The 69,918-nt window shown below is 48.3% G+C and overlaps 3 protein-coding genes across 5 annotated transcripts; 1 reads left to right on the top strand and 2 right to left on the bottom strand.

Moving 5' to 3' along the window:
* The first annotated feature begins 10,963 nt into the window (after nucleotides 1-10,963).
* Cd300a (CD300a molecule) lies at nucleotides 10,964-23,897 on the top strand. Of its 2 annotated transcripts, none has more exons than XM_052756704.1 (7): nucleotides 10,964-11,611; nucleotides 14,208-14,588; nucleotides 15,397-15,532; nucleotides 18,039-18,136; nucleotides 20,851-20,909; nucleotides 21,263-21,370; nucleotides 23,206-23,897. In XM_052756704.1, exons 1-7 carry the CDS (start codon nucleotides 11,548-11,550, stop codon nucleotides 23,365-23,367), a joined length of 1,008 nt encoding a protein of 335 aa, XP_052612664.1. In that variant the 5' UTR covers nucleotides 10,964-11,547; the 3' UTR covers nucleotides 23,368-23,897. The 2 variants fall into 2 exon arrangements, with proteins under 2 accessions (XP_052612664.1, XP_052612665.1); XM_052756705.1 differs by having other exon boundaries at nucleotides 10,966-11,611; nucleotides 14,208-14,576.
* A 19,789-nt stretch (nucleotides 23,898-43,686) lies between these two features.
* Nucleotides 43,687-52,721, bottom strand: Cd300lb (CD300 molecule like family member b). Its single transcript, XM_052755754.1, has 4 exons — nucleotides 52,682-52,721; nucleotides 46,995-47,324; nucleotides 44,474-44,567; nucleotides 43,687-43,855 (listed from the first exon to the last, which is right to left on the bottom strand). The coding sequence occupies exons 1-4, from the start codon at nucleotides 52,719-52,721 to the stop codon at nucleotides 43,687-43,689; spliced, it is 633 nt and encodes a 210-aa protein (XP_052611714.1).
* Nucleotides 52,722-61,714: 8,993 nt separating this feature from the next.
* Nucleotides 61,715-69,470, bottom strand: LOC128123180 (CMRF-35-like molecule 4). Of its 2 annotated transcripts, none has more exons than XM_052759246.1 (4): nucleotides 66,297-69,142; nucleotides 65,217-65,579; nucleotides 63,323-63,437; nucleotides 61,715-62,025 (listed from the first exon to the last, which is right to left on the bottom strand). In XM_052759246.1, the coding sequence occupies exons 1-4, from the start codon at nucleotides 66,355-66,357 to the stop codon at nucleotides 61,878-61,880; spliced, it is 687 nt and encodes a 228-aa protein (XP_052615206.1). In that variant the 5' UTR covers nucleotides 66,358-69,142; the 3' UTR covers nucleotides 61,715-61,877. The 2 variants fall into 2 exon arrangements, with proteins under 2 accessions (XP_052615206.1, XP_052615207.1); XM_052759247.1 differs by lacking the exon at nucleotides 61,715-62,025 and adding an exon at nucleotides 62,397-63,205 and having other exon boundaries at nucleotides 66,297-69,470.
* Between the last annotated feature and the right edge of the window lie 448 nt (nucleotides 69,471-69,918).

The raw sequence follows: 69,918 nt of genomic DNA, 5'->3' as shown, positions 1-69,918 counted from the left end.
GGGGGGCTGGAGAGATGGTTCAGGGGTTAAGAGCACTGACTACTCTTCCAGAGGACTCGAGTTCAATTCCCAGCACCCACATGGCAGCTCACATCAGTTTCAGGGGACCCCGACACCCATGGCAAAAACACAAATGCACATAAAAAGAAAAGAAAAGAAAATATATTATAAGAAAAAGCTCCCCAAAGAATCCAGGCGTGCACCTGGATTTGGGTTCCTGCCAATGTAAGTAAATGTGGTCCGAGGGACTGGGAAGTGGGACTCTACTTCACCACACAGAGCCCTGCCCAACTGGTCGCTTCTCCATTCTGAAAGTGGAACCTCTCATTTCTGAAAGTGGGAAAGCTTAGCAGCGTTTAAAGTCGCCTCCTTGGGCCCCTTACCCTGCAATCAAAACACATTCTTTTTTTTTTTTCTTAAAGTTTTATTTATTTTATTTCATGTGCATTGGTGTTTTGACTGCATGTATGTGTATGTGAGGGTGTCAGATCCCCTGGAATTGGAGTCACAGACAGTTGTGAGCTGCCATTTGTGTGCTGGGAATGGAACTGGGGTCCTCTGGAAGAGCAGCCAGTGCTCTTAACTGCTGAGCCATCTCTCCAGCCCCCCAAAACACATTCTCTCTCTCTCTCTCCTCTCTCTCTCTCTCTTCTCTCTCTCTCTCTCTCTCTCTCTCTCTCTCTCTCTCTCGTTTGTTGTTTTAAGACAGGGTTTCTCTTTGCGTAGCTTTGGAGCCTTTCCTGGAACTCACTCTGTAGCCCAGGCTGGCCTCAAACTCACAGAAATCCGCCTGCCTCTGCCTCCCGAGTGCTGAGATTAAAAGCATGCACCACCACCGCCCAGCTCCAAAACACATTCTTAAGGAGTGTTTCCGATTGGCAGCCTTGGGGTACTAGGCATTGCAGAACCCAGTTTACAGTGAATGACCAAATCATGTCTTGCCAGGAGTGGAGGCAGGGCAGTGTGACCCATGTCCTTGCATTGCCTTCTCAGGCCCCCGGAAGAGGAGCAGGAGTTCCCTCTGTGCTGCACTTGCAGCCCAGCCCCTCCCCTCTTCTGGAGCAGTCCAGCAGGCAAGGAACAGCACAGCACTCAGTTCACCCTACAAGACTGACGGCCAGCAGCGGTGGGTCTTAGAGATACTGGTCCTGCTGGGGCACCAGAGTACACCTTGATTTCACTGGCTGCTAGACAGGAGCCTGAGAGACCCCAAAGCCCCAAGAGCCAGGGCCTCAGTGTCCAGGCACCCTTTAGTCTGGCTTTTAAGTCTGCTCTCACCCTCCCCTTCAGGGAACTTCAAGAGCTCTTTCCAGTGTCTGAGGCCCCCTGGTTGGGCAGGAGGTGGGGTGGAGGACTTCTAGAGGCATTGATGCCATGCACTTACCTGGACACACCTGCAGTTCCTGTATAGAAGTTTCCACTTGCTCAGGAGAGCAGAAATTCCAGGAGTGGCCAGCAGATGGCGATAGGGACTGCTTGTGGCTGGCTCTCTGGGCTGGCTCTCTGAGTCCAAGATGGAAGCACCTTCTCTCTCTCTCTCTCTCTCTCTCTCTCTCTCTCTCTCTCTCTCTCTCTCTCTCTCTCTCTCTCCCTCCCTCCCCTCCCTCCCTCCCCCTCCCTCCCTCTCTCTCTCTCTCTCTCTCTCTCTCTCTCTCTCTCTCTCTCTCTCTTTCTTTTCTTTAGACAGGGTCTCACTATGCAGCTGTCTCTATGTAGACCAGGTTGGCCTCAAACTCACAGAGATCCCCCTGCCTCTGCCTCCCCCAGTGCTGGGATTAAAGGTGTGCGCCACCACACCTGTCAGAAGCCTCTTTTCCATTGAGCTGTGGACCATTCAGACTCCACAGCCGGTGGCCACAGCCTAAATTGCAGTCACTGGTCCTGGTTCCCTTGGGAATGAGATGGGAACAGATAGACCTCGCCGGGTAGTGCACACTCCACCACCTGCCTGTTCTTAGCTTCGGCCACCTGGTCTACCCCAGCTTCATTTCACTCAGACCCAGTTCCTGTTCACTCTCCTCCTCTTCCCTCTGAGTCTTTAGGGTCCTCATCTGGGATGAGGCTGCAGCATGCTGCCCTCTGAGCATAACAGCAGCCCTCTTCAGAGCAGCCATGTCAGCTGTCAGAGACTCTCGAGAGGAGACTGTTAGCCAGCTGTGCTGGAGATCACCTTCAACCCCAGTGCTTGGGAAGCAGAGGTAGGCGGATCTCTGTGAGTTCCAGGCCAGCCTGGGCTACAGAGTGAGACATTGTCTTAAAAAATAAAAGAAGATAAACAATTGAGCTGTTGCTGGGCTTCGTGGTACACACATTTAGTCCCAGAACTCTGGAGGCAGAGGCGGGCGGATCTCTGAGGTTGAGGCTAGCCTGGTCTACAGAGTGAGTTCCATAGCAGCCAGAGCTACACAGAGAAACCTTGTCTCAAAACAAACAAGAAAATTGAGCTGTTAACTGCTGATATTTCCTCACAGGAGTATGTGTGTGTGTGTGTGTGTGTGTGTGTGTGTGTGTGTGTGTGTGTGTGTGAGAAGGATGACTGGCCTTCATTTCCAGCCATTTGGATTTAATTCTTTGATAGTTGCACATGGCCTGGTGGTCTCTAGAGGAGCTAGTGTATGTACACTGTGGAAGGCTAACTGAAGCGGGTGGGGAGGGTGGGGGTCAGGGAGGATGGAGGAGTAGGGAGGGTGAGGGAGTGGGGATCCATCGATGCAGCTATGGGAAAGTTGTTTGCTGGGGAGATGCTTTCCAGAGATGTGGCTGCGTTAGGGTCACACAGGCTCCTGTAAGTAACCTCTCAGTTCTGCTCCGTAAGTAATCCCAGCAGACTCTCTGCTTCTCTAAGTTGGACTTTTGTGGACTTGTGCTTCACTTGGCTGGTGGTGAGCTGTGAGGAGCTTGTCCCTGCCAGGGAAGAGTTCTGGAAACAGACAGCTGCAGGGAGATGGGCCAGATGGAGGCAGGCAGGCAGGCAAGAGTCAGAGCAGGCAGGACTTGACCTCACAGGAGCCCAGCCAGGCCAGGGAGAGTCAGTATTTATTTCCCTCGGTTCCACTGAGAAGGAGACCCTCCATGATGACTGCACTGCCTCCTGGCTGTTTGGAGAATAAGGAGTCTCTTCCTTCCTGGAGGGTTTTAATGGCTTTGGTTCTGTCTTACCCAGTTTTGTGGGAATACAGAGGCTCTTGTGCTCATAGATAAGTGCTAGGGAAACCATTTTTTTTTATTTTAATGACAGGGCTTCTCTGTGTAACCCTGGCTGTCCTGAAACTCGCTTCATAGATCAGGCTGGCCTCGAACTCAGAGATCTGCCTGCCTCTGCCTCCCTAGTTCTGGGATTAAAGGTGTGCACCACCCTGCTGGGCTGAAACCAAGAATGTTAAACACACAGGTTGACCTTTCAAAGGGAGGGATGTATAATCTGTTTTCCACCCAGACGGCTGGGTCAGATGTGATTAACAGCCTGGTGTCTTTTGCACTATCTGTATGGTCAAGACCACACCAGATCCTTCCTCAGACTCTTATCATGAGCTTGTCAATCTACAGAACCCATCTTTATGGAAAATGTCACGGGTACTTTTCACAGAGTTTCAATGTAGTCACGTCTTAAGCTTTATTGTGCACATAGGATTGAATTAATTATCACCAGGAAAATTTTCATCAAATTATGCTGTGTTTAAATATGCCTAAAATAAACTACTAGGGGTCAGACTCCTAAAGTTTGAACCCACACTGACAACTTACTTATTCATGTTGTACCTAAATACCTTATAACTTCCCGTGGATCATTACTCTGCTGGCCATGGTGGTGGTGGTCACCGAGATGCATACCACCTCCACCACCCCCTGCCACACATCTCTGTGTTTCTTTCAGCTCTGTAAGCAGAAGAGAAGTAGCTCTTTGGAGCACTCACTACTGGTCAGGGTGGGAAGGTCCCCAAAAGGACAGCAACCTCAGGAATGAGGAGAACAGGGCTAAGCTGGGTGATGGAGGGCTGGGGAGGGGGTCTCTTACCTGCCTTGTGTGCAAAAGGGACTTCGGATTTAGTTTGAAACATTTAACATATGGTTAGAGATGTAGCTCAGTTGGGAAGAGCGCTTACCCAGAATGCACAAAGCTCTAGGTTGGAACTTCAGCACCTCATAAAATTGGGCATGGTGGTGCATGCCTATAATCCCAGCATTCACAAGGTAGAGGCAGGAAGAAGTTCAAACGTATCCTCAGTTACAAGTTGAGTTCAAGGCCAGTTTGGGATATGAAAAACCAAGTCCCCACTAATAAAAGAAAGTAAATTAGTTATCAGTGGACTTGGGGATGCAAGTCTGTGATCCCAGCTCATTAGGAAGCTGGGACAGATGAAACAGAAAGTTCAAGGCCTCTCTAGGAAGTTTTGTCACACACACACACACACACACACACACACACACACACACACACACACACACACAAACACACACATACTCTTTCTCACTCTTACTTTTTTTTTCTCTCTCTCTCTTTTAAAGTAAAGCTCAAAGGTCCAACCGAACCTTTTTGTGGCATGCATGAGACTCTAGGTTCAACTTTGAATACCACACAGGCAAAATTAGCTGGAACTTAAAACCACTGGCTTTCTTCAGAATTTAGTGGTTAGGCCATCTCTGGAGTGTCAGCAACCTGCCTAGCTAATCAGGTTAGAATCACTGGCCAAAGCCAGATATTAATGAAGTGATCTGAACTGATTCTGACTGGGTCATCCCGTATCCACCCTCCCTGTGTCCAACCAAATCAGGGACAAGGGCTGACAAGAAAGAGTTTGCATTTGTCTGGTGTCTTCTACAAAGAAGCTTGGGTAGCCTGGGTAGCCTAACCCTCCAGTTGAGAAGGAAGGAGGAAATAGCAGTGGTTGCCATGGTGCTGAAGCTAGGGAGCCGGTCACTTCCTGTGAGGCTTTCTGCTTTCCTTCCCTCAATTGCCCAATCCTGGCTCCTCCACTGTGTGCCTCTGAAGGCAGCTGAGGCCCCTCCCTGCTGCTTCTTTCCAGCCGCAGTCTCCCTCGTCCTGTGTGGTCCCTTTCCCAGGAGTCACAGCAGGGGAATTTGGGGCTAATATGACATGTGGAATCTTGCAAGTAAGTTGTCTGAGTTTGAGTAGAGATAAACATACGAGTGTGACTGGCCTCAAACTTGTGATCCTCCTGCATCAGCCAGCCTCCTAAGTGCTAGGATCACAGGCATGTGCTGTCACACCCGTCTGGTTTCCTTTTTAGCTTTCCAAAGACCCATGAAGTGGGCAGAGTGAGTAGAGCTTCTATTTTGCATATGAGAAATCTGAGTGAGGACACCACCACCACCCACCCCTCCAGCTCGCAGCTCTGCCCTTTCCTTCCCTTCCAAGATGCCTCATTGTCACAGAGGGCAGATGGCCCTCTCTTACCGCTTGCTCCCAACCCATTCTGTGGAGGGAGTCCTGACCACTCTCCATGTCTCAGAAGAGACATGAGCTCAGGGCTTGGGAATAGCCGTTCTCTCAGATACCGCCATCTTTGTGCATCTTAGGTTAGATGCATGCGTGAGCGCATGCAAGGTGGATGGTCAGTGGCTGGATGCTGCCATTGCATCTACTTCCAGGTGCACAGACCACCTAACTGTCCGGACCTGTGAGGATCAGTGATGCAGGTGAAGTGGACCAGTCTCAAGGGCTCAGCTGATGACTTCCTGCAGTGATACCATTTATCCTCAGACTACGAGACCAACAAATCCCACAAGTTGCTTTTGTCATAAGAAAAGAAACCAAACAGTAGTTATACAACCTTACCATCTGCTGGCCTACAGGCCTCTTTTCCTCCCTGTCATCACAACACCCAGGAATAGGAGTATGCTGGTTTGAAAGAAAATGGCCCCCAAAGGGAGTGCCACTATTAGGAGGTGTGGCCTTGTTGGAGTAGGTGTGGTCTTGTTGGAGGAAGTATGTCACTGTGGGGCAGGCTTTGAGGTCTCTTTTCTCAAGCTTCATTCATTGTGACAGTCAGTGGACTTCCTGCAGCCTCTGGTCAAGATGTAGCCAGCACCACGTCTGCCTGCACAGCTGCCATGCTCCCCATCATGATGATAATGGACTCGAACCTCTGAAACTGTAAGCCAGCCACCCCAGTTAAATGTTTTCTTTGTAAGAGTTGCTGTGGTTGTGGTGTCTCTTCACAGCAATAAAAAACACTAAGACAAGGAGGGACCCATCATGGCCATCATGACCAGCTGGGGGCCAAGGGACACATTGGACATGGGTTCAAGTTGCCTGGGTTCCTTAAGGATCTGCCAGCCAAGGTTACTATCCCAGAGACGGGCAGCATTGTGGGACAAAGGAAGGCCCGGAGGTCTAAAGGAGGCAGGCCAGGCCGACAGTGTGGAGTGGCCTTCCTTGGCAGCTGAAGGGCAACCCAAACTTCCCAGTGCTAAGGCCGTCCCGAGGAAGCCCCTTCTTTAGGGCAACCCAAACTTCCCAGTGCTAAGGCCGTCCGGAGGAAGCCTCTTCTTTAGGGCTTGTCATGTGTAGCCCGTTTTTTTGCCTCTGTGTCATCTGTCACAAATCCCAAGTTGTGTACACTGGGGTCACAGCAGAAGCACTCCCACATTAGGGTGTACAGGGAAGGCCATTCCTTCCGCTTTTCTTGGGTACTCACGTGGCCACAGAGCTTTTCTTCTTGCCATGGGAAACAGCCACACAGACCTACTTCCTGTTTCCCAGTGCTTGCTCGGGGCCCAGCCTCTGACTTGCACTGGGACACTCAGAGGCTCAAAGCCATCCCTGGACTCCTTGGAGATATGCAAAGAAAGGATCGTGGATCCCAGAAAGAGGTGAGCAGGAGAGCACCTGATCCCAGAGAGAATGCTGATGGACCCAAAAAAGAATTCTGTCAAGTCCAGCATGGTGAACCCATGACTGTATTGTGGTTATTTACAGAGACATGGGTGATTCAAAGAGGTGAGGCCATGGGGAAGTTCCCCCGGGTGACTTACAGACACTGAGGAGGAGTTTCACCCACAGCACAGATAACCCAAGAAAAGCTGTGGACAAGTGGAATAACTTAAAATAGCTGCAGCAGGAAAGACCCAGAGAAGCATTTCCCTCTTCTATAACCGAGGAAAAAGGATAGGGTGAAGGCTCCTGAGCCTGCCTCTCTCTCTGTGAAGGAGTGCCAGTTGACCTGATCTCCTGAGGGCCTTGGGCAGCTTGATTACAGCCGCACAAATCCAAGATGGCAGCCACATTCAACCCGGGAAAAGAGCAGAAACACTTCCACACCTTTTCTGGGGGTCGTCCAATGTGCAGGAGTCAATGGCCCAAATTTGTCACTTCAGCACCCTTCCTCAATGGCATCCACCTCATGTCTACCCTGAGAAGAGGCTCTGAGGCAGATGGAAGGACTCCCCAAGAAAGAGCTGAGCCTTGTGGTCCTCAGGTTCTTCTCCCCCATCAGGTCCAGTGATGGGCATTGGGAACTTGTGAAGGAGCGTTGATTCCTTGGTGCCTCAATGTCCTGTGGTGATTTCCCATCATTCTGTGTCTTCCTTGTGTCTTTGGGCTGCTTGTCAGGGTTATTTGATGGGATAGATGTGGCAGGGATGGGCTCAGACCAGCTCCTCTTTACAATAGTTCAAGGTTTCTCGCCGTTCCAAGGAAAATAGCCTCCTGGAGATGCTTCACAATGCATCCTTCTCCCCATTGAATCTAATGTTCCTATTGCCTTTCACTAAAAGTGAAGTCATTTCCTCTTGAGAGGAGATGAGTCTAGGACATTAAGGGACACTCACATTCAAGTGTCTTCACAATTACTGCACCACTCATTCCCACAGATGTCATTGCTGACCTTTTCCATAAGCCACAGGATCTCTGTGTGGGCATGAGTGTGGGGCATACCTGTGTTCGCGTGTGTGGAAGCCAGAGGAGGAGGTCCAATGTCTTCCTCTTTTGATCTTCATGTTATTCCCCTGAGATAGCGTCTCTAACTGAACCTGGAACTCACCATTTTTTGACTAGACTGTTGGTCAGCACGTCCCAGCAATCCTGTCTCCATATCATCCCCACCCTCAGCACTGGTGTTACAGAGCATGCTGTGGAAACAAGGCCCCAACCCTGTAATAAATTAGAGACTAGTGGAAGTGAGGCAGTTTTTAGAATTCTGCACAAAGTGGGGGCAGCATGGGGAAAAGGCAAAGATGACTGGTGCACTGATTTGGCACAAGACGGTCCCCAATTCCAGACCACTTTTCCATAGGCTGGTATGTTAGACAGTCACAACCTTCACATTCTTCCAGCATAGCCCCCTCCCCCAACTCCCCACTCTATTGGTTCAGGATGCAAAGCCTTGTCTAATGAATATCCTGGGGCATGAGACTGCCTCCTTTTTTTTTCTAATGCTGAGCTCATTCACCTAGCAACTTCTCAACTCTCAGAGTTCTGAGACAAGCAGGCACTGTACACCAGCTAGCGGAGAGGAGCCTAGCTTTGCCTGCATACCTGTGGCTTCTTTTTATGAGCTCTGAGCATGCCTCGTACTGAGAATGGACCATTAGGGTTTCTTTCTTTCTTTCTTTCTTTCTTTCTTTCTTTTCTTTCTTTCTTTCTTTCTTTCTTTCTTTCTTTTTCTTTTCTTTTTTTTTTTTTTTGGTGGTTTTTCGAGACAGAGTTCCTCTGTGTAGTTTTGTGCCTTTCCTGAAACTCACTCTAAACAGGCTGGCCTCGAACTCACAGAGATCCGCCTGGCTCTGCCTCCCGAGTGCTGGGATTAAAGGCGTGCGCCACCACTGCTCGGCTAGGATTTTGTTCTTACAGTGCCACCATGTCCAGATTTTCACATGGGTGCTGGGGATCCGAACTCAGGTCCTCTTGCTTGCACAACAAGCATTCTTACCCACTGAACCATCTTCCCAGCACCCCCACCTCTTTCTTGAGTCTGGATCTTATGTAGCCTGGGCTAGCCTCAGACTCTCTATATAGCAAGAATGACCTTGAACATCTGATCCTCCTGCCTCAACCTCCCAAGAGCTGGGATTATGGGTCTATACCATCACAGCCAGTTTACAAGCCATGGGTTTTGCTCAGGGTCACTCAGATGCAAGCGAACCAGCCACGTGAGTGCCTAGCCTCCTTTTTCTCTGTCTAGCCTGGGTGTTCAAGCCCACAGCAGTGCCTTTGGATCATAGGACATCTTGACGGGGGGAGGGGGGGGAGTCCACATTTCTGTGAATGCTACAGTAATCAGGCTATGTAAACCACCAAATATGACTCCTCTCACATTTAGTACAACAAGATAAATAGTTAGTGTCCTTGTTAGCCTCAGCTGTCAACTTGACACATCCCAGAGCGGTCATCTGAGGGAGTCACAATTGAGAGACTGCCCAAATATGATTGATAAGTGGCCATGTCTGTGAGGGATTATCTTGGTTTTGATTGATTGGATTGACCCCTCTTTTTGTGGGTGGTATCATCTCTGGGCAGGTGGTCTTGGGCTGTATGAGCTGGGGAGGTGAACGTGAGCCTGGGAACAAGCTAGTAAGCAGTGTTTCTCTATGATGGATTGTGACCTGGAAGTGTAAGCTAAACAAAACAAACCAGAACAGAACAACAAAATAAAATCTGTAAATCCAATTGTAGGGGATCTGGTGCCCTCTTCTGGCCTCCACAAGTACTGCACACATGGTGTACGTGCACACATGGTGTACATGCACACAAAGCAGGCACACACATGTACATAAATACAAAATTTTTATTATTTTAGTTTTTTTGAGATAGAGTCTCATTATGTAGCCCTTGCTATTCTAGAACTCACTAAGTAGACCAGGCTGACCTCAGACTCACAGAGATCCTCCTGCCTCTGCCTCCCAAGTACTGAGATTAAAGGTGTGTGCCACCACATCCAGCTTAATATGTTTTATTTTACTTTTAAAACATATTGTGGTGGTTTGAATGAGAATGGCCCCATAGGCTCATAGATTTGGATATTTAGTCACCAGGCAGTGGCACTATTTGAAAGCATTAGGAGGTATGGCCTTGTTGGAGGAAGTGTGTCGCAGGGGGTGAATTTTGGGATTTCAAATGCTCAAGCCAGTCCCAGTGTCTCTTCCTACTGCCTGCAGATCTAGATGTAGAACTCTCAGCTCCTTCTCCAGCACCATATCTGCCTGTATGCTGCCATGCTTCCCGCCATGATGACAAGGGACTAAACCTCTGAAACTGTAAGAAGGCCCAGTTAAATGCTTTCTTTGTAAGAGTTCCTGTGGTCGTGGCGTCTCTTCACAGCAATAGAACACTGACCAAGACACGTATCTAGAACACAGTTTCTTACCGATCTTTAGTTGACCGGTGATGTTATCACCATTGTCCAGGGTGGTGGTTTTTGTTGTGGTTGAGACTGAGTCCCTCCAGTCTGTCCCCAAACTTCTGAGCTCAAGCGACCCTCCTGCCTCATCCTCCAGAGTAGTTGGATAATAGGGGTGTGCCACTGCACTTGGCCATCAGAGAAGTTTCCACAAAGACCAGAAGGTTCTGTTTTCCACTCTTCTGGCAGTGTAACAAGCGAGCATCTTCGCGGGGGCATTTGTTACGAGAAGGAAGAAAGCATGAGGCACTCAGAAGGATCTGGAAAGAAGGCGCTCTACGGGCCTCATCGTTAGCACAGGGCTGTCTGTGGGTTTAATAACCACTAAAGTCAGGGTTTCCTGGGCTCTCATGGCCATTCTGTATGAGCTGGGGGCGTTCACAGGAGACATGTGTGGTGTCTCAATGGACAAGGGAAAGAGAGGCCTGCAGGCTGTCTGGGTCCCTTCTCAGGTTCAATGAGGCTACCCAGGAAAGAAGGTCACAGCCTGGAGAGCTCCTGGTCAAACAGAAGACACATTTCTTCTTTTGTTTTTGGTTTTTCGAGACAGGGTTTCTCTGTGTAGCTTTGTGCCTTTCCTGGGACTCACTTGGTAGCCCAGGCTGGCCTCGAACTCACAGAGATCTGTCTGGCTCTGCCTCCTGAGTGCTGGGATTAAAGGCGTGCGCCACCACTGCCCGGCAGAAGACACATTTCTAAGACCAGGCATCCTTCAGGGACTCTGGGGCTATTAACTTTTGGGGCTCTAGGCCTAGAGCTGGGGTTCATGGAAGCCAAGCTCCCGGAAAGGCCTTACAGTGGGTACCACCCAGGCAGGGGCAGCAGGGACTTCCTCCCTCCAGGCTGCCATCCTGCCCACAGAGTAGTGACTAGGTGCCAATCAGAAAGAAGCCTGGCCCTGCTCCCCGAGCCAGAGGCAAGCAGGGCCAGCAGGCCCCAAAGCTACAGGTCTCACCCCGGCGATCATGGGGTCTGTGCCTCACCCGGGCTTCCTCAGCTGGCCTTGGCGCCCCCAGATTGTTTCATTTTCTCAATAGCTCCAGGAACAGAACTAAGAGAAGTCAGAAACAAAACAGCTAGACACAAAGAAAAGCAGAAGTGGGCGCTCAGAAACTGACCGTCCCTGACGGGACTGAACCGTGGAGGATCTCGCCGTGGCCTGGCTGCCGGTGACCTGTGTGTGGGAGAAATGACCCAATTGGCCTCAGCTCTGTGGCTGCCCACGCTGTTGCTGCTGCTTTTCTGGCTTCCAGGTGAGGAGGCTGTCTGCCCAGGAGGGTGGGAGCCCTCAGGGAGATGCCACGTAAGGCGCCGGAGTCTGGATTTCTCTGTGCACAACACAGAATGGGGCAGCTGCGTCCTCTGTGTAAGGTGGACGGCCAAAGGTCCACACTGCTCAGTGGGAAGGGGCCAGGAGCTCACTCTGCACCCAGCTGTCAGAACAAGGGACAAGTCAGACACTGTGAGGGCTGGTGGCTGCCCAGGAGGGGTGCCAAGAGGAATTTTAGATGGGTTAGACTAGGTAAGAGGAGGGCACAGAAGGTGGTACCAGTGTGAGAGGACAGTGGCTGTGCTGGGAAGCCCGGAGAGGTGTGTGTTGGTGGTGAGGTATGTGAAGAGATTTAGTCTGTCTGTCTGTCTGTCTCCCTCCCTTCCTTCCCTTTCTTTTTTGGTTTTTCAAGACAGGGTTTCTCTTTGCATCCCTGGCTGTTCTGGAACTCTGTAGACCAGGCTGGCCTCGAACTCAGAGATCTACCTGTGCTGGGATTAAAGGTGTGCACCACCATGCCCTGATAATCTTTTTTTTTTTCTTTCTTTAAAGATGTTTTTTCTTTTATTTTTGGGACAGGGTCTCACTGTGTAGCTCTGGAACTTACTATGTAGACTAGGCTAGCCCTAAACTCACTGAGGCTGCCTTCCTCTGCCACCGAGTGTAAGGATAAAAAAAGAAAGGTGAAGTGGGTAGCTTTCGGCAGGCCCTGCCAAGGTGTGCCGCTAAGCAAACACGCCACTCGCAACCGAGTTAGTGCAAGAGGTTTATTGGGGGAGGGAAGAGAGGGGAGAGTGAAAGGCTGTGTCGAAGTGGGGATGTGCAAGAGGCAGGCAGAGAGACAGAGAGACAGACAGGCAGAGAACAGGGAAGAGGAGCAAGAGACAAGAAAGGCAAGAGAGGCAGGAGAGCGGGCTGTGCCTGGCGGGCACTTTTAAGGGGCGCACATGTCACACAGCTGACAGTAGACAGGTGGTGATGTACCTTAACTCTTTGGTGGCAGAGGCAGGCGGCTGCCATGGTGGGAACTAACAGAGCGCTGGGATCAAAGGTGTGTACCACTACACCCACAAACTACTTTCCTTTGTTCTTGGAAAATTTCATATATGTGAACAATGTAGTTTGATCATATCCAGCCCTCACCTCTCCCTCCAACTTCCCCCAGGTCCATCCCAGCTTCATATTATTATTATTATTATTATTATTATTATTATTATTATTATTATTTTGAATACCCATTGAGTCTCATTAGCACTGCCTCTGTGCGTATGTGAAGTTATCCACTGGGGGAGGGGCCATGTATACATGGCCACCCTCCAAAGAAAGGAATCTCTAACCCCAGCACTCTGGAGTCAGAGGCAGGCAGGTCTCTATGAGTTTCAGCCTCATTTACACAATGAGTTTCATGCCAGTGAGGATTGCATAGAAAAACCTTGTCTAGGAAAAAAAAAAAAGGCAAAATAAAACAAAACAAAATGTTCTGTTTGGGGCCTATATTGGTCATCTGTATTAAAAAAAATCAACAAACAAACAAACATTGGTTTTATCTGAGCTTGCACACTCATTTATAAACATTTGAAAATCATCTTGGCTATTTTTCCTTTCATTTGTTTGGACTTCTTTTTTTTTCCTGCTGGGGATGAGGGTGGGGGGATGGGCAGGGGGAAGCATCCTAGCTGGCCAGGAAAGGAACAGGAGGGCTGGGAACTGCTGTTTACTTATTAAGCACGTCAGGACTAGGAGGTTGACTTAGTGGAGAAAGTGAGCACCTGAGTTTGGATCCCCAGCACTCACTTGAAAACTGGACTTGCTTTGTGTCTGTAACTCCAGAGCTGGGGGTGCAGGAACACGCAGGATTTTATGCCTCCTTCTCGTCTCTGCAGACACCATGCTTTTGTACACAAACCTGCACACAAAACACATATATACATAATTGAAAATAAAAGTAAAATCGGCGAGAGATGGCTCAGTGGTTAAGTGCACTTACTGCTCTTTCAGAGGACCCGGGTTTGGTTCCCAGAACCCACATAGTGGCTCACAACCACTGGCTTCTGGGGGCTCCTACAGGCATGTGTGAAGTGCACATAAACTCATACAGGTACACACAAACACACAAATATAATAAACAAACCTTAAAAAAATAAAATCTTAAAAAAAAAAAAACGGAACCTCAAAATCAGCAAAGTAAACCTAGGCTGAGAGAGCAAATTACTCCCATTTTCTGCCCACCATCAACTCTTCTTCCTGATCACAGGGTCATGAGGACATTGAGGGAGCAGGGCATACAGCTGGCCACCCTCTTCTGCTCTGGCTCGTATTCCTGCGGTGGGACCACATGGGGGTGTGGCTATTCTCCCAGGTCCTGAGATGCCCAGGGCTGGCATGTTTGAAAACATGAAGCCCTAGTGGGTGGAAGGGACTGGGGGGGGGGATTAGGTCAAAGGAAGGAGCAGGGCAGAAGGGGAGGGTGCCGAGGGGTGATTGGCTGATGGGAAGTCAAGGGATGGAGGGTGGAACTTTTGGAGGACCTACTCCCCATCCACCTGTGAGGGTACAGAATTGGGGCTGGTGTTTTCCAGACTGTGTCCCTCTGCGTGGCCCCAGCAAGGTGACAGGCACTGTGGGGGAGTCCCTGAGTGTGCGGTGTCAGTACGAGGAGGATCACAAGACTAACGACAAATACTGGTGCAGAGTGTCACTGCTAACACCATGTAAAGAGATTGTCAAGACCAGAGCCTCAAAAGAAGCTAGGAAAGGCCGAGTGTCCATCAGGGACCGTCCAGCCAACCTCACCTTCACAGTGACCTTGGAGAACCTCACCCTGGAGGATGCAGGCACCTACAAGTGTGGGGTGGCCATTCCGTTTTTTGATAACAGATCCATCGTGGGAATCAATCCTTCCTTGGGGATCGATGCGTCCTTAAAGGTTGTGGTGTCTGTGGTTCCAGGTAAGCACCCAGGTGAGTTCTCCTAATGAACACTATAGAACCAGGACAGCTGCAAAGTGGCAGGAATTTCTGGGGTGGGAATCAGCTCAGAGCCTGAGAGTACATTGTGTGGTGGGGGAATGGAGGTGAGGGGCAGACAGGGACAGGGCAACAGTTATGGAGGCATCCTGGAGTAGCTGCATCTTGAGGGGAGGAAGGTGCTGGTCCATCGGGGGATGGGAGGCAGAAAGAGCAGAGTGGGGCCAGGACAGAGGTCTGTGTCCTGTGCGGCGACCCATGGAAACTAGAATCCATGGGTGTGTTGGGTGCTGAGCAGAGGGTCATTAAGGGACAGTGCTGTGTGCAGAGGGACCTTTCACTAGTGACAAGCCAGCTTTGCAGTTAGTTCTCTTTGGCAGCATGTGGCTGAGGCTGGAGAAGAGCAGACCTAGAGTGTGGTTTTGACTCAGGTGGGTTGGGGGTGGGAGCTATGTCATACGTGCAAATGATCAGCTGATCCAGGAGGATGCCCCATCCTGATCCTCCCTCTGGTGTGAAATCAACTCAAAGACAACCCATTGGCAGCTAGTCAGGGTGGTGTATTCTTGTGATCCTAGCGCTCAGGAGGCAGAGGCAGGAGGATCACAAGTTCAGGACAGCCAGGGCTGTAAACTCCATATGGAGACCCTGTCTCAAAGAGTAAAGAAAAAAGAAAAGGAGGAAGGAAGGGAGGGAGGGAGGGAAGCAGGGTGAGAAGGAGGGAGGAAGGAAGGAAGCGAGCCATTGGCCAGTGGCAGAGTCTGAGGAGATTCCCTAGGTCTGAGCTGTGCTTTATCTCCAGGACCTACAACACCAAGGATATCTACAATGCCCACCAGCCTGACTACCAGCCTAGCCATCAGCCTGGCCACTGAGTGTTCTACCCAAGGATCCATCATGAAGGATCACCATGAGGATCCTGAGCCCAAGGTCTTGAGGTGAGGTGCCCTGGTCCCTGACCTGGAGGTAGCCACCCCAGCCATGTGGTCCCCTCAGAAGAAGGGCTACCAGAACTATGAGAGCTTGGGGTAAAAACGCTTGGTTCCTGACTTGAAGGTGGTGGCCCTTCTCCTGGGAGGGGCTTAAGTAGGCACTGTGGCCATGTGCTGCTCTCATACCCCACTGGCTAGAACCTCCTGTGCCGTGGGCTCCAGTCAGGGTAGGAGGCCATAGGTCACTGACCACACTGGGCCTGCCTGTGCTGAGGACAGGGAGAGCTCAGGCTGAGGAGGACCCAGAGTGTGATGGCAGGAGAATAGCATGAAAAGGACTGGTGACATCCCATCATGCATAGCTTAGTGCTTCACAGAATGTTCTCTTTCATACCTCGTGATAATCTTCATGTTACCACATGTCTTAGCTATTTTCCTATGGCTGTGATAATACACCATGACCAAGGCAGCTTATAATAGAAAGCGTTTTCTGGGGGCTAACCATTTCAGAGAGTTAGAGTCCATGATCATCATGATGGGAACATGGCAGCAGGCAGGCAGGCATGGTGCTGGAGCAGTAGCTGAGAGCTCACGTCTTGAGACACAGCCACAAGGCAGTGAGAGCTAACTGGGCACTGCAAATGGACCCTGGAACTGACTGGAGTTAGTAGGGATCCTAGAGGTTAAGGGCTCTGGCCACCTGCACTGCTAACTTTCAACTTTAAATGTTGAGGCTTGCATGATCTTCGTGGGTTCAGAAACTCACTGGAGTCATCACTGTTGGAAGTGGTTTTTATCATACTTTTATGATTTTTATCTTTATAAAGATCATGAGGAGACAAATGAAGAGACAGCAAGGCCAGACTGGGAGAGTCCCAAGAAGTGTCCCAGTACCCTCTACTTAGGCAGGGTCAGGGTGTATCATCCCCAGGGGCCTCTGTATGTCTCCACCAAGAGCTTCCTGCATCTCCTTTCATGTGGGGCCTCATGAAGTAGGCACCACAGGCTGAACTGCTGGCACATGGATGAACTTGTCTCCAGCCCCTCCCCTCTCTGGAGGCTGGTTAGAGCCCCTGTCATATCCATGACCCCACATTGGTTCCTGGTGAGCAGCCTCATTCTGTAATCTCACCTTTTAGCTATGTACAGGCACATCTAGACTTTTGACATTATGACACATTATCATCTATAAAGTTCACACCCAAGAACCATGCAGTCAAGTTACAAAAATATCGGAAAAAAACAACACCCAACCACCCCACCTCCCCATACTTTAAGTAAATTTATAATTTGATGTCGGGCTGTATTTATCACTACACAGGGCCAAATGCACGAGGTCCACAGACAGAGTTCTGGACACTCCCATAAGCATCACTCAACATCATTCACAAACAACCAAGGTGCTCCTATTAGCAAATTCTCCAGCATTAGGCACCAGTGTCCAACCTTTGGACATTGTGATATGATGCCACGGTTTGCAAATGTGTTGACCATATTCAAAGCTATCCTGGGAGACATGTGGCCTCTCTCCCAGGACCCAGGGACCAAGGTCTGGCCTCTCCTCACTACCCCACACCTGGAAACCTTCCCACAAGTTTTCTGCCAACCTAGAGGCATGATGTGGCTACCAGACAAGGCAAAATGCAGGACCCAAGCATGGTGCTTTTGGAGGTTAACCTACAGATGTTCAAGGCAGGCAGAGCCCTGCTTTGTGTGTGTGTGTGTGTGTGTGTGTGTGTGTGTGTGTGTGTGTGTGTGTGTGGTGTGTAACAAGGAGATGGAGAGATAGAAGTCATTATGCTGTTGATCTTTATAAAAAACTTTTCTCTTTTTTTTTTTTTAGCCGGGCAGTGGTGGTATACTCAGGAGGCAGAGGCAGGTAGATCTCTGAGTTTGAGGCCAGCCTGATCTACAGAACAAGTTCCAGGACAGCCAGGGCTACACAGAGAAACCCTGTCTTGAAAAACAAAACAAAAACAAAAATCAAAAAAACAAAACAAAAATCCAAAAAACAAAACAAAAAAACCCATATGTGTGTGTGTGTGTGTGTACATATGTATGTATGTATGTATGTATTTTTGAGACAAGGTCTCACTACCTAGCCTTGGCTAGCCTCTATAGACCAGGCTGACCTTAAACTCACAAAGATCCATTTATCTCTGCCTCCTGAGCACTGGATTAAAGTTGTGGATCAGCACTCTCAGCTTCATAAAATTTGAAAGGTTATTATGATGTGTGAGTAAGTGTACATGTGTGTACAACTTTCAGGAGTCAGTTCTCTGCTTCTACTGTGGGTTCTGGGGCTTGAACTCATGACCTCAGGCTTGCACAGCAAGTGCTTTTATCCACTGAGTCATCTCACCAATCTTTTTTAAAACCTTGACTTTATGTGTCTGTTTTCAAAGTCAGGGGCTGGTGATATACCTGGGGGCAGGGTAGAGCACTTGGCTAGCGTGCATGAGGCCCTGGGTTCGATTCCCAGCACTGAATAATTAACTCCCTCCCCTTAAAGCCTCTCGGTGCTGCTGACCGTGTTAGCTCTTCTGCTGTTTCTGTTGGTGGGGACCTCTCTGCTGGCCTGGAGGATGTTCCGGAAGCATCAGATCAATGGTGAGTTAACTTCCTGTGTCCTTCTGTCCCTACTCCAGGGTGGTGGACTCCAGCCACTGTCTTTCACCTCAGTGCTCTGTCCCAGTTCTCAGAACAGGCACCACATTAAGCACACACCCTCAGGGCACACACTCAAGATGACCCTAGAGGAAGGGCCCAGAGGTGTCCCTGGGTGTAGTGGTTACACCCCTCGTGAGATAGCTCCCTGGAGGCCTTTCTCTGGGGCCTGAGTGGTTGCCACGTGGGGCAGTGCCTCCTTCTGTTTAAAACCTTCAGTAGCTTCCCACACTCTCAAGAGACTCTCTGCAGCGCTGTTAGGCCTCCACAGTGCACCCTGCCTGCATGATGCCTCCCCCACCCCCACGTTCTTGTGACTTTTGGTTATGGGGCAGGAACCTCAGCCTCTCTCTCTCCTGGGTTTACTCTGCATGCTGAAAGTCCTGGCTGTTATGATATATTGCATGTGGGGAACCTCGTCAGGCCAGGGTATCCCGTGTGTGCAGGGAAACATGCTGGCATGCTGGGCAGATGCAGCAGCAGGCTGGTGGGCGACCCACGCCCTGTGGGCATGGCGGCAGTGGTGGCGGTGGACATTCATTCCCGACCCAGATGCTGCATCAGTGCGGAAATGGTTTATTATAATAGAGAGACAAAGAGAAGATAGGAGAGCCTAGAGGGGTCGAGGGGTGCACACCTCGTGGGAGGAAAAGCAGAAGAGAGAGAAGAAGGGGAGGGAGGGGCCTTTCCCCAAAATCAGGACTCAGGGCGGTGCGGAGGGGCGGGTCAGAATATTAGCACTGGCCTCCCCAGGCTTACTCCCTAGTCTCCAAGCCCTCAGCTTTTTCTTTCCTTGGACTTTTTCCTTGAGGCCCTCCTGGGTGTCTCCCTGCACCTCGGCTATCACAGTTGTCTTTGTACCAGATGGTTCTCACCAGCATCCCTGGCTGCCACCTCGAGTAGCCTGTGCACTGCTTCCGGCCTGGGCCATGGCTGGAGTCACTACTGGGTTTAGGATCTTTAGTCACACAGACACCCAGGAAGCTCCTGGGAACCTGAGGTCCCACCCTCCCCGAGTTCAGATTGACAGACAGGACCTGCACGGGGTGTGTCAGCAAGAATGCTCTCAACAAACAGAACTGTGAGCAAGCACAGGACAGAAGGACAAAAGGACAGGAGGAAAGGGGTCGGGCCTCCTCCAGGGGAGAAGCTGGCTTCCTTCGTGTGCTGAGACTTCATGACCTTATGAGCAGAGGGCCTTCAGGGCCATCTTTGTCATGTTGCTGAAGCCCTTTGAGGCTTCTTCAGTGAGGATGTGGTAGCAGAAATGAGGCTACTCTGACCTACAGACCCTCTGTCTCTATCTTTCAAGACAGGGTTTCTCTGTGTAGCCCTGGCTGTCCTGGAGCTCACTCTGTAGTAGACCAGGCTGTCCTCAAACTCAGAGATCCACCTGCCTCTGCCTCCCAAGTGCTGGGATTAAAGGTGTGCACCACCACTGCCCGGCTCTCCAGTCCCTCTTGGGGGGCCTCCCCAGCTGTAGCCTTCACGTGGTTCCACTAACCACAGGGGACTTTCCCAGCCTGGACAGCTCCAGTCCTGTGGGTCCCAGCACATCACTTGGGTGCCCTTTCACCCAGAAACACTGTGGCCCACAGATCACTTCCCTTTTAAGAAAGATGTAGGAGACTCAGTGTGTTGAGTCATGTATCTCTGTACTTGGGAAGCAGAGGCAACAGGACTGCAGTGAGTTCAAAGCCAGCCAGAGGAAGATGTAGGGAAGACTCTGCCTCAAAAACCAAAACAGAAAAGAGGGCTGAGGATTTGTAGGAACCTGAGAAATAAGTAAAAGCAGCAGAGAAGAAAGAAATTATCTCTAAGGTACATGGTAAGTCAAAAATCCCATCTCCCAGAAAACCAGCCACTGCCCTAGAGGTGTGTGAGCTCCTTCCAGTCTTTTATCTATGCAGATGTGATTTCTTTAAGTTTTTTTCCAAAACTTCTAGGTGGCGGTGGCACACACCTTTAATCCCAGCACTCGGGAGGCAGAGTCAGGCGGATCTCTGTGAGTTCGAGGCCAGCATGGTCTACAGAGTGAGTTCCAGGAGAGCCAGGGCTACACAGAGAAACCTTGTCTTGGAAAACCAAAACAAACAAACAAACAAATCTCATGTTTGAATTATGTGTATATGTGTTGGGGGGGGGTGTACGTGATGTGTGTGTGTGTGTGTGTGTGTGTGTGTGTGTGTGTGTGTGTGTGTGTGTAACCTTTGGAGGTCAGAAGTGAGTATGGATCCCTGGAGTTACAGGCAGTTGTCCAAACTCAAGTGCCCTGGAAGAGCAGCCAGTGCTTTTCATCTCTGAGCCATTTCTCCAGCCCCATGTGTGATTTCCTAAAGATCTTTCTTTATTGCCAGCGTGGCACATCTCTATACTCTCAGCACTTGGGAGACTGAGGCAGGAGGATTAGGAGAGTTTGAGAGTAACCTGGGCAACATAGCAAGACCCCCCTCAAAAACAAAACAAAACTTCATACCACTTAAACCTGTAATTTTACACTTAACAATATTATAGCATTTCCACTGCTACTGAATGTTCTAGAACTCCCAGACCTATGGCTGAAGTCTCCAAGGAAAGTCTTTCTTGGAGTACAGCACACCCCTCCTCCCCTGCCCACTTTTTTCTGCAGTTTCACCCCCTTCTCTTTCTGTCTCTAGCTGATAAATATCCAGAGCTGTCCCAGAGCCTCAGGCAGGCAAGGGAGCTACAGCAGGAGGTGAGCCAGGGTGGCTGGGTGGGGAGGGGCCATAAGGAGACTGTCAGGGAGTCCTGGGCTGGTAGAAGTGACAGATCTATTACAGGTAGATGGAGTTGTCCCAGAACCTGGAGATCTAGCGATCAACTTTGTCCCAGGTTCTGTCCAGTCTGTTCCCCTCTGGCCAGGACAGTGGACTTGGATGAGGGGGGTGGCGGGGTGGTGGCAGGATCCTAGAGAGAACAGGGTGAGGGTGGAGGACGAATGGGAAAGGCCAGGGCTGACACAGTGTGGTGGGAGGGAGCTATCTTCAGAGAAGCAGGGCAGGGGGATGGAAGGGAGGGACTCCATGGATGACACTTGACCTTCTGCAGGCTGCTGAGCAGAGTGAGTCCCAGTATGTGAATCTGCAGCTGCACACATTGCCCCTGAGGGAAGAACCGGCGCTACCAAGTCAGGTGGAGGTGGAATATAGCACAGTGGTAAGTTGAGAGCCTGGCTCCCTTGAACGAGGATCCTGGGTCGTGCAAGGGTAGCACACAGGGGTGGGGGAGGACAGAGAGCCAGCCCGGCTCAGGATGGTTGTATAGAAGACGGGGCAGGTGGAGACTCGGTGGAGGCCCTCGGAAAGGTCACGTGTCACTGTAGCTGGAGAAGGCAGCAGAATTATGGGAGTGGCCAGTATCTAAGGTCTTGACAGTCAATACATGAGAACCTGTTATTTCTCCGTGTGTTGGTCCCCTCATCTCTTTGGTATCAATTCTTCTTTAGGGGTGTAGTCAAGCCTCAGACTCAGTGACCTTCAAACAGGAGAGTGGGGCAGGCAGCCTCCTTGGGTGTGACCCACCATTTTACAGGCAGGGTCAAACAGAAGCTGAGAGAGAGATAAACATCAAAGGCTTTCTGGGGAGACTCTCCCCCAACCCCAGGCTCAGAGTCCACTGAACCCTTCTTGGATGCCCTGAGGGATACCATAGTTTGGTGGCAGAAGATGGGTGACATACACTGCTCTGAAAAAGTATCTACTCTGGTCCCATCCAACCCACGCTGCTGATTCTGCCCCATGAGGGGAATAAGGAACGGTTCTGTCCCACATCCACTCTGGATCACCCAAGCTATGATCCCTCACTTGTGCCAGTGTCTTTTTTCTTATTTTTAAAATGATTCACTTCGTTTTATTTTACATGCATTGGTGTTTTGCCTGCATGTATGTCTGTATGAGGGTGTCAGATCCCCTGGAACTGAGTTATGGACAGTTGTGAGCTGCCATATGGGTGCTGGGAATTGAACCCAGGTCTTCTGAAAGAGCTACCAGTGCTCTCAACCACTGAGCCATCTCTTCAGCTCCATGCCAGTGTCTTTTAAGGATGAGGTATGTGCAGGAACCCCTATGTCCTCATTTTAAGCAGCTGGAGAGAGATGGCTCAGCAGTTAAGAGCACTGACTGATGTTCCAGAGGAACCAGGTTCAATTCCCAGGTCGTCCGAAGTCCGATCATGCTAGGATAAAAAATAAAAAATAATAAATAAATAAATAATAAATAAAAGGAAGAAGGGACTTCATGACCCCTCTCTCCTCTCTTTTAAAGAGAAAAGCCCGGCTAACTTAGTTAGTAGAGCATGAGACTCTTAATCTCAGGGTCGTGGGTTTGTGCCCCATGTCGGTCACCAGATATATCGAGAAATCTACAGAGTCTGTTTAAAGGGCAAAGGAATTATTGGGGGGGGGAACTCACTGCACAGAAAAGAATAGTCATAGGTTCTGGAACGCTGTTCCGACTGCCTGAGTCAGTCTGGTATCCAAAACTATGCGGGAGAGAAGAGAGCCTGCTTGCGTGCATCTCAGGTCTTAAGGGTCACTGCGAGGCCACGCCCCAGGAACATGTACTTCAAGGTCATAGGCAGGTAGAGCAGTTACCTGCTGCATCTCTAGGGGCGGTGCTTCAAGGTCATAGACAGAACAGCTATCCACGACAGTCTCTAGTTCCTCAGATGGTGTCATGTGTCTGAAAGCCCTATTCCTTCACTATGTGACATGTTCTCATGTCTTCCCAGCTATGGGACTGGCAACCATCACCTGGTAGCTAATGACTGCAAAATGGGTTGGAAGCTAACTTCCTTTTCCCCTTTGGACAAGTCAGTCTGTGACCAAGCCAGTAAACTTTAGAACTGTGGCTACCTCTGCTAGCCATGATATACCCAGCATGGGGACTTCCCACTGAGGCTTGACAAGGTGGGCCGGTGTGTCCAGTTCTGGGCAGTTGAGGGGTGTGTGTGCCCTTCCCCTCTTGGCCTGAATCCAGGGTCTCTCTCCACAGGCGTTCCCCCAGAAAGAGCTTCACTATACATCCGTGGTATTTGACTCACAGAGGCAGGATTCTCCTGCCAATGGGACTTCCCCTTGGCCATCTCAAAATCAAGAAGCAGAGTATAGCGAGGTCCGAAAGCCCAGGGAAGGCCTCTCTCACTCTCACCTGTGACTCCTTGTCACCTGATTCTCTCATTGGTGACCACCAGGTTCCCGAGCTCCCTGCAGGCTGCTGCCATTAGTGTCATGAGCCTCGCTGGCTTCACTCAAGATGAGCAGGAACCAAGGGTCTGTGGGGACAGAGCCTCATCCCACTGGCTCTCTCCTCTAAGCCTGCATTTTGTTCTGCCTCTGGGTATGGAAGATGTAGCGCTGCATCCCTTGGGACTTTGGGAAGTGACATGGTTCATATAGAATGGCACCAGTGTTGGCTTTGTAGTGTCTGCCCAGCAAGAACATCCGTGATTGCTGGGGGATGTGGAGAACCAGCGAAGAACCATGAGAACACGAAGGAAGGGGAGTCATGGAGGCGCTAAACATCAGCTCCCCCATCTCACAGAGAACTAAACCCAGCTCTGAGGAGAAGAGCCTGGCCCATGGTTCCAAGGTCAGGAACAAGTTCCTCTGGACTCTTAGCTAGAAGATGAAATAAAGTTTAAAATATCTTCTTAAAGGGAGAAGAAAAAATGATTTAAATGATGCCTGTAGCCCCATCATAAAGCCCAGCTTTGAAATCAGAGGAGCCTTTGGGGTACAAGGGCTTGGGAAGGATGTGTCACCACTGGGTTGGAGAGGGTAAGTTGTAACCACTGTTCCCTGATGGAACATACAATGGTTTACTTACCAGGGTAATTTTAAAGTCTAATCCAAAGGTGACTGTGTGTGTTTCCAGCCTGCAGCCACCACCAATGGCTTGAAAGCCATATCTGCTGCAATGATTTTTCTTATAACTTTTCACATTGCTCCAGAAGCAACTTCAAGGGTAAGTCATCTCCAAAGAGTGAAGAGATGATGGTTATTCATGACTTCTTTGGATTTTTTTTTAAAGACAAGATCCTTTATAGCCAGGCTAGTCTTGAACTTGCTGTGTAGCCAAGGATAACCTTGAATTTCTGATCTTCCTGCCTCTGCCTTCCTAGTGTGTGTGCTTGTAGTATGCACACCCATGAGTCATCCCAGGTACTTCTCTCACTTCTTGTACTAATGTTCTCACACACACACACACACACACACACACACACACACACACACACAAAACAATAGCTCTTTCCACTTGAAAAGGCAGTGGGCACTGGATTGTGTAAATGGGACTCAAGTGTCTTAAGGGGGAAGTGGGGAGGCTGTGGCCAAAAAATAGAGTGCTGGGCCCACAAACAGCGCAGGCACACAGGTTTAGTTCAGTAACTAAACTAGACGGTCAACTAGGAGGGATGGGCTGGGAGAGGAGGGCCCTGCTTCCTGGTGTGAGTCACTCATTATGGGAAGGCCCAAGTGCCAAGTGCCAGCCAGAGGACATGTCTCTACCTTCGTTTTCTTCTCCTTCTCCTGTCTTCTTTCCCTGGTGCCTGGGACAGGTCAGCCCAAAGGCAGCTTTCATTCATTCATTAATTCATTCACTCACTCACTCATTCATTTGCCCATTCATTCATACAACCATTTACCCACCCATCCATTTACTCATTTATTCAACCATCACCCATTCACCCACCCATCCATTCACCCACCCATCCATTCATCCACCCACCCACCCATCCACTCATCCACCCATCCACCCACCCACCCATCCACTCATCCACCCATCCATCCATTCATCCACCCATCTATCCATCCACCTACCCACCCATCCATTTATCCACTCATCTATCCACCCACCTACCCACCCATCCATTCATCCACCCATCTATCCACCCACCCACCCATTCATCCATCCATCCATCCATCCACCCACCCATCCATCCATTCCTTCATTCATCCAGTCACTCAATATATTTCATTCACTCATTGCAGAGCATTCAGTGACCTGCTCCGTGACAGGCAGAAGGCTGGACACCGAGAAGCATAGGACAAAAACCCCGCCCCACATGGACTTTTGGGTTTACAGGGATGTGGACATAGGCCTTCTCCACTCACCTCCCTGCTTTAAGGTTGTGGACAGGGGAGGAGTGCCTCTCTGATTTGGTCTCCTGTAAACAGATAAAACAGACAATTTCCTGTTAAAGAACAGAAAAGCAGCAGGGAGGTGGTGGTGCACACTTTTAATCCCATGGCAGAGGCAAGTGGATCTCTGAGTTTGAGGTCAGCATTGTCTGCAGAGTGCGTTCCAGGACAGCCAGAGCTACACACAGGAAACTCTGCCTTGAAAAACAAAAACCATGAAAGCCAGATGCTTCAAATTTATGTTGAAGAGTGGCCGTCAGGACTGTGGGAGTTTGACTCCCAGAACCCACATAAAAAGCTGAGTGTGTGATCAGCTAGAAGGCTCGGGGTGAAGTGCTTGCCACACAAGTGTGAGGACCTGAGTTTGACCCCCAGAACCCACATAAAAGGCTGAGTGTGTGATCAGCTAGAAGGCTCGGGGAGAAGTGCTTGCCACACAAGTGTGAGGACCTGAGCTTGGTCCCTGGAACTCATGTAAAGATGGAAGCGGAGGACTTACTCCACAAAGCTGTCCTCTGATCGCCACACCATGGCCCATGAGCCCCTCATCCCACCTCCCCCAAATAATTTCAATTATAAAAAAAAAATGTAAAAAGTAGGATGTGTACCAAGAGAGGCTGTAATCCCAGTCCTGCTTTGGCAACACTGGAGGTGGAAACCGGTCTCCAAAGCTTGGAGGCCAGCAAGTCTGGTGTGCTGCAGTGTGAACTGTAAAGAGACCATATCTCAATCAGGGTGGAAGTTGAGGACTCACACCTGAGATTGTCCTCTGACCATCACATGTGTGCCAGCATGCACACATGTGGACACACACAAAATGGCTGTCAGGGTCTATGGCCCTGGTAGTTCAAGAGCTAAGCTGATGGATTCCATGTCTTCTTTAGCCTGGGCTTGGAGTGAACCAGGAGAGTCAGATGGGATGGCTTTTATGCTACATCCCCACAGGAAAGCACCCCCTCCCTGGAGAACAGGAAATCCGGGTCCAGTCGTGAACTTCAGCAGTGCCGTCTGTCATGTGCTTTTCCTGGGGGATGTGAACAAACATCTAGTCACCCAAGATGGGGCTCAACCCAAAGAAACAATTGCATCCCAGTCCAGCTTGATAAACCAATGAGCTTTCCAGGTTTCCTTACAGCTCAAGGGTGAAAGGTTACAGCTGCGTCAATGCAAGTCCCACTCCAGCATAGGTACAGGTCTCCCCCAAACCTCTACATGTGGAATCCCCCCAACTTCAGCTAACTTTCAGTCTCCTGTGTACTCCAGCACCTCCTCACGTACAGGTGGACAGAATTATGTGCGAGCTGCAGGAAAGGGAGCAGCAGGAGGGATCTGGGATCTCAGGTGAGGGACTGATGGGGATGTCTGAAAGTCTCCTAAGTGTGGGCAGTTACAGCTGCTGTGCCTTCAAGATGGTGGTGGCCCTGTCATGTCCAGGACAGTGTTCCCCAACATCTCTTAGGAATACTGTTTGTCTTTGTGAGGGGTGTGTGTGTGTGTGTGTGTGTGTGTGTGTGTGTGTGTGTGTGTGTGTGTAACAGGAAGGTGTCAGATCAAAATGGAGTCACTCATGTCAAGCCCTAACAGAGTCCAGGGGTCATTGTCTTAGTCTATTTTCTGTTGTTTCTTGACCTTTGGCTAAGATCAAGGGAAAATACTGGAGACTGGAAAATTTATAGGAAAAAGAGGTTTACTTGGCTGAATGTTTTGAAGTCTGGGAGGGCCAAATTAGGAGGCTGCGCTGGGTAAGAGCCTTCTTGCTGATGGAGGCTCTGCAGAGTCTACAGGCAGGATAGGGCTTCTGATAGGGAGAGGGATGCATAGCAGACCCTGAGCAGCATTTTTAACAGACTCGTGCCTTTTAAAATTAATTATATGTGTTTATTTCTCTGTGTGTGTGTACGTGTGTGTGTGTGTGTGTGTGTGTGTGTGTGTGTGTGTGTGTGTGCTCACATACCAAGATGTGTCAAGGTGTGTATGTGGAGACCCAATGACAGTTTGGTAGGAGTCAGTTCTCTCCTTCTACCATGAGAGTTTCAGGGAGTGAATTCACACTGTCAGGCTTGACAGCAAGGGCCCTTAGCCACTGAACCGTCTCACTGGCCCATCAGACCTACTCTTTTTTTTTTTTTTTAAAAAAGATTTATTTATTTATGTGTGTAAGTGTTCTGGCTTCCTGTACATCTTCATGACAGAAAAGGGCACCAGCTCTTATTACAGATGGTTGTGAGCCACCATGTGGTTGCTGGGAATTGAACTCAGGACTTCTGGAAGAACAACCAGTGCTCTTAACCACTGAGCCATCTCTCCAACCCATCCTTTTTTTTTTTTATGAGACATGTTTCTCTGGGTAGCCCTGGCTAACATGAAACTCACTCTGTAGACTAGGCTGGTCTCAAACTCAAAGCTCTATCTGCCTCTGCCTCCCAAGTGGTGGGATTAAAGCTGTGTGCCACCACACCGGGCTCCCAACATACCTGTTCTTGAGATGACCCATTTATCCAGTAATCTATGTCCTAATCCCCATCCCCTTCTCTCAGCAGTCCTGGTGATTGAACCCAAGGCCTCAAGAATGCTAACCAGGCACCCTGCCATTCAGCTATGTCTCCAATCCTCTCTTCACTCTTTTATTTAGAGACTGGGTCTTGCTAAGTTGCCCAGGTTGGCCTTGAACTCACTCTGTAACTCAGGCAGGACTTGAACTTGCTATCCTCCTGCCTCAGCTTCCTTAGTAGCTGGCATTACAGGCGTAGGCCCAGGACCATCATACTTCAAGGTCTCACCTGGTCCTCTTGCATAACAAGGGTTAAAATTCAGTATCTGTTCTGATGGACTCATCCAAGGGAAGACATCCATGAAGGAGATCATTGTGTGTATTTATTTGATGACAATAACTGTCACCAAAGACTCTCCAAACCACAGCCTTGCACAAAAGTCATGATGACCTTGCACAAAGAACCACAGCCTTGCAGCCAGGCCACCCTTCCATGCCTCTGCCCAGAAGCTGACTGCTCAGCCTCACGCTAACTCCGCCTTCAGTACTGATCTTTGCAGGGGAGGACCATTGCTTCAACACAGCTTCTGTAATCTCCCTCACCTTCCTGTTAATCCTTGCCTTCCCTTACTCTCTTGCTCTGTGGCACCTTGCATGTTCTATAGAACATATGTGCCACATTGCATTCTTGCTGTACCCAATAAGTTCTTTTCTCACCTGCTCAGTTTAGCTCAACACAATATCTTCATATCATGGTAGTGGAGACCAAGGAGGGTGTGCTGGATAGTTTTATGTCAGCTTGACACAAGCTGGAGACAGTTGGGAAGAGGGGGACTTCAGTTGAGAAAATGCTCCCACCCGACTGGCCTGTGGACAAGCCTCTGTACATTTTCTTGATTGATGATTGATATGAGAGGGCTTGTCTGACTGTGGGTGGTGCCACCCCTTAGCTGCTGGTCCTGGGTTCTATGAGAAAGCAGGCTGAGCAAGGAGCAAGTCAGTAATCAGCATGTCTCCAAGGCCTCTGCATCGGCTTCTGCATCTGACTGCTGCTCTTGAGTTCCTGTTGCGACTTTCCTCAGCGACAGTCTGTGATGTGGAACTGTAAGTTGAAGTAAACCCTTTTCTCTCCAAGTTGCTTTTGGTCATGGTGTTTTATCACAGCAATAGAAACTCTAACTAAGACAGAGGAGATTTGGAGTGTCCCTATCCATCCAGGCTGCCTGCCAATTGCAGCCAACAGAATGATGAGCTGCAAAGATGTCCTTGTCTCAATCCCCAGAACCTGTGAATACATTTTAGCAAGTTAAAAGGTACTTTACATAGGTGATGGAATATAGATTTTTAAGTGAGTCTCTCTCTCTCTCTCTCTCTCTCTCTCTCTCTCTCTCTCTCTCTCTCCCCCTTCTTCCCTCCCTCCTTTCCTCCCTCCCTCCCTCCCTCCCTCCCTCCTTCCCTCCCTCCCTCTCCTTCCCTCTCTCTGTGTGCACATGTGTGTATGAGTCTTAATTGTCAAGGTATATTCAATTGTATGTAAGAGGGTGAAAAAAGGGTCAGTGTTAGTTAGCACTGTTAACCAAAGCTGGCAGAGAGAGAGAGAGAGAGAGAGAGAGAGAGAGAGAGAGAGAGAGAGAGAGAGAGAGAGAGAGAGAGAGAGAGGGAGGAAGGAGGACATAGGAGATGTAAAGTTGCGAAGATGCTGCACTGGCTTTGAAGATGGGTGTAGGGGCCATGGGCCGAAGAATTCAGGGGACCTCTGGCAATCGGAAAAGGTAAGTGAGGGGACTCCCCCTAGAGGCCGCAGGAGGAACACAGCCTGCCAACACCTCGGTTTAGGAATTTTGACCCAGAGTTTTTGTTTTGTTTTTAAAGATTTATTTATTTATTATGCATACAGTGTTCTGCCTGCATGCACGTACACTTCCATGCCAGAAGAGGGCACCAGATCTCTGTATAGATGGTTCCGAGCCACCCTATGGTTGCTGGGAATTGAACTCTGCACCTCTGGAAGATCAGCCAGTGCTCTTAACCTCTGAACTGTGACTGCAGCTACAAGCAATGAGCTTGAGTAGATAGATATGTTGCCGGTCAATGGGCCTACTTACAGGCAGGGCCCTGTGGCCAGAGGTGCCAGTGCAGCCCCTGAACAGAGTGGGGACAGAGATGACCATAGGGAGAGCTCGGCTCAACAATGAGGAGGCAAGCACTCAGAGAGAAGCCATGTCTCCTCAAGGCCTGCGCACTGACAGCTTGGCTGTCAGCTTGTAGAATGTTGGAAGGTGGTAGACCTTCAAGAGATGGGATCTAACCCCTTCCTCTCGCTCTTTCTGCTTCTCACGGTCATCGGGTGTGCAGTTCAGTCATACACTCCCACCACGCTGCACCGTCTCACCACAGGACGACCGGTGTGTGCCACCACATCCACTTCTAATCACCCCTGTGAGGTCCTACCTCCCAATGCCATCACGGGGGCAATTAAATTCAACCTGAGTCCAACTGTGGTGGCTCACACCTGTAATCCCAGGCAGAAGGACCACAGAGGGTCCAGGGTTATCCTGGGCTACATAGTGAGTTGCGGGACAGCTGGGCTACAGAGTGGGACCTTGTCTCCAGAAACAAACTAAACAATAAAACCAATTTCAATGTGAGTTTGAGAGAGGACATTCAAACCACAGGAAGCTACAGTGCTATGTTACTCCACAGTGAGGACATGTTCTGAGAAATGAGCTTGTGGTCAGGTTCATCGTTGTGTGAATGATTATAGCATATAAACCTATGTAGTAGACTTCCTGTTACACACACACACACACACACACACACACACACACACACACATACACACACACACACACACAGAGGGAGAGAGAGAGAGAGAGAGAGAGAGAGAGAGAGAGAGAGAGAGAGAGAGAAAGAGAGAGAAAGAGAGAGAGAGAGAATAATGCTCCCAGAGCCACTGTGAACAAGACAATGTGAGCTTAGATTAAACACAAGAAAGAGTAATGTACTCAAAGAACATGATGGGGCCGGCGAGGAGGCTCAGCGGGCGAGGCCTGCTGTGTGAATGTGACCCCGGAACCAAGTGAAGACAGAAGGAGAGAACTGACTCCAGAGTCACCCTCTGACCTCCACATGTGTGCTGTGGCATGCGTGTGCTCCTCATGCCGTCCACACACACACAAATAAAAAGATGTGATAAATTAGAACTGTGTAAGTCTGCTGCACAACCATTTTGCAGGAAGTTTTTTTTTAGTAAGTAGACAGTACACTTTAAAATAATGTAAAGCACATTTATATATACATATATAAACACATATACATAAATATGTATATATTTAAGACAGCATCTCACATAGCACAGGCTAGTCTCAAACTTGCTATGGAGCTAAGGATAACCTTGACCTTCTGATCCTTTGCCTCCACATGACCCCCATGTGGTGATATATTGTGTACCCTAATAAATTTACCTGAAGATCAGAGAACAGAACAAGCCACTAGATTAAACATAGAGGCCAGGCAGTGGTGGCACACACCTTTAATCCTAGCACTCAGGAGGCAGAGATCCATCTGGATCTCTGTGAGTTCAAGGCTGCTCTGGACTACATGAGATTGACTCAGTTTAGGAGAGAAACAGAACCAGGCAGTGGTGGCACGCACCTTTAATCCCAGCACTAAACAGGAAGTGATATGGTGAACGAGAAAGGCATATAAGGTGTGAGGAGACAGGAACTAACGCTTTTCAGGCTGAGGAGTCCTAGAGGTAAGAAGTGGCAGTAGTTTGTTCCTTTGTCTGTCTGATCTTTCAGCATTTACCCCAATATCTGGTATTGGGTTTTTTTTTTTAATTATAAGACCTTTAGAAATTCGAGTGACACCCCCACCATGACCAGATTTGTTGGTTTATTGGTTTTTTTCAGCATTGGGACCAAACCCAGGGCTTGGAGCATGCTAGGCAAACACTCTAGCCACAGAGCCACATCTCCAGCCCATATGTGCTATGGTCTTCTAATCCTGGCCAAGGGCTGTAGGTACGTTTATAGCACACTGTAAACCCACAAGTAATGACGTGTGCAGCAATGTTAGACAACTATGGCATCACTGGGGGATAATTGTTCATCTCAATACATTCTTTTAGGTCCGACATTGCATATGTGGTCTGTCATTGACTAGATGTGGTTATGTGGCTTGTGACTGTACCAGGTCATTTAGCATGGATACATATAGATGGTGGTCCACACGTTCATGCTCCTCCAGCCATGTGGATGCCAGTCTCCCCATCTCCAGCTCCCCTCCCTGTCCCTTAGTGTTTTCATGCCACAACAATCTCAGAGATCATTTTACATTCTCATGTAAGTATGTCAGCACCATCCCATAAAATTCCACTGCACAGGCTATGCTAGGTAAGCGTTCCACCACTGAGCTACATTTAAAGTAAGCCACAGTTACTTTATAGCTACATCTTACTTTAAATCCTTAGCTAAATTCAGGAATTTCCAGACCAGGCTCAGTGGTGGGTAAGACTCCAGGAAGGACAGTTGCAAGGCCATTTATACTGCCTTTGCTTAAAAGAAAAAAGATTAATTAATTTACGTGGGTATTTTGCCTGCGTGTATGTCTGTGAACCACATGCCTGGTGCCCAGGGAGGCCAGAAGAGAGCATAGGATCCTCTGGGACTGGAGTTGCAGATGGTTGTGAACTGACATTTGTGTGTTAGGAGTCAAATCTTGGACCTCTGGAAGAGCAGCCAGTGCTCTTAACTGCTGAGCCATCTCTCCAGCCCTCTTCTCTTTTTCTTTACAATTCAGGAAAAGCCTTTCTCTTGGCTTCTTAAGAGCCATCTTGGGTCAGAAATGGAACAAGTCACAAGGTGCCTGGCCTTCAGTTTCTCAACTGTAAAATGGGGGGGGGGGGTCCTCTATAACTTTTCATATGTTTGAAGATAGCAAAGTCTGGATGTAGGTGGAGTTTTCCTGTCCCGACTGTCCACTCTCAAATAACTATTCAGAAACTTAATTATAAATGCTTGACCAATAGCTCAGGCTTGTTATTAGCTAACTCTTACATTTAAATTAGCTCATATTTCTTGTCTACACTTTGCCATGTAGCTTGGTACCTTTTCTCAGTATGGCATGCCATCTTGCTTCTCTCTGCATCTGCTGGTGACTCCTGACTTCACCCTTCTTCCTCCCATCATTCTCAATTTGGCTTTCCTGCCTAACCTTATCCTGTTCAGCTATTGGCCAGTCAGCTTCTTTACTAAACCAATCATTACAACATATATTCACACAGTATAAAGGAATATTCCACATCTGGAAGTTACATTACAGAAAAAATAAACAAATACAATTGTGTTATATATATATATATAGTACATATGTGCATGCACGTGTGCGCACACACACACACACACACACACACACACACACACACACACACACATATAAATGCTCTATAGCCCAGGCTGGACTTGAGTGCTTGATCTTCCTGCCACCCTGGTGCTGGGATTATAGGTGTGTGACGTCTTTCCTGGCCCAAGATGTACCATCAAATCTGTTTCACTTGCTCCTTTGGGGATGAGCTTTAGTCACACTGTGGAAAGCTTTAGCAGTGACAAAAGATCATAATCCTTGTTTTAACCAAGAATACTAACCCGAGAAGTTACTCCAGAGCTCTTGAGTCTTAGCACTTAACAGGAACAAACCCTACCTTTTGTGGTTTTCTTTCTTTCTTTTTCCTTTTCTTTTCTATGAGAGACAGGGTTTCACCATGTAACCTTGGCTGACCTGGAACTCTCTATGTAGGCCAGGCTGGCCCCAAACTCAGAGATCTGCCTGTCTCTGCCTCTCAAGTGTTGGAGATAACTTTACTTACTTATTTATGTGCATGTTTACACACATGGGAACACACACATGTGTGCATGTGTGTGTGGAGGCCAGAGGCCATCTTCAGGCATGATTCCTCAGGTACCATCCACCTGCTTCTTGAGTAGGTGAGGCTGGCCTGTCCAGCAAGCCCCAGGACCCATCTGTGTCCACCTCCCCAACACTGGGACTACAAATGGGTGCTAAAATGCCCAGTTGTTTTTTAAATGTGAGTTCTAGGAATGGAACTTGGGTCTTCATGCATTTAAGCCAAGCCCTTTACCAATTGAGCTAACTTCTCAGCCTGGTGGAAGGTATTCTAAGTTAGTCTTCATCCATCTGTCCAAAGGAGAGAGAAGGATGACGGATCCAAAGTGTTAAACCATGACGTTAAGGCAAGATGGCAAGTTCAAGGTCAGCCTAAACTATATAGACCAATGATTTTCAACCTTCATAATGCTGTGACCCTTTAATACAGTTCCTCATGTTGTGGTGACCCCCAACCATAATTTTTTTTTGTTGCTACTTCATGACTATAAGTTTGCTACTGTTATAAATTGAAATGTAAATATTTTTGGAGATTGAGGTTTACCAAAGAAGTCATAAATTCATAGGTTGAGAACCACTGATATAGATAGACCTTGTCCAAGAGAAAGAAAGAAGGGAGGGAGGGAGGGAGGGAGGGAGGGAGGGAGGGAAGGCTTAAGGAACATATTTCTTTGTTTTTTGACTTTGCACTTCAGTAATTCAGTGAACCACCTCCAGCATTGGTTTGTAAGCTGATTCCACCTTTGACCAAACATAGGAATCAGACAGTCATATGTCTCCATCCTGTGGTTGTGGCTAGAACTACATGTGTCTTGCTCTAGCTGGCCAGCCAAGACTGTGAATTTCGTATTTTCTGGGTCCTACAGCTGAGAAAGGGAAGAGCTTGAGTTAAGGGAAGGACAGAAAACCCTTGCTGAGCACTCCACTCCCTGTCTTTCCCTTGATGTAGAAAGAGAGGCCGGGCGGTGGTGGCGCACGCCTTTAATCCCAGCACTCGGGAGGCAGAGGCAGGCGGATCTCTGTGAGTTCGAGGCCAGCCTGGTCTCCAAAGCGAGTACCAGGAAAGGCGCAAAGCTACACAGAGAAACCCTGTCTCGAAAAACCAAAAAAAAAAAAAAAAAAAAAAAAAAAAAAAAAAAAAAAAAGAAGAAAGAGAACCCAAAACTTCCCTATCATGAGTTTCCTTTGTCATGCCCAATCACGCAGTCCTGATTCTCTAAGTTTTCCATTGATTGCAGCCTGCCCACCCCCTGCAGTAGGCATAGAAAATGTGGGGACAGACTGATAGACAGCGAGGCAAGGAGACACACAAATCTTTTATTTTGAATTTTTTGTTTGTTTTTTGAGATAGAATTTCCCTGTGTTGCCCTGACTGTCCTGGAACTCTAGACCAGGCTGAGCTCACAGAGATCCGCCTGCTCTGCCTCTGGAGTGCTGGGATTAAAGGCGTGCGCCGCCGCCGCCACCACCACCTGGTTTGTTTCAATTTTTTGATCCAGGATCTCATGTTCTGGCCTCAAACTTGCCAGGTAACAAAGGGTGGTGTAGATGTAACCAACCGTCTTATTAAATAAGAAACACAGAGCCGATTCAGAGAAGAAAGCCAAGAGGTCAGAGCTAAGAGCCTCACCCTTCCTGATTCAGCGATCCTCTTCAGCCAAGAGAGCTCTCTGAAAGAGACCTACTTCCTGTGTATATGTCTTTATATAGTCTAGCTGTTCTGCCTTCTCATTGGTTGTAAACCCAAACATGTGACTGCCTCGTCACTGCCTGTATGTACCGCCCTCCAGGTCCTTAAAGGCGTGCACCACTGCCGACACACACTTGTTATGACTCTAATAGCTCTGACCCCCAGGCAACTTCATTTATTAACATACAATTAAAATCACATTTCAGTACAAGTAAAATACCACCACAGGGTGGCCTTGAACTTCTGATCTTCCTGCTCTCACCTTCCAAGTGTGATACAGGTGTGTGCCATCACACCCAGCTTTATGTGGTGCTGGAATAGAAGCCATAGCTTCCTACACACAAAGGAGGAACTCTGTCATTCAAGGCCATCTGAGTGTCAGGCCTGGAACACCATGTCCAGTGTCCCCGCATTGTCATCACACACAATGCCCAGTGTCCTGCTTTGTTGTCACACACAATGCCCAGTGTCCCCAAGTTGGTTCTTCTCAGACTCTCTTCCAGACCTGGACTCACTCATGTGCAGTTCCCTTGCTTCCTGTCCGAGGCTCTTCCCAGCTTCCTCTGAATCAGACCCTGCAGATCTGGACCACTCAGCTCAGCAGAGCCCACAACATGCTTCTGAAGCACACAACTGCCAAACCTGTTCTCCTCTGTCTGGAAGGAAAGTGCTAGGTGGGAGTGGCAGACTCTGGACACAGTTCAGTGGAGCCATCAAGAGGGCTCATGGACCAAAAACATCCTCTGTGTATGAGTGACTTCCCTCCCTCTTCCCTTCCACCCAGCCCTTCCTTCTTCCTATTAGTAAATACACATGTAGCTTTAAGTAGTGACTCAGTCTCAGAGGAGCCTGGAGACCAGCTTATACATGAATGTCAAAACTATAGGAGGACATAACAAATTTCAAAGATAAGGACACCCAGGTGCGGTGGTGGCCCGTGCCTGTAATCCCAGCACTTGGGATCAGGAGTTCAAACTTACTCTTGACTGCATAATGAGCTGAGGAGCCAGTGAACAGAGGGACAGGTCTCCTGCTGAGGTGGAGGTGTCACGGTGGCTTCCTGAAAGCGACTCCTGTGTGGTGAGCAGTCTTATAAAAGTGGACCTGAGCCCAGCGACCTAAGAAAAGAATTGAAGTCTGTGTATTCATGGAGGAGGGGGTGTGGGCTAGCTACTCTCAGAACACAGGAAGTGGAGGTGCTGAGAAATTAGAAGAGAGTGAAGACCAGCTCTCAGGTCAGCTGGGGTGGCGTGAATCTGCTTAGAGTTTTATTTGTAAGCCATTCTGAAGATACTGGGAATTTATTTTTAATGTTCAAATCTATAGAGGAATATTCATTGTAGAAAAAAAAAATCCAAAAAGGGCCTAGAAACATGGTTCAGCAGCTAAGAACATTGCCCACTCTTCCCAAGGCTCTGGGTTTGATTCCCAGCACCCATATGGTGGCTCACAACCATTTGTAACTCCAGTTCCAGGGGACCTGACACCCTCTTCAGCCTTTGAGGACATTACACTCATGTGGTATATTATACATGCAGGCAAACAGTCATACACATAAAGTAAAAGTAAAAAAAAGCTTCGATGCTTGAAAATAAAGAAAAGCTGGACCATCCCCTGCTCCTTGAGACTTAAAACACTGTGCCTCTGTCTTTTGAAGCTGTCTCTATGTTGCTGACTGAATTATAGCCAGCTACAATGACTCACCCCTGGGACCTCAACACTTTGGAAATTGAGGTAGGAGGATTGCTGCAAGTTTGAGGCCAGCCAGGCCTAAAGAGTGAGGTGCTGTTTCAACAAACAAACAAACAGCACACCTCTTAGTTAACATGCCCTCTTCTCGGGCTCCCATTCTCATATCCACGCCTCCATTTCCCAGCATTCCCTCCTTCCCTTATTTAGCACTATCTGTTAACTGTCTGTGAGACTCCAGATGCGGCCATGACCCCAGGGATGGGGAAGTAAAGAAGGTAAGCAAGCTTCCTGCCCCACAGCTTCCTCTTCTTCCTCCCACGGCTCGTCTCCGACAACAAACTTGTGGTGGTGGTTGCCATGCAGAGAGCTCACACTCACGTGCCTTTGGAGAAATGTGCAATGAAAAGTCTGGAGCAAGCGAGATGGCTCAGGGGCCACTGTTTTGAGTTGAATCCCCAGAAACCATGTGAAAAAGCTGGATGCAGTGGTGCACATCTGTAATCCTAGCACAGCTACTGTGAGATGGGAGGTGAAGACAGGAGAATGTTCTAGAAGCAGGAAGGAAGTGCTGGATAGGAATACATCTTGGTTCTGCGATAAGCAGAATGCATATGGCATGCTCCACCAAGCATGCTGTCCTCCATATTGTACCCGTCACTCTGTTCCAGGTTACGGCTTCATACTGTCTCAGGTGAGCCCATCCTCTCTTTGTGGTCAGGAAAGTGTTCTCCCACCAAGTCTTCAAGGTGAAGGTTCTGTATGTCTTTTAGGTGTGTAGGGAACGCTTTGAATTGGGTCTTTTTCCCCCCATAGTTGCTCTGTGGGAGCAATTGAAATGGTATTCACTGATCTTGGGTGACCTGGGGTGGGTGGTGGAGCTCTGGCACCTCTGTGTGTCTGATGGAGGACAGTGTTGATTTTCTGTTATACTAGCAAGGCTATGCGTTGGGAGTTTTCCAGGGTTAGTTGCTGTGGGAAGCAGACAGTGGCATGCCAGTGGCTCACAGCAGGGGCATCACCAATGAGTCATTGGGAGACACATCAGAGCATCCCCTCTCCTGTGCAAATGAGAGGGTTGATGACAGGTGACATCTTGTTGCATCTCCAGTCACCCAGATACATGGCTATGACTGATGGATAAGAGTAGTTATGTTAACCCAGGATGGAGGCTCAGCCAGACAGCTTCATCCAAGGGTCACACTGGGTGCCATAGCCATAAGCAGGGACCTCTTGTCAGGGGCTTTGAGCTGTGACTGGTAGGACTTCTGCCACTTCCTTCTCCCAAACCTGTGCCAGCAGTGCCCCATCTTCCTTTGCCTGATGCCATCTGAGGATACCCTGAAATTAAGACATATCCTCCCCAGAATCAGAGAGGCGACCCTCGTTAACACTGCAGAGAAAATTGTTCCCTGACAAATACATTTAAGGGAAAATTTGGCTGCTAAATAAAGCCTCAATATTGATTGTTTGGTTGATTGATTGATTGATTGATTGACAGGAATATGGCTATTGGGTTTGTCACAAACATCTAGAGAGTGATGGTCACCTAGCTTTCAGCTGTAAGGAGCTGGTGTCCTCACAGAATATTTTGTTGCAAAGAGGAGCATTACCTTGTCCTGGAGGAACCTGAGCTGAGAGGCCAAGGAAAGGTCAAATTTCCCAGGCTGCATCCTACAGAGAACTCACAGTCAGAAAATGTCATCTGCAACTTTACTATCAGGTGTATGCAGGAAAGGGGATGCTTTAGTGTGTATTCTGTTCTCTCGTGATGTGTCCCTGTTGAGACAGGATGAGAGAGCAAGGGACTGTTGTGTTCACACAGACTAAGGGGCAGGACCTGGGCAGCATGTGAATAAGTCCAAGAACAGAGCTGGGTTTCAGCAAAACTTGTATAGCAGCCTCCTGCCCAGCTGCCACACCAAGACAGTGATGTTTTGTCTAAGTGTGAATTGGCAGAGGATTATACCCCAGTTGCAAGGTGTTCCCAATCATCTTAGCATTGATTGATTTAAGGGTGATCCCATGAATCTGAACCAGACAATGACATTTCAAGGGAGGTGTGGAAGGAGGGGCTCTTGGAATGTTCTAGAAGAGATGATACATTTCTTCCTTGGAAGTCGTTGGAGCTGAGTGTGATGACTGTATGCAGTGTGCTTCCTGGGAACCAGGAGGAACCAGTATTAGGATAAAGATAACGATGAGGGGACAGGCAGAAAACAGGAAGGAAATTGCATCAGTCCACCCACACAGGCCAAATAACCAGCTTAAAGTCCTGGGGAGCTAACAGTGAGAGCACAGAGGAAGTGGTGGATGCCCTGGGACAGATGCCTGAACAAGGAGGCAAGGGCTGGGAGCTGACCTATGGAATGGGGAGAAACAGAAGGCTGGAACTTTTCAAGGAGGGGAGCTAAATGTAAGACCCCATTGTGGTAGATTCAAAATTGCCTACCTATGAGCAAAGTAGAAACATGAGCAAAATGGGAATATTTAAAAATGTAATTGGGGGCTGGCAAGATGGCTCAGTGGTTAAGACCACTGGCTCCTCTTGCAGAGGACTTGGGTTCAGTTCCCAGCACCCATAAGGCAGCTCATAACCATCTGTAATTCCAGTTCTAGGGGATATGGTACCCACCTTTTGCTTCTGTGGCACTAGGCATGCATGTGGCACATGTACATACATGCAGGCAAAACACTCAAACACACAAAATACTAACAAATGAATATTAAAATGCACATAGTTCACTTTATTGCCAGAGACATCTTACAATGTGGTTACAGGACACAGAGGAATTGGGCTGGAATTGAGCTGGAAGCTTCTCCTGGGAAGCTAGTAGAGCAGGAAAGTGCTATGTAGGCACTTTGGGGGAGCCTTACCAAGTGGTAAGGCCAGTGATCTTACCCAAACATGGACCCTAAATATTACAAAAGCAACCTTCCAGGCAAGATAGACTCACTGGTGCAATGGTGGCATTGCTGTTTTGGGGGTAAACAACCACTTTCTGCTTGAATTTGAAGCCACTCCATGGGAGGGAGTGAAAGCCTAGTAAACTTGTAACTTGTAAACTGTAAACTTGATCAAAACCACTCTGATAGTTTGCAAAGGACACACAGTCAAACTGCTTTCTAAACATTTGCGTTTATGTCCGTAGACCAGTGCTGCTCTTGGCCTTGGTCAGAGAAGAAACTCATAACTGGTCAAAGTGCTGAGAATAAGTGACTGTGGGTGTTCATCCTTAAACACGACATCTGTATCACCCCCTCCAAGGTCCAGGGAACACTGAAGAAGAAAGGTTTGTAGCAGGCTTGCTCAGATTGCCAGCCCCAGATCATGGCATGGAGACTTACTATTATTAGTTATGAATGCTTGGCCTTAATTTAGTCTTGTCCCACTAGCTCTTATAACTCATTTTAACCTGTTTCTTTTCTCTTTATCTACATTTTGCCTTGAGTTTTTGTTTGTTTGTTTTTTCCTTTCTTTCATTCTGTATGTCCTACTTTCCTGCTTCCTCTGTGCCTGGCTGGTTGGCCCTGGGCATCTCCTTTTCTTTCTCCCTCATTCTCTTCGCTCTCTAGCCTGGATTCCTCCTCCTACTTATTCTCTCTACCCACCAGCCCTGCCTATCCCTCTACTGCCTAGATAGTGGCCATTCAGTTTTTTATTAAAGCAATCAGGTGCCTTAGGCAGGCAAAGTTGAACAAATGTAACACATCTTTACATCATTAACAAAGGCAGCAGAAACAAATATAACACATCTTTACATCATTAACAAAGGCAGCAGAAACAAATATAACACACCTTTATACAGTTAAAGCAATGTTCTGCAACATAAACAAATGAAACACGTCTTTACACAGTTAAAGTAGTATTCCACAACAATGGTTGGAAAGAATGTAAGAGTTGAAGGATGGGAGAAGGACTGTGACATGCTATCCTCTGGACACGGTGTTGCTGTTGCAATTATGAACACACAGCGGCTGTGACACGAAAGTAGGGAGACTAGTTGAGAAGAGGGGGGTTAGCAAGATTGAGATGAAGATGAGAGAGGGTGGTGGGGATGGGCCTGACAACACATTGTATACATACATGGAATTGTCAAAAAGAAAAGATTTTAAAATCTCGTTGGAAAACAGGTTGGAATGTAGCTTAGTTGGTAGAGTGCCTGCCTGGGTTGGATCCCCAGCACCATATAAAACTGCATGTGAGGGTACACACCTGTAATTCCAGCAGTTTTGAGATGGAGGCAGGAAGATCCTGCATGAGTTCAAGGTCATCCTCAGCTACATAGTAATCAGCCTGGAATATGTGAGACTTTAGCATAAACAAACAAATCCATAAAAGTAAAGGGAAGATTACTTATTCACTTACCAAAAATAATGTTGATAGTTCGGTATGTGACAGTCTATTTTATATGCATGTGTATATGGTCTAATATTCTTCTTTTTTCTTTTCTTTTCTTTTTTTTCCTGGTCTTTTCAAGACAGAGTTTCTCTGTGTAGCCCTGACTGCTCCGGAACTCACTGTAGACCAGGACGGTCTTGAACTCACAGAGCCTGCCTCTGCCTCCCAGAGTGCTGGGATTAAAGGTGTGTACCACCACTGCTGGCCACTATAATATTCTTATAAAAAGTGAAATTCTCTACCTACTTCTTGGAGCCAGCTTGTTTTAAGTTATGTTTTTCCCCTGCCATAAATTATCCATTATCTCCGTATTTGACAAAAAGAGCATTACTCTCAATAGAGTGTAAGACTAGTCATAGGATGGGAGAGAGTGCTTGAAAATAGCATATTTGAAGAGACTGCATCTGGACCCAGCAATAGTGCTCTTGGATATACACGCTAGGTACTTGTCTCACTGCTGTGACAAAACACTCGAGGACGGGAGGGTCTAGTTTGGCTCACAGTTTTAAGGGCGACAGTCCATCACGTTGAGGAGGGCATGGTGGCAGCAGCAGATCTAGCTGCAGCGGCCGGATCACGAGCTGCCCAGCCACACTTCATCCTCAGGAAGGAGAGAGATGAGCCAGCTGGTGCTCAGTTCCCTTTTCCTGGTCCTCCTTTTTGTTCGGTCTGAGATCCCAGGCTACGGGATGGTGAGTACCCATGTTCAGAGTGGCTCATCCGCTCCTCAGTTAAACCTCTTGGGAAGCACCTTCATAGAGAGGGTTAGAGGAGTGTCTCGAAGGTGATTCTAAACCCAGCCAAATCGACAATCAGGATTAACCATCATGACCATATCCAAGAGAATTGAAGACAGCATCTCAACGTGATACCGACACACCCATGCTCATTGTCCACAAAGGTAGAAACAGTCAAAAGACCCATTAGTAAATGGGTGGTACATCCACACAGTGGAATATTATCCAGCATTTAACCTAAAGGAATTCTGTCATCGGCTAGAAGATGGATGATCCTTCAGGACATGATACTAACTAAAATAAAGCAATCCCAGAATAACAAACGCCTCATGATTCCACTCAAGTGCATTAGCAAAACTCATCGAGGCAGGAGGGGGGAGTGAAATGGTGGTGGCCAGGGCCTGGTGGGGTGCGGGTTTTGCCCAGCGGGCTTAGAGGCTGAGTCTTGCAAGATGAGAATGTTCCAGAGATCTGTTGCCTTTGCAATGTGCATATTAGCTCTGTGCTGTGCACTAGAAACTTCCTGAAAAGGCATGTTAGGCTTCTTTTTGTTGTTTTTCCCCAACCACAGTTAAAAGCAGAAGAACTCTCTGATAAGGGAGCATTCTCACCGCCTTCCTGGCTGGTGCTGCTGGCAGTTACTCTGACGAGCCCCCCTAGCCCTGACCTGACTTCCTCTGCAGTGGAAGACCCAGGGCGGGAGACACATGCTGCGCTCTCTCTGCTGCTCTCCCCTGGCTAACCTTTGGTTAAAACCAGCATGTCATGAGTCTGTGGAGTCTGAAGCTCTATTCAAGAGTGTGCGGCCTTCTGCTCCTGGCCCTGCAGCAAAACGCACCTGCTGGGAAATGCCACCCCGGCTCCTGTGGCTAAGTCATGGATATCTGAGTTCTCCACACTCCAGACTCCGGGCCTGCCAGGCAGGCTGCACGCCTCACTTTTCCTCAGAAGTGCATGCTCGGGGTGGGCTCAGTGTGCAGGACAGAGGATGGGCGCCTGCTGCACTCTCACTGACCTTTCTATGACAGAGTCACAGCACAGACGTTCTAGCCACACCACTGGGTCCCTTTTGCTTCTCTGTGCTTTCGTGTCAGGTTCTGTACAAGTTTTTTCATCAGGGGACACACAGCTGTCTTTCTGCAGCTTGGGCTCCATTCCAGCAGTTCTTACTCTGGGCTGACCGTGGTGGGTAGATGGGATAGGGCAGATGAGGATGTAAAGGAGGAGCGAGAGACTGGTACTGCAGGTGTGATGATACCTCAGGGGAAGGCGGGGCCTGAGCGGTAGCCCCATGGTGTGCAGAGTGGAAATCATGCCTGGCCAAGCCACTACCCACTGAGGACTTAAAGACATTTCTTCCATGGCCGTGGTCTCTGGAATGAGAGTCCAGAATGGGAAGGATCTGCTTAAACATCAGTCTAAGGATCAATGTCTTTGGCCAGAGGTTCAGAGTCCAAACTGCTACAGAGAGTGTCTCTCCAGTGTTCCTCAGGGACCTTCTGAGTTGACCCCCTCAGCCAGAGGACAACACCAGCCAAGATGAGCAAGATAGGCACCTTCACAAACACCAGGAGTATGTAGTGGGTCCTATGAGAAAGACACAGCCATCAGGGTCCCATGCCTTTGAGCCCCATTATGCCCCATCCCCCAACACTGGGAAGTCAACAGCTGGCTCATCACAGCCTGAAACTGAAGGCCCACATCCTACTTGAAAAATCCCCCAGAGACCTTCTCCAAGGCCCACCCAACCATGAGGGTCCCTCAGTGACTCCAGGTGGTCTTGGTGTGGCCTGTCCCTCGTCCTTTCTTCTAGGGTTCTTCTCCATAGTTCCATGTATCTCGGCAGAAACCTGGAGCTTTCTGTATCTGGGTTGTCTTTGCTTACTTTGCCCTCAACACTGGCTCCAGGTTGGCAAATCTCTCTCCCTGCCCTGCTCCCGAAATAAGACTGGGACCTTATGGGACCATCTCTCCCTTTGGCTGCCATGATGCCACCAGGGCTGGACAGACAGTTCTACAGAGCAGTGTTCTGGTGGGGCTGGAATGGGACCATGGTGGGTGGGAAGTATCAGGGACAAAGATGGCCTTGGGACCTTGAATCTTGACTATGACAATCACTGGCATCTGGTGATAGAGCATGCATGGGCTTGGCATTCCTGTAGGAGGAATCCATGTAGAGGAAGGAGAAAAAACCTCAGGACTCACCTCTTGTGCAAGTCAGAAGACATCATGTATGCATTGCTGTCCACAGTGGGCATAGCAGAAAGTAGCTTAGAAGAAGACATGGTATCTTTTCCCACTAGACATAAGCAAAGATGGCCATAGGTTATGGAACAGATTGGGGGTGGCTCATGCATGGCTCACAATGGCACCCCATCCAACCAGCCCTCACTGGGTGTCTTAGTTAGGGCTACTATTGCTGTGATGAAACATCATGACCAAAACAACTTGGGGAGGAAAGGATTTATTTGGTGTATACTTCCACATCCCAGTCCATCACTGAAGGAAACCAGGACAGGAACTCAAGCAGGGTAGGAACCTGGAGGCAGGAGCTGATGCAGAGAGCATGGAGGGGTACTGGTTTGATAACCATGGCTTGTTCAGCCTGTTTTCTTTCTTTCATCCTTCCTTCCTTCCTTCCTTTCTTTCTTAAATAATTTTTCTTTATTCTTTCTTTTCTTTTTTTAAAAAAATTTTATGTACACGCATGTCTGTGTGAGGATGTCTGATCCCCTGGAACTAGAGTTATAGACAGCTGTAAGCTGCCAGGTGGGTGCTGGGAATTGAACCAGGGTCCTCTGGCAGAGCAGACAGTGCTCTAAACTGCTGAGCTATCTCTCCAGCCCCTCATCCTGCTTTCTTATAGAACCCAAGACCACCAGCCCAAGGGTGGTGGGCTGAATCCTCCCCCATCAATCACTAATTAAGAAAATGCTTTACAGGCTTGCCAACAGCCCAATCTTATGGAGGCATTTTCTCAACTGAGGCTCCATCTTCTCCAGTGACTCTAGCTTGTGCCAAGTTGACATAAAACTGTCCAGCACATCAGGAGACCTTTCTTCCCCTGGATTAGGAAGCCTCATCTCTTTGATACAGTCCTTTGGCTTCTTTTAAACCATCTGATTCCCCATACAATCATTTCCTCCATCATTTTTGTTAATAGAAGATATGACAGGGAGATCTAGAAATGAAGGAGGAGAAAGACTAGTTTATTCTGGAGGAGGAGACACACCATAGTCTCTTTCCATTTGTTGTGGCAGTGGGCAAGAATCTTTGTTCCTTTCCATTCAAATAGTATCTGAGGAAGGGCTCAAGGACAGGTGATCTCAGATGATCTAGCCGCAAGTTTCTAGTGGCTGAGTGGTGAGTAGCAGAGGGACTCCTGAAGGTTGCTGAGCAAGAAGGCACATGCCAGTTCAATCATGAATGACTATGAGGAAGGAAATGTTAGAGGGAAACTATGCGGTGTCTTGCAGTGGGCAGCTGGGTCATGGCTTCCTGAGTCCAGCTGGGCATGAGGCATCCCTGGCTCACAGCTGTCCTTCGGGTTAGCTCTTGAGGTTCCGGGTTTCAATCATGCTTGGAAGCTGAGCAGAACTCTGGGGAGGTCCAGTCCCTGCAGCCCTCCAAGAGGTCACAATCAACCTATAGGCTGGTGTCCCCAACCCCCTTGGACACTTAAAGCTCAGCATGGGGCACATTCTTTGGCTACTCTGTCTTTTGCCTACATGTCTTATTCAATCCCCTTTCTGTCCCCACACATCTCAGCTTCCCCTGGGTGGTAAACCTGAGGAAATCTTTTTGGGGTGGCCCTTTCTGTACCTCACTTCCCCTAGGGGGCAACATCCACATCTCTCTCACTGGTTTCAGCCCTGCCATCCCATGGGCTAGTTCCAGTGCCAGCATTGTTTGCCCGCTGCCCTCTCAGGAGCCCGCATGGTTGCTGGGCTGAGGAAGATCTGAGCATGACTAGTTGGGTGGAAGTGGGGGTGGGGGCTGATTTTCAGGCACCAACAGAAGATCCTGGAGTCCCTCATTGAGGCTGAGGCAGGGACAAGCCAGGAGAATCAGGGATGTCTTTGATTCTGATTTAGTAGCTGAAGCTTCTGGTTCTCTAGCATCCATTAATCACTTGCAAGCCTCCTGGGTCTTCCTTACCCCATACTTATTCTTCTGCAGTCAGAAAAAGCAGAAGTGGTCACCCAGAAAGTTCAGGCCCTCCAGCGTGGCCAGAGTCACTGTGGTTTGGCTAGGCCCGGGCTTCAACCCGGGGCTCTTCCCCACGGATGCCTTAGTCCCACTGTCTCCTGTAATGACAGGTGAAGGGTACAAGTTCTGGAAAACTAGAAACCTCTCAGCCTGCTGTGCTGAGGACTTCTTAGGCATCCGAGACCGATCAAGACTCCAGTGGAAGAATGTGAGTTTCCAGGGCTGTGTGCCTCCAGGACAACAGGACAGCAGAACTGGGCCATGGGTCACAGAGGGAGATGCCCAAGCCCCAGCCCCACACCCACATCTGCCAGTCAGGACACATATCAGCTGGGTTCCTTGGAGAGACCTCAGGGGCTGGCATCGTTAAAAGTGTTGGGCTGCTGTTCTCCCTTACTTCTGTCACCGCCCTGTTCCATCTGTCTGTCTGTCTGTCTTCTTGGCTCTCAGTCCTGTCTTCCTAGTCTTTGTAGCCCCAAGCACCAGAGCCTTGTGGTACCCACAAGAAAGTGCTTACCTGAGTAAACGGTCAGTTTAACTCTGGTCCCGCGGTCAGTTCCAAATCGTTCAATACCACACCAGTAAGTGTCGGTGTCGTTTTGCTTGAGCATCTCCATGGTAACCAGGAGCGAGTTGTCCCTCCAGTTGTCCCTGATGGACAAGCGGCCGATCTTCCTTTCTTTCTCCGACCCCTTGGTTCGAATGAGGACCCTGCAAGTGTTCCAGTTTGCTCCGCGACACCACCACTTGTTGTTGCCCTGCCATCTCGAGCTATAGCGACACAGCACAGTCACCGACCCCTTCTCTGGGCCTCTCACCAATGCTGGGCCTTGGATGGAGAGACAGCCTGCAAAACAGAAGGGCAGGATACAGCCGCTGCTCCTCTAAGCAGAAGGATTAGCTGCAGGTCCTCTGCTCCAGCCGCCCCGACCCACTTGAATCCTCACATCTGTTTCCTCTGAGGTCCAGTTTGTTATTAACACCCCCCACCCCCCACCCCCACTCCCCACCCCCCCACCCCTCCACTCCCCACCCCCACCCCCCACCCCCGCATGCCCATGCCCTGGCCCCTCCAGACTCCATCTCCCCAGGCCTCCTGCATCATGGGACACTTCTTTTCCGGGTCCTCTCGCCACTGTCCTCTGCAACATGAATCTTAAAAGGTCTTATTAATAAAAACAAACCTGGGGCCAGGTATTGGGGTGAACACTGGAAGATCAGAGAGACAGAACAGGCCACAGCTAACCTCACCTCGCCAACTTCTCATCCGGAATGGATCTCAGCTGAACTGCTGCTAAAAGCCTAAAAGCTTAACCAGGCTCTAGTTCCTGGTCCTTACACCTTATATACCTTTCTGCTTCCTGCCATCACTTCCTGGGATTAAAGGCGTGTGTCACCACGCCTAGCTGTTTCCAGTGTGGCTTTGAACTCACAGAGATCCAGATGGATCTCTGCCTTTGGAATGCTAGGATGAAAGGCGTGTGTGCCACCATTTTCTGGCCTCTATATCTAGTGGCTGTTCTGTTCTCTAACCCCAGATAAGTTTATTAGCGTGCACAATATATTGGGGAACACAATACCACCACAGTCCTCTGATCGCCTCCTCTGACTGTTCCACTCTGTGACTCTTCCCTTTCCTCTCTCCGGATCTTAGAGTAGCCAGTGGCATGCTGGGAAATGTTTAACAATCCTTCTCTCTTAGTATCATCTGCCAGTCTCTGTGGTGTCCATGTCCCCACTGTGACTGACATCAGGCTATCCTTGAACACGGAGCTGAGTTGAGATGTCTCAAACCAACTCCTATGAGCCGTTGTGAGCTGGTTCTACATGTATCTGGGGAAATCCAGGGCGTGAGCTAGTTCCCTCCCAGCCATGACAAAAATGCCCGACAAGCAACCTAATGAAGGAAGCAGGGTTTTGTTTTTGTTTTTGTTTTTCTAGTTCATGATCTAAGGGCTGCATCCATCATGGCAGGAACCATATGGTGGTGGGAATATGAGGTGCCTGGTCACATTGCATCTGCCATCAGGAAGCAGAGATGAATGTTGGTGCTCAATTGGCTTTCTCATGAAAAGAAAATATTCAGTTCAGACTCCCAACCCACGGCACGGTGCTACTCATATTCAGGCTCGTCTTCTCTCCTCGTGTACATCCCTGGAAAGACCATCACAGGTATACAAAGATGTGTGTCTCCTGGGTTATTCTAATCTGACCATGAAGCATCATACCCAGGACCCTCTCTCTAGCCTTCTTGCCTCCACAGAGGGAATGCCCATGTCTGTGGTTCTAATTAATGCCTACAGTCTGATGACTACCATGTGACACTTGTAGCCCACATGCTCTCCTTGGTTTTAGACCATCATATGAACACCCCCATATCTCACCACCTCTCTCATACAGCACACTCTGTTTCCTCTCTCCAACAAGGGACAGAGGAGCCAGAGCCACAAACAGGTTGGGCAGTGTCTATGTGGAATGTGTATCCTGCTGGTACGTGGAGTGATTCCAGTGACGTTGACTGAGATACACTCTATCTGTAGAGTGACCCCTTGTTCTCAGGCACCCGGAAGCAGACACAGAGGCAGAGAGCTACAGTTCAAGCCTCTCTTGAGCATCTCAGTCCTAGACTTCGGTCTCTGTGAGTGGGGCAGGTTTGCACAATAGGCCGGTGCCACCGCTCACACCTCGGACCTTCTCCATAGAACTAACTCAGTTTGTTTTTTTTCTAATTCAGTTTTTATTTGATGTCTGCATCTATGGTTGACAGACTTCTTCACAGACTGTTGATATTTTTCTTTTTGAGACCGGGTCTCATGTGTAGCTCTGGCTAGCCTGAAACTCACTACATCAGTGGTTCTCAATCTTTCTAATGCTTCGACCCTTTAATACAGTTCCTCATGTTGTGGTGACCCCAACTGTGAAATTATTTTCGTTGCTACTTCATGACTGTAATTTTGCTACTGTTATGAATTGTAATGTAAATACCTGTGTTTTCCAATGGTCTTAGACAGCCCCTTGGAAAGGATTGTTTGATCCCCCCCAAATGGGTCATGACCCACAGGTTAAGAACCACTGCACTACATAGACTAGGCTGGCCTTGAACTCATAGACATATGCCTGCCTCTGCCTACTAAGTGCTGACTATTGACATTCTAGTACCCAACCTGATACTATGTGCCCTCACATGGAAAAAGGGAGGCCAGTGAGATGAATCCATGGGTAAAAGCACTTGTGGCACAAGTTTTGAAATCAGAGTTCAATCCCTGCAGCCCATGTAAGGGTGAAAGGAGAAAACTGACTTCACGAAGCTGTCCTCTGACCTCCACGAAAGCTCTGTGGCACACATGTACACACCAAAGAAAATAACAACACAAAAAGACCCTTCAGTGAGCATGTGTGTAGTTTTCAAAAACAAAAGAATAAAGGCATTCACAGGTGTGATTAGGGATTTTGAGGTAAGATTGTCCTGGATTATTCTAGGTGTCCTGATGAATGAGTGCCCAAATTGGCTTAGGTTTGAAGGCTTTCTGCTGCTGGCCTTGAAGAGGAGGAGAGAACCCGGGCCGACAGATGCATGGATGAAGCCTGGAAATGGATCGCTCTCCAGAGCTCCAGAAGGAACTCAACCTTGACTTTGGTCAGTGAGACCATTTTGGACTCTTGATCTTGGAACAGTAAGATGAGGTTGTGTTGTTCTGGGCCACTAAATTTGTGGTCACCTGTTATAGACGCCACAGGAGATGCATAAAGGATTCAGCTGGACCACCTTGTAAGCACTGAGCTCAGTCCACTCAGGAGCCTCGTTGGAGAAAGTGCATCTACAACCATCTCTCCTCTCCTTCCCTCCAAGAGTGGTCAGTCACCAGTTCAGCCAGCTGCACCCTGGAAATGCCAATTGGAACCACCTTCTTTGTATCTCTGCCTCCACAGCCCATGGGACATCATGACAGAGCAGAGAAAGTGTGAGCTTTGGCAGCAGATGGACATATCTATCATGGTGTTGAGAAATCCTGGGTAAGTTACTCAACCTCTCTGAGCCCCACTTCCCTCTTTGCACAGATGCCACGCTACTTTCAGCCATGTACTGGCTGTTATAAACCTCATGTAACCGTCTAATGCTGGACACTGCACTGTTTGGTCAGAGATGGCCCTTGCCTGGAACCTTGTCGGGTAGCAGTAGCATTCAGAAAGGTCCAGTGCATCCTTCTTCCAATTCAGACTGCTGCTGGCAGACTATGCCTGTCTCCTCCTCAGCTGCACCCAGCATGTCAGCTGCTCCCCTGCCCCAGAGTGATGTAAAAAGCTTCATTTCTGGCATGGACGGCTTATTGCACACTGGATTTAGTTTCTCGTTAGTGTCATTCCCAGCTCCCCTTGCAGCCTCCTGAGCTTTTCTCTTTCCCTAACCCCAATACATCCTCTTAAGGCTGCAGACTTAGTCCTGCCTGGAGAGTCCTTGTCCTGCTCACCCTCCACACCTCCTCCAGGCTGGCCTCCTTCCCAATGCCTTATCCTTTTCTTGGAGCTGCCTCTTCCTGTTGGCCCCCTGGCCTTTTGTCTGGAGCCCGACTACTTCATTTCAGGTACCCATCTCTTTTCCTAACTTCCTCGATAAGTTTCTCACTGCCAAAGCACAGAGGTGCTGCGCTCACTTTTTCCCTCCTCAACCCCAGGGTCTTGCTCAGTTTCTAGTTCATGGTGGGTACCACTCGAGTTGTTAGTTATTTTTGTGAATAATCTGTGCATTGTGGTCGTACACACAATCATTCTAGTTCTAGGATCAACATAGACAGTGGCATGTAGGGCATTAGCCTCAGTACTGATGTAACAGTAAACACCCGGAAAACTCAAAGGAGTTTAACATTAACAGGGAATTAGATTGGGAAGTTTGGATATAGTAATAGCATAGTTAAAAAGTAAAGAGCAATGTCCAAACAATGACAGGAAAGATGTCTAAAGCACATTATGATTAGATTAATTTTTGAAGTTACCTAACAGGGTAGGCATAGTGGCATAGGCCTTTAACTCCAGCATTTGGGAGGCAGAGGCAGGAGGATCTCTGTGAGTTTGAAGCCAGCCTGGTCTACATAATGAGTTCCAGGCCAGTCAGGGTTACACAATGAGACCCTGTATCAAAAAATGGGGTGGGTAGGTGGGTATCTGGAGAAATGGTTCAGTGGTTAAGAGCACTGGCTTCTCTTCCAGAGATCAGGGTTCCATTCTGAGCTCCAACATGGTAATTTGCAATCATCCGTAACTCCAGTTCCAGGGGATCCAGTAACTTCTTTCTAGTTTCTGCAAGCACCAGGCACACACATGATGCACTTACATACATTCAGGCAGAACACCTATACACACAATACAATAAAAATAAAAATCCCTTCTGTGAATAGTCTTAGTGTATGGCATCTTAAGAGTGTGAATGTGAGTGAGTGGATGATCGTTGAGGTATGGACAGAGTGTGACTGTATATAGATGTGTGCCTTTGAGTGTACTAGTCAATATTGATGTGTGTGTGAGCAAATGTACAAGCCATGCACAGCTCACTCCTGTCCTCGGCCTCTAGGAGACTCTAATGTTGAGATTTAGCGAGCAGGCGGCTGGGGGCCTAGAGCTCAGATGTAAGCTAGGTCATGCAGGCATCCACACAGATCATCACTTTACCATGTGCATTTCCAAACTCACATTTAGCCAGTGTCCCCTCAGTACCCTGCCCACTGAGCGCTCCCTCTACATGAGTGTGCCGTCCTCTCTAAGCCTGGAGCCCTTTTCCCAAGCCATGCTTTCTCCATGGAGTGCCTGCTCTGCTTGTTGCAAGGCTGTGAAGATCTGCCTCCTTCCGGGGCATGGAAGGAACAGGTCCAGGAGGACTTTCCATAGCTCCTTCAGTGGTAGCATCTCCCTCCCCTTAGCTCCCTCCTCTTCTGCTGTGTTTCTTCCTGCTGTTAATTCCTATTCTAAAGTATGTCTCACCCATCAGAGCATCTGGGATTTCTTTAACGGCCATCTCCATTTCCCTTTCCCTTCATGACCCAGGTCCCAATGCACACTTAGCATGATGTAGAACCTAGGGTCTTTTTGCTGAATGAAGCCGCAGAGCTTCCTTTCCCTGAAGGTGGCAGCTCTCCTCAAACCCAGGACAGAGCCCTCCGCCTCCTGCTCTGCACCTGCAGTCCCAAGCCTCCAGACCCTAGCTGAACATACCTGGGAAACTGAGAAGCAGCAGAGCTGAGGACAGCCACATGGTCCTGCCTCCTCACTCCACACCCTTGACCCACAGCCAGCAGCAAATCCAAATCCCAGCTGGATACCAAAGCACTGGAGAGTCCAGCTGACCTCTTCTGCTTGTCCAGGTTGCCTGTGAGTGTCTTACTCATCGGCTTCCTTTTATCGAGTGGGTATTTCCTGCTGTCAATTACTCAGCACAAGAGGCATCGGTTCTTGGCAGGGCTGGGTCACTCAGCAGAAACAAGGAGGCTAGGGAAAGCCCAGGCAAGCAGAGGCAAAGGAGGCAAGCCTGTAGAGCAGTTGTGGGGATGGCCAGACTGTCTGGCCTTGGGTTAAGGAGCAGAGCACTCTGGGTATTAGGCCCAGAAATGATCTATGCTCTAATGATGGGCCCTAGCGGCTGCGTTCCCAGCGCACCTGTTAGTAGGGTGTGCTCAGCACACCTGGCATTGAATGTTTAACCCCCAGTTGACGGTGCTGTTTGCACAGGTTTAGGAGGTGTAGTCTTGCTAGAGGAAGTATGTCACTTTGAGGCTTCAAGGCCTCATGCTACTCCCAATACACTCTCTGTGTCCTACATGTGGTTCAAGATATGGGCTCTCAGCTGTTTGTGTCCACTGCCTGCTGTCACGATTCCCTCCCACGATGGACTCTGATCCCTCTGGCTAAGCCTGAATAAACCCTCCCTTCTATAATTTGCCTTGGTCTGGTGTTTTATCACAGCCATAGAACACTAACTAATACACCACAAAAAGACAAAAAGAGTTGGACAGAAATCAAATTTTGTTATGATTGAAATATCTACATATAAAAATGAAAAGAAATTTCTAAGATTTTTAGAAAAGTTGTCATAATATGCAAGTACCTAGATAAACAAGTAAGCAAATGAAGCTCTATATACCTGCAGTGAATATCTTCAAATCAATTATAAACTACCATTTAGGGTTGGAGAGACAGCTCACTGGGAAATAATTACTGGGAATGCATGAGGCCTGAGCTTGGACCCCCAGCATGGCAGTGCACAACTGTAGTCCCACACAATGAGGAGGGTGGGGCATGGAGACAAGTGGGCCACCGGAGCTTTCTGGCCAGGCAGCTAAGCTGAAAAACTGAAGTAGAGAGAGAGTAAGACTATTGAAATCCTCCTCTGGCTTCCACACGTGTGGGATGGTTGTGCAGCTGCACACACATGTGTGCACATACCACACACAATACATCCCATCACACAGCCACACACATTCACAAAATACCACTTAATAATAATCTTTCCTTTTTTGTGGAATTGGGGATCAAACTCAGGGTTTTACACATGGTAGACAAGCATGCTACTATGGAGGTACATCTCCAGTCTAAAGACACATTTAAAATAAAAAGAAGGGGCTGGAGAGATGATTCAGTGGTTAAGAGCACTTACTGTTCTTCCAGAGCACCCAAGTTTATTCCTAGCACCCACATCAGGTGGCACACAACCGCCTGTAACTCCAGGGATATCTGATGCTATGGCGTCACACAGACACAAAATTAAAAACATTAAAAATGTGATAAATAAATATAAGGAGCTAGAGAGGTGGCTTACTGGTAAGAGCTACTTCTGACCTTCATGGACAGCTGCACTCACATGCACATACCCACACACAGTCATCTACACATATGGATAATTAAAAATAAAACATAGGGACTGGAGAGACAGTTCCCATTGCCCTCTTCTGGTATCCATGGGCGCTTCATTTACATGTGCATAAGTGTGTGTGTGTGTGTGCCACACACACAAATAATTAAAATAAAACTTTTTTAAAAATCTTGGAATAAAAACGTAAGCTATTCGAAATCAAATTTAACAGACATATGAACAGGTTTCAAAGAAGGAATAGTTTATTAAAGAACATTTTATTATTTATTTTAAATTTTATTTCTTGTATATGTGTGTGTTTGATGTGCTTGTGTGAGTGTGTAACTCAGCTTGCACGTAGAAGTCAGAGGACAACTTCTTGGAGTTGGTTCTCTCTTGCCACCATAAGTTCTGGGCATTGAACTCAAGTGACCAGGCTTTCACAGTAAAGCTGATCCATCTCATCAACTCTTAAAAAGGTATTTTTTTTTCCAGATATTTATTTATTTATTAAGAGATTTTCTATTCATTTTACATACCAACCACAGATTTCCCTGTCTTCCCTCCTCCTGCCCCCCAGCCTTCCCCCACAACCCCACCCCCATTCCCACCTCCTCCAAGGCAAGGTCTCCCCTGGGGAGTCAGCAGAGCCTGGTACAGAGCTGAAGCAGGTCCAAGCCCCTCCTCCCTGCACCAAGGCTGCACAAAGTGTCTCACCATAGGCACTAGGTTCCAAAAAGCCTGCTCATGTACTAGGGACAGGTCCTGATCCCACTGCCTGGGGGCCCCCTATACAGTTCAAGTTAAACAACTGTCTCATTTATCCAGAGGGCCTAGTCCAGTGCCATGGGGGCTCCTCAGCTATTGGTTCACAGTTCATGTGTTTCTACTAGTTTGGATAGTTTTTTTGTTTTGTTATGTTTTTCCAGTCATGGTCTTGATATCCCTCGCTCATAGAATCCCTCCTCTCTCTCATCGATTGGACTCCTGGAGGTATTTTCAAAGTTCCCAAATAATTGAGGTTTTGGTCCATGTCCATGGCTAGGAAAGTTATCCAAAGGTCATTTGATGCACTGTGCTGGCTAGATTTTATGTCAACTTGACCCAAGCTAGAGTCAGCTGAGAGGAAGAAACCTCAACTGAGAAATGTCAGGCATGATGGTGCACACCTTTATTGCCAGCACTAGGGAGGCAGAGGCAGGTGGATCTCTGTGAGTTCCAGGACAGCCACTAGGACTACAGAGAGAACATGTGAAAAAAAAGCCTCTATAAGAACAAAAAGTGAAAAGCATTTTCTTAATTAGTGATTGATGGGGGAGGGGCCAGCCCATTGTGGATGATACTATCCCTGGACCGATGGTCCTTGATTCTGTAAGAAAGGAGGCTGAGCAAGCCAGTAAGCAGCACTCCTCCAAGGCCTGTTCATTTATTCCTGCCTCCAGATCCTGCCCTGCTTGAGTTCCCATTTTGACTGCTTTTGATGCTGAACTGTGGTATAGAAGAGTAAGCCAAATAACCCTTTCCTCCCCAAGTTGCTTTTGGTCATGGTGTTTCATCTCAGCAATAGAAAGCCTAACTGAGATATGTACTCACACTCAAAGTTCCAACATGGACTTCTCAGAAACTTTCCTTTCTTTTTTTAAAGTTTTGTTTCATTTTACATGTATAAGTGTTTTGTCTGCCTGTATATATGTACCATGTAAGTGCAGTGCCCATAGAGGCCAGAAGGAAGTGTTGGATCCCTTGAGCTGGGTTCTGAGACAACCAGTGTACATGCTAAGAACTGAACTTAGTTCCTCTGCAAGAGCAGCCACTGCTCTTAACCATTGAACCATCTCTCTAGCTCAGATGGAGTTTTCTTTTTAGGAATTTGATTGGCTAGTCCAAAGGTGTGCATAGAAGACCTGACCATTGCTTACAGAGACTTCCTGACATCCACAAGAGTGGCAAGTCACCAAGACTTGAGACTAAAGCTCTAGCAATGAAACCACAGTAGACCTGTTCAGAGCTGAGAAATTAGACAAACTAAACAAGTCAGAGAAGCCAGGAAAAATCCAAACATATTCAGAATCAGTGTCTTCCTCAAAGTGGCCGGCCTTGCAGGGCACTGGGAAGATGTGAGCAGTGTTAAATTAATTGAGAGAAAGAAAAATTGATTATTAGTTCAGCCTTGATGGAAAAATCAATAAAAAGCAGACATGGTGGTTCACACCTTCAATCTCAGCACTTAGGAGGCAAAAGCAGGTGGGTCTCTGTGAGTTCTGGGCTAGCCTGGTCTATATAGAGAGTTCCAGGCCATCCAGAGTTACATAGTGAGGTGTTGTCTAAAAAAAAAAAAAAAAAAACAGTTAAGAAAAAATTGGTCAAGGACTTACTTACTCATGAAAGAAAAAAATTTAAAAACTTTCTATTAGGATCATGATAAGTATTTTTTGAATCCCTGGTAATGGGTTTCTCCACCAATGCAGTAAACCAAATCAAGCTGAATTAAAAGTCCAGGGTTAATGAGCAAAGCATTCCCAGGTGATCTCAGGGGAAGGCGAAATCATGTGGCAGATCTATGGACTGGAGCTTAAATACCCTTCAGGTGCAGTCTTGAAGAGCTCCCAGGGAGAAGCCACTGATTGGCAGGCTTTCTGAGGGGCAGGGTTTGGAGAGCAAGGAGGAGGCTGAGGCAAAGCTTCCCAGCTAAACATCTCAACATTCTTGGATATATGGGTCTCTCTACTTCCCGCTGGCATGGGATGATGTGGGGAAGAGAATTTGGGAGTCAGTGGGCTCATGCTCAGTGGGAGATGTGGGTGGGGAGGCATTTGGTTAACTGCCATCCTGGAGACCTCAGGGATCTGTTCCTTGAGGAAGTGGAGGAGGCAAGTTGCTAGGGAAAGAACAGATTATTAACACTGGTCCTATGAATGGGAAGAAGTGAAGACTGCCAGAAAGAATGGAATGGAGATATGCCCATTTATCCTGGATAGGTCCCTGCTTGAGTCTGGAGAGGTGGTACCAGCACTGATGTTCCAGGAGCTTGGGGGGATGGCACACCAAATTGAGGGATGATGTGTTCCATCATATCTGCTGTTTTCCTGGATGTAGGGAGTGCCTCTATCCATCCTGTAAAGGTGTCAGTAAGAGTTAAGAGGTAACAGAGTTTTTTTTTTTTTTTTTTTGGTTTTTCGAGACAGGGTTTCTCTGTGTAGCTTTGCGCCTCTCCTGGAACTCACTCGGTAGCCCAGGCTGGCCTCGAACTCACAGAGATCCGCCTGGCTCTGCCTCCCGAGTGCTGGGATTAAAGGCGTGCGCCACCACCGCCTGGCGAGATAACAGAGTTTTTTATGAGTGAGCATGTGGGTGAAGTCAACCTGCCAGTACTTGCCCAGTTTGTGTCCTCAGAACTGGTGCTAGGGCTGGTGTATTTGGAGGGCCCCCTGCAGGTTGGCCTTGGCACAAGTCTGGCAGGAGGAGTGGACCTGTCTGGAGACTGATCCACCAGGCCAGACTCCTTGATACAGTAGCAGAAAACTTTCCCAGGAACATGCAGGTGTCTGTAAGACAGCTGGAACAGATTTACATCTTGGTGTCATAGCAAAAGGCTATGGCTTTGGATTAAAAGGCATGAACGTTTTGTTCCTAGGGCCTGGTTTTAGCTCGATGAAACATACCTTTAAGCCTGTACTTAGAAGACAACCAGAGAAAATTCACTGAACAAAAGAGTTTGGGTGAGCGAAGGAGAGGAGGGAGGGAGGCTGAGGAGGGAGGGAGGAGGAACAGAGTTGAACAGGTCTGCAGGTTTCCATACCCTCTTTAATGCTAACCTTTTCCAGAGTGAGAGGAGTTGGCATTTCAGCAGAGTTTTGCCATATGTGGCTGGAGACAGTACAGTAATGCTGAAAAAGCCTTTATGCAGTGCTAAAAGCTGGGGCCAGTAAAATCCACAGAAATTTAAGAACTTCTGAAAACTTTGTAGTCAGTGCTCTATCAGTTTATCAAAACTGCATTAATCAATGCTGAAACTTGGAACCTCCGAAGTTATATCTGAAACCTGTTTATCTTGTACTATCAAGCCTGTGAACAAGGCAACCCTGTCTGTATTTTTAACAGGAAACTTAACTAAAGAACTAATGAGCTACCAAGGTGGTTGCAGCCTTGGGGTCGGGGGAAGAGCTGTTAAACTGGTAAATCTGTCGGTATCCTAGTCACCAAACACCCTCTGAGAAGGATAAGTATCACCTGAGTAAGCAAAAGTGAGACAGCTTTCCAGCTACCTAGGCTGTCCCAGGTTTCTCCGCAGTCATTGGGGACAGAGGTGCCAAGGCAGGACCAGTCTTCAGCGGCCAAGCCCAGAAGATCTGACAGACTTTCCTGTTGGGGAGGAATTTGGGGAGAGTGGCCTACCTTGTCTTGGCAAAGTGGGGCAATCAACTCCCCAGAGTCCTGCTTGTCCACAGTCTGGACAGGGTCTTGGCAGCAGTTAAGGTGCAAAGCAGTTTTCTGCTCCGTGGCTGGTTTTGCTACATTTAAAGCAGGTGGAAATTCTTCTGTGGCCAACCATCTTCCTTGGAGGAGATACAGGATGCTACCAGGAGCTGACATATCTCTATCCTGAGAAGCTTTTTTCATTAAAATGGCATATTCTCAGATCTGTGCAGCATTTGAGGATCAGGGAATCATTATCTGTTAGGTTTATCTAAACCAGAAAAATGATGTTTAGGCTTAACTTTGAGAACATATATATAAGCTAAATCTGAACATATCAAGGAAATTGACCCTTTATGAGGTAACTGACAGTTAACTTGTAGGTCTTAGTGAAACATTATAGGACATAACAGTTTTCTGTATGACTTAGTTTACCAAATTATCTACAGCTTACCCATGTTAGTAAAACCAAGAAGGTCAGGCATATATTTTTAAATTGGTCTTTGTTAGCCTGAATAGACCTTAGATAAGGGGAGATCTGTTGTTCAGCTCATTGTCTTGCTGCATCATAAAACAGAAATATCTCAGTCTCTGGTTTTCGGCTGTGGTCCTAAGACATAGAGCATAATCATAATCTGTGGAAGGCAAAATCAAGTTTTAACATTGTAGACAATTTAGTGTTTCTAAAGTCAATATCAAGAGGTTTACTCTTAGGTTACAAAATCTGGCTGCCAGTGACAAACATCCCTGTTCATGAATGCATGGAGATACAGCTTTAATACCCCAGTAAACCAGCGTTGTTTTAAATTCTATCTTTCATAAAAATTATTTTTATGACAGGACAGGAATTATCATATAGAAATCTAAAATATATTGGAGACCTAATGTCTCCTTGGTGGGGTCACTCCATGTGGTCACCTTTGTTTAAGATGGCAGTGAAGTCATATGACCTCCTTCTTTTTCAGCCTTAGTCAGATGGTGGCTGCCCACGTGGCTGGCTGTACTTAATTACGGTAGTGGCAGACCATGCTTTGGAGTTACTAGTTCTAAGTTAATTTTTTGTTACAGATTTTAAACCATACCCAATTTCTTAGCTGTTTTTTTAAATAAGGTAGGACAGTATAAAACAACTTTCTCCATAATTACATCAGCTTCAGGGCCAGAAAAGCCCAGAGGCTGACACACAGAACAGGTACACTCAGACATCCAAGACCAATCAGAAACAAGCACGTAGTGGCCACATATTTACACACCCAACTGAGTCTGAGGCAAAGCCACAGGTACAGATCCATACACACATACGCAAGATAGACAGGACTTCTTAACAGAAAGACAGACAAACTTTCCATGGGAAACCGTGTCAGGTGACCAACTTAAAAACCCTGAAATAAGAGTTACAGTATAAGAGTCCATAGGAATAAAAGACTTTCTGGAGTGAGGAAGTTGAGAGTGAAAATGAGGTTATCTGAAGGTCGTAAGAGCCAGAGAATACAGCTGGCTGCAGCTAAAACTGTGGGTCTCCCAAGCTGCTGGGGGAGGGGAGCCAACGGCCATGTGCTGGGCATGAAGCAGCCGGTGTCTCTGGCTTTCGCTTACACATTGTAACAAACAGAAGAAGGAGACATTTATGCAGTTCAGGGTGGGAGAGCAGGTAGGAGCACAGAGAACAGATCTATTGCGGGAGGAATCCCAGTGTGGCCAGAACAAACGTAAGGGAAGTCCGATGGGCAAAGCCAAAGTCTGCACCCTTCGGTGGGTGCTGCCCGAGTGTGCCACTAAGAGGAAACAGCAGGAATAGCAGAGTTAGTACGTTAGGGAAACTGAGAGAGTGATTGAGCGAAAGGTCATCTTGCAGCAAAAGCATGAGAAGCCAGCAGGCAGACAAGCAGGGAACAGGGGAAGGGGGCAGAGACCAGACAAACAGGGAAAGGGCGAGAATGCAAAGCACGTAATCCTGGATGAGGGGAGTTCAAACCAATATATGGTGTGAGACATCCTCAATTTGGATAAATTTCATAGGAAACACCCTAAGGGTGTCTGGGGATCGAACTTGGACACACAAGTACTCATTCATAAGCTTTTATCTAGAGACCGGAGGCTACAGAAATGAGTTGGGTTCTATAAATTTACAGCTGGGAGTGGTGTGTGACATTGCCTCTGTGCAGAGCATCTCCCGCACAAGGGAAACCCAGGTCCCTGCTCCAGAAGTGAGCTGGAGTTACCTGGCACTGTAGATACCTGGCAGGTAATCCAGAAGTCTTTGACCCAGAATCAAAGACTCAGAAGAGATCTTGGATCCCTTATAGACTTTTGGTTTGGAAATGGGTGACTTAGCGAGCCAAAGTTGGTCCGGTGCGGTGGAGGTCGGAGCAGGTAAGAGGCAGTGGATTCCCACGGCCATGTGGTTGCAGGAAAGACTCAACTCTACAGTGTCTCAGCACCAGATGATAAGTATTTTGAATTCCTGGTATTCTCCACTGATACAGTAAACCAAATCAAGCCGAATTAATAAGGCCAGGTTTAATCTGAGCAAAGCATTCCCTTGTGATCTCGGGGAACAGGAATGATCACATGGCAGCTCTATGGACCAGAGCTTAAAAACTCTGTAGGCTTGGACTTGAGTAGTTCCAGGGAAGGAGCTAAGCTTGGGAGGCTTTCTGAGGGTCAGGGTTTGGAGAGGGAGGAAGGAACTGAGGCAGAGCTTCCAACGGAACACATACTCTTTTTGCTTGTTTGTTTTTATTCTTAAATAGAATCTTTATATATATAATGTCTGTGTGTGGATGTCCATACCTGTGGTTCTAATTCTATGAAAAAAAAAGAAAGAAAAAAAAAAGAAAAATGGAAGGAAAAGAATAGACCATCAAGGGGAGGAGGGAACACATGCCTGAGGGAGTGGGAGGGTGGGGTTGGAGGAGGACATGATAGAGTGATGTTGTACATGTGTGAAATTATCAAAGCCTAAGTAAAGATATTCTATTAAATGTATGTATATGCATTTATTGGGCACATTCATTTGTGTGTTTGACACAGCACAAAGAGTTCTCTAGAAAAAAATCTTAGAGTATCCTCAGAAACACAGATTGTCCTCTGCCACCAGAAGAGCTGTGTCCAGGGACATGGACAGGGCTCCGACGTCAACAGACATCACTGATTCTCATAATCGGGACAATGCTGCTTCTCCCCAGAGCACCGCTGAGGCCTGTTTACCCAGAGGACGGCACTGAGCATGCTCAGGAGCAGGGGCACCTCCAGAAAGACCAGGAGCTTGAAGTAGATGCTGCTCAGCAGGGGCCTGTGGGGACAAGGTCACAATAAGCTCCCTTCGCAGAAGGTGGTGATGGTGTCCTGCACTGTGTGCCTGTCTCTTTACCCAGGTGTGTGTCCAAGGTGCTCTTTTCAGGGACAAGGACAAGGAACCCTGCCTGATTGACCAGTGTGACTGATAGCCCAAGAAGTAGCCTGGAACTGTGGGTCTGACTCAATCTCTCTGTGGACCTCCACTCCTAAGGCCTCTATCCAGGCAGGCACTGCCTCCTCTACCCAGGCTCCAACTCTCTTCTAACCTGAGTTCTCTTATTTCCTCCTGGTGGCGCTGATTTGTTATTTATTTATTTATTTATTTATTTGTTTGTTTGTTTGTTTGGTGTTTTTTTTTGAGGGGGGGAAGAGTCTCTCTTTTATGTAGGCCAGGCTGTCCTGGAACTCACTATGTAGACCAGGTGGCCTTGAACTAGCAGAGATCCACCTACCTCTATCTTCCATGTACTGGTGTTAAAGGCTTGTGCCACCACAAACCAGTGACTGTATTTATTTTCATTAGTTAATTAATTAATTTACTGGTGTGTGTGTGTGTGTGTGTGTGTGTGTGTGTGTGTGTGTGTGTGTGTGTTCAAGTGTGTGTGTGTGTTCAAGTGTGTGTATCCAGGTGCACATGTGTGTGCATGAATGTGCAGCCCAGATGATAACCTTGGATGCCATTCCTCAAGAATCATCACCTTGCTATGTTTGTTTTGAGAGAGGTCCCACTTAGCAGGTCTGGCTAGAATGGAATTTGCTGTGTATTCCAGGCTGGTCTTAAACTCACAGATACTGGCCTGCCTTTGCCTCCCAAGTGCTGGATTAAAGGCATGAGTCACCACACCTGATCCATCTATCTTGTTATCTGACAGGATCTCACGTTGGCCTGGAGCTTGCCAAGTAGTCTAGGCTGGCTGGCCCGTGAGTCTCAGGGATCCTCCTGTCTCCACCTCCACAGCTCAGGTATTTCAAGTGTATGCCACCATGCCTCACATGTGGGTGCTGAGGCTCAAACTCAGATCCTTTACCAGCATAAACCATCTCTTCAGACTCTGGGTGTGTTTGTGTAGTAACCTCTTGACAGGAAACTAACTCCATCTCAGCAGGTCTGGGTCTGGGTGTCATTGCTGTGTCCCAATCTGTAGATGAGCAGCTGTTGTTCACAAGACACTCCCCTGGTCAGTGTGGGGTTGGAAGATGCAGGAGATGCCCAAGGAGGGAGACCCAATCCCTTCTACCTCCACCTCCCAGCATTACCCCCACCCCAATCCAGAGCCCTCAGGGTTCCTCACCGGGGTTGTAGGCTGGGACCAGGAGTTGTATCCTCTGTGGTCACGCTGGACTGAGTGTGCACTGGTGAGGATGTGGGGGACCCCAGAGTATTTGCTCTGTTCTCGGGGCTAGAGCCTGTGACAGGAGAAAGGATAGAAACACAGACTGTCCCAGTGACCTCCACTCCATCACCTCCCCACTGAAACCTATGCAGCTCTGCTGCACACAGGTCCCTAGGGACATGGTGGACAGCTGTGTGACAGCCTACATGCCCCATGGCCCCACCAAGTCCTGGTCGGGGATTCCCTCCCCAGCCTTTCCCATGGTGCATTGGGGCTGGTTGGCACTTTCAAACTTGAGGTCAGTCTTCCTATAGAAGAGAGTTTAAGTGTCAGTGACAAGACACTTGGTGCCAGGTCCCTTCCGGCCTCAGTGACACCTTTTGCCTCCTTGTCTTCCATCCTTCTGGGGACAGACACCGAGTGGTGAGACTCTGTCTGCCTGGCCCAGTTATTCCCACACTGTCACCCAGACAGGCCACTGAACAGTCTTCCCTGAGGAATGGACAGATGGAAAGACAGATGCTTGAAGGACCCTGTGGAGAGTGGCCTCTACTGAGGGGAACTAGAGACACCAGCAGGATTTGGTTCCATACTCCTCACTATGAACTCACAGAGAGTGTTGGAGGGAAGATTTTATGGGGGGGAATCAAAACTGAGAACCAGAACAGGAAGCTGGGTGTGGGGATGGGAGCCTGTAATCCCAGTGCCAGAGAGGCAGAGTCAGGAAGATCAGTCATTCAAGATGAACCCCAGGTACACAGTGAGTTTGTGGCCAGCCTGGGCTACACAAGACCCTCTCTCAGAAAAGAGAAAACTGGGAATAACAGAGCAGTTCAGCCCCTTCAGCCCCTCCACCACCCGGCCCTTAAAGAGATGCTGCACTAGTTAGGGTTCTGTAACAAGGGAGGCTCCATTAGGGGAGAATGACTGCAGACATGGAGAACATTGGGACCAAAGGAGCTGAGAGACTGTCTTCCATCCAGCTTCACCCTCCGCCTGGGAAGGGGCACTTTTGGGAGAGTCTCTGAGTTTCTTTCTGTAGTAAATGTTTCCTGGGAAAGGGGGATGGAGGGGAACTTGGAGTAGTTGAATGGATTCCTCAGGGATCAAGAACCCCGATACGCAATCTACCCTCCTTTTTGTGTCTCTGGTTCCCGTCAGAAGACCCACAAACACTGTGATGAGGCTGCTCCCTCGGGACCTCCATGGAAGTAAAGTGTCCACTCAGTTTCAGGCCAGGGCGTCCTTTGAAGAGGGGACCAGATACGCTGGGTACTGTTCCCACATGAGATGGGGACAGGACCAAGTGAGACCTGGAAGAGAGGACTTGTCTCCTATGAGGACAGGAAGTCACAAAGAGCCACTGATCTAAGGCATGTCTCTGGGCCTCAGACTGTCATATGGGACACACAGAGAATCTCGAACAGTGGCTGATGAGACAGCTTGGTTGGTAAAGACCTTGCTTGTCAAACCTGATGACCTGAGTTTGAGTCCCAGGAATACTCTGGAGGGGGACCTGAGTGCGAGTTCTCTGACTGACACACACCGGGGCTATCCAACTAACTAACTAACTAACTAACTAACTAACTAACTAACTAACTAAATGTAATAAAAAGAGAGTTTCTAAGAACTCAGGTTCCCCAGTGTGCCTGTGTGTACACGCACACACATGTATGCACATACACTATCACACATACCACACATGCTCTTACAAAGGTACACGTGGACTCACACTCCCTGTGGCCTGAGTCACTGATTCACCAAGCTCACCATGCTATTGTATCTGCCTTCCTTCCTTCATGAGGGAATGACAGGCCTGAACTCAGGGTGCCCTGACATGAAGGGAGCTTACCTGGGACCACGGACACCATAACCTTGAAGGACTCATCGATCCCCAAGGAGGGATGGATCTCTAAGGAGTCATCAATAAGTGGCATGTCCACCCCACACTTGTAGGTGCCTACATCCTCCAGGGTGAGGTTCTCCAAGGTCACTGTGAAGGTGAGGGTGGCTGGATGGTCCCTGATGGACACTCGGCCATTCCCAGCTTCTTTTGAGGCTCTGGTCTTGACAATCTCTTTACATGGTGGTAGCAGTGACACTCTGCACCAGTATTTGTCGTTAGTCTTGTGTTCCTCCTCGTACTGACACCGCACACTCAGGGACTCCCCCACAGTGCCTGTCACCTTGCTGGGGCCACGCAGAGGGACACAGTCTGGAAAACACATGCCCCAATTCTGCACCCTCACAGCTGGATGGTGGTCAGGCCCCCCTTGGTCAGCTCCTAGAGAGCTGTCTGGTCTGGAGGAAACATCGAGAAAGGAGACAGACTTTGTCAGACCCAGGAGTCAGGACTGAGGTGAGCGCCTGTGTTGTCCGGAAGAGGGCGTGGGGAGGGGGCTTGTCCTTGGAGAAAGGAAGGACCCTGGAGGAAACAACACTCGTGTGTGTGTGTGTGTGTGTGTGTGTGTGTGTGAAAGAGAGACAGAGAGACAGAGAGAGAGACAGAGAGAGATAGAGACAGCTGGTGGGGAGTCTTTACCTATGTATATATATGTGCGTATGTTTCTGTGGGTGTGACATATATCTATGCAGGAATCAGTGCTTATGTGCATTTGGTATGCAAATACATGTGTGTACACAGTAGAGATTGTGTACTTTCAGGGCAATGATTGTCACAGCTAACCCTCTCAGCAGGTCCTGACTGTCTCAGTGTGGTAGTCATGACTGTACTGTGCACTGAATCCTAACAGCACCTGTGAGGTGATGCTGGCCACTCCTGCCCACCCCCACTCCTTGTCTTCAATTGGCCCCATCTTCCTCTGCTGGCTGCTCTCTCCCACCTCCTATCCCCCATCATGCCCTCTCACTTACTCCAGAAGTCCCCCTTTCAGAGCTGTAACCCCACACCCCCCCCCATCCCCGTACTCACGTGGGACCTGCAAGAGGAGCAGAGCTGAAGGCAGCCACACTCCCATCACTCTTGGGGTCATTTCTTCAGCTCTGGTGTCTCCTGCCCACACCAAGCCCAAGAGGAGGAGGGGCCGTGTCCTTCTAGAAAGTTCAGTGTTCACATGCCGAGTTCTCTTTTCTGTCCTCTGCTTCCTGGTCCTCTGGGTGGCTCCAGATGAACTGGTACAGGAAGTGCTCTGAAGATGCTCCAGACCTCAGGGGCACTGGTTCCCATCACTCCCAGTGAGGGGACACATCCACGACCATGGATTGTGGGTGCTACCTGTCCCCTAGCCTTCAGCTAAGGGCTTCACAACCTTCCCACTCCTGGCAGAGCCCTGGAAAGTATTTCCTTTTTTTGTTCAGGCTGTTCCACCCTCTGTGACACACCACTTCCTGAGTGGACGTGAGGGCTGTCAGTCTTCTCTTGCTCCTTCCCTGTGAGCAGAGGAACCATCTCCTTCCAAAATTCAGCTTACCCTTCCATAGAGTGCTCTTAGTCCATGGGGTCTCTGGCACTATTTCTGGGTTCACACAGCGGGTCCAGCAAAAACTGTGATCCTGACACCTTAATCAGCATTTATGTTGATGCTGAGTCCCCACAAAGGCACAAACCTGTAGGTCACAGCTCTCTCTCCTCTTCCATCTTATTCTGTTTGTTTGTTTGTGGCAGATCTCTAGCTCAATCTGGCTCTATACAACTAAGGATGACCTAGAATTGATCCTCCTGCTTCTACTTCCTGAATCTACGTTTTTATACGTGTGATCTACCACATGCCATTTATGCTGTGCTCAGGATTGAACCCAGGGCTTCATACATGCTAGACAAGCACTCTACCAACTGAGATATGTGTCAGACCTTGTTTATTTGAGACAGTTTCTCACATTGCAACCCAGGATGTGCTGGAATGCACTGTTTCAAGCTGAACTTGAACTCACAGAAATGCTCCATTCCTTGAGTGCTGAAAGTATGGACATCAGCCACTCTACCTGATGACTCTGTGTTTGTATGTCTCCTGGCCCCGTATCTAGACATGGGCCTGTTGTCAATGTTTTGGGTGGGTGTTAGGTGTTGGGAGGGAGAATGAAGAATAACCTCAGGTCTCTCCTTTCTGATAATCCAGTTCCTAATGCTGGAGGTCCATTTCCCTCTCATGTTGGGGAAGAAGGCAAGAGAATGTTTCTTAGAGCCCAGTGATGCACCTAACCTTAGAGGCATCTGTACCTCTCTGATATATGTCAGTATCTAGAGGCTGTGGTGACATTTACAGGGGACACTGGTACTTGCTCTTCATTGGCCTGGGGCTCTCCTCTGGGCAATCATATGTATTCCACTGATTTCCAATCCCTATTAACAGATAATGCAGAAATTTTCTCATTGTATCACTTTCTCCAGTTCTTGCCTCTCACATATACATCTTCAGGGTGTCTGTCTGAATTTTGTCTGTGTCCTTTGTTTCTTTATGCTCAACTCAATATCAGCTCAACAAGAGCAAATAATCTGCTTTGTGTATTCACTTGGGGACTCCAATGCCATAGTCTCTGCTTGGTGTCTTAGTCAGTACTCTACTGCTGTGAAGAGACACCATGACCACAACTCATATTAGAGAAAGCTTTTCATTGGAGGCTTGTTTACAGTTTCAGAGGCTTAGTCCATTATTATCACGGCAGAGAGCATGGTGGCTGGCATGGGAGACAAGTTTGTGGAGACAAAACTGAGGGCTACATCCTCATTTTCAGAGAGAGAGAGAGAGAGAGAGAGAGAGAGAGAGAGAGAGAGAGAGAGAGAGAGAGACCTCTGCTGAGCAGTGGCTAATGGAGATCAGGGAATGTGTTCTGATTCAGGTCTGCCTCTGACCTGTGGTACCTCCTCTGCACAGGGCTTGATTCATAGCACAGCAAATGACTTATAACTGAGCTTAATGAGCACATCAGTTCTTAAACTCTGGCCCAGACTTGAGGAGTGTGGTAACAGGGAGTCACGTTCAAGGTGGAGTCACAAAACCTCCTCTGTGGCAAATCAGTGTACCCAACACAACACAAAGCCACATTCCCTTTGTGCTGAACTTGAGTGAGGACTAGGGGCTCAGAAGTATCGGTGACGGCCACGGCTGAGCCGCCAGCTGTACCTCATGTTGATGTTGAGTCACTCTACAAGAGCTGCGTTAGTTAGATAAGCTTGGACAGATGAGGAACCTGCACACACAAGAAAATCTTAGCGTTATATAGAAATTTGTAAACACAGTGTTGTAGCAGGAGTTCTATGTAGGATCTGGATTCCTTCCTGTGGCTCTCTTGTGGCCACTTAGAAGCCCCAAGACCACTTCAAGGAGCCTGGTGTCTCAGGGACCTCCACGGGCTGGAGAGATGGCTCAGAGGTAAAGTGCTCGCTCTGCACAGGTGATGACTAGAGTTCAGATCCTCAGAAGCCACGTCAAGCCGGACGCCGTAACACGCACCTGTACTCTCAGGGGTCACTGTAACACGTGTGCACCTGTACTCTCAGGGGTCACCGTAACATGCACCTGTACTCTCAGGGGTCACTGTAACACGCACCTGTACTCTCAGGGGTCACTGTAACACGCACCTGTACTCTCAGGGGTCACTGTAACATGTGTGCATCTGTACTCTCAGGGGTCACTGTGACACGCACCTGTACTCTCAGGGTTCACCGGAACATGCACCTGTACTCTCAGGGCTCCTATGTAGCTGAAGTTTTCCTGTGTCCTACCCAGTCCGCAGCCGCTCAGACCCAAGTAAACACACAGAGACTTATATTAATTAAAACTGCTCAGCCATTAGCTCAGGCTCTCTACTGAGTATCTCTTACACTTAAACTCAGTCCATTTCTGTTCATCTATATGTCGCCACATTTTCCATGGATTTTCCTGTGTCCCATTACATGCTGCTCCCTGGAGAGAGGCCTGGTGTCTCCTGACTCAGTCTTTCTCTTCCTAGAATTCTCCTTATCTGCTTATCCCACCTATACTTCCTGCCTGGCTACTGGCCAATCAACATTTTATTAAATCAGTGTACAAAAGCATTATCCCACAGCACTGGTACATATGTGTTTTTGGGTACAGTGTATGGCTATGTGTGAGAAAGTGTGTATGTGTACGTGTGTGTCTGTGTATGCAACAAAGCCATTGTTCATATTGTATTGTTACAACCTTGGCCATCACAGTCACCCCTGTTAACGCACCCTGACTCTGTTGGAGAAACAGGACCATTGGCAAGGTATGTGTGTGGTATATTCTGCTGTGTAAAGAGTGGTGTACATATATACATCTGATGTGTGTGGTATATATACATCATGTGTGTAGCATGTGTAGCATGTGTATGGTGCATAGCTGTGTGAGATATGGAATATACACATATAATATTTGCAATATATATGTATCATGTGTAGTGTGTGCACTATGCCCTGCAGGTATGTATCACAAGTACACTGTGCTGCATACATGTGTGTGGCATGTGTAGCAATGTCAGGAAGGTTCACATGTCTCTGGTATGATATACACATAACAATGCATGCATGTGTGTGATAAGCCATGTCCCCTCTTGATCCTGCACAGGTTACAGTTGCAGTGATGGATGTGCCT

Source organism: Peromyscus californicus, unplaced genomic scaffold (genome assembly GCF_007827085.1).
Source record: "Peromyscus californicus insignis strain IS unplaced genomic scaffold, ASM782708v3 Scaffold_3__1_contigs__length_106647218, whole genome shotgun sequence".
In the NCBI taxonomy this organism is placed as follows: Eukaryota; Metazoa; Chordata; class Mammalia; order Rodentia; family Cricetidae; genus Peromyscus; species Peromyscus californicus.
This window is presented reverse-complemented; position numbering and strand designations above follow the sequence as displayed.

What these genes read in the sequence shown, in the direction of transcription:
- Cd300a (XM_052756704.1), top strand. Translation starts at nt 11,548, where the DNA reads ATGACCCAATTGGCCTCAGCTCTGTGGCTGCCCACGCTGTTGCTGCTG. An exon ending in CCGGAAGCATCAGATCAATG is followed by an intron (nt 18,137 to 20,850) that starts GTGAGTTAACTT and finishes TTCTGTCTCTAG; the next exon opens with CTGATAAATATCCAGAGCTG. An exon ending in AGGTGGAATATAGCACAGTG is followed by an intron (nt 21,371 to 23,205) that starts GTAAGTTGAGAG and finishes CTCTCTCCACAG; the next exon opens with GCGTTCCCCCAGAAAGAGCT.
- Cd300lb (XM_052755754.1), bottom strand. Translation starts at nt 52,721, where the DNA reads ATGTGGCTGTCCTCAGCTCTGCTGCTTCTCAGTTTCCCAG. An exon ending in GCTGCTTCTCAGTTTCCCAG is followed by an intron (nt 47,325 to 52,681) that starts GTATGTTCAGCT and finishes TCTGTTTTGCAG; the next exon opens with GCTGTCTCTCCATCCAAGGC. An exon ending in TAAACTGACCGTTTACTCAG is followed by an intron (nt 44,568 to 46,994) that starts GTAAGCACTTTC and finishes GCTTATGTCTAG; the next exon opens with TGGGAAAAGATACCATGTCT.
- LOC128123180 (XM_052759246.1), bottom strand. Translation starts at nt 66,357, where the DNA reads ATGACCCCAAGAGTGATGGGAGTGTGGCTGCCTTCAGCTCTGCTCCTC. An exon ending in TATGGTGTCCGTGGTCCCAG is followed by an intron (nt 63,438 to 65,216) that starts GTAAGCTCCCTT and finishes CTCCTGTCACAG; the next exon opens with GCTCTAGCCCCGAGAACAGA. An exon ending in GGTCCCAGCCTACAACCCCG is followed by an intron (nt 62,026 to 63,322) that starts GTGAGGAACCCT and finishes TTGTCCCCACAG; the next exon opens with GCCCCTGCTGAGCAGCATCT.